The sequence below is a fragment of the Cygnus olor genome, chromosome 1 (genome assembly GCF_009769625.2).
Source record: "Cygnus olor isolate bCygOlo1 chromosome 1, bCygOlo1.pri.v2, whole genome shotgun sequence".
NCBI lineage: Eukaryota > Metazoa > Chordata > Aves > Anseriformes > Anatidae > Cygnus > Cygnus olor.
In genome coordinates, this window is record NC_049169.1 from 20,409,565 (window position 1) to 20,481,653 (window position 72,089).

The window sequence follows — 72,089 nt, forward strand, 5'->3', positions numbered from 1 at the left end:
AATCCATTTAGAACAAAACCAAGGGAGCTCACTACACTGGATTTTCTGAACAGTTTTAAATCCAAGTTATCCTGGCAAATTAATATTTCTGAATAATGTTAAGCTCCTGCTAGAAAAAACTCCTCCCCCACAAAGAAACCACCAACAAACCTCTCTCTTGAAGAAGACAATAACCAAACTTTTAATTCTTAATAATATCCTTGAAGTATTTGACCATTCATTCAGAATGAATAAAATTAATGATAAACAAAGGACTATAAAAGCTATAATACATACCATTATATGTTTTGAATCTGCTGGTTTCTGTCCATCTATCACTCATTTGTTGTGTTCATTTTCATTCTTACATAACCTACTGTATTTTCTGTCTGAATTAGACTGCCAAATGACAGTCATTCAAGTTTGAGGGGAGCTTAGAGGGCTCTCTCTCCAGACAGGGTCCATAATGAAAGCTGCTCAGGACTTTACCAGTTGAATCTTGGAAACCACTGAAGATGGAGAAGGCCTCTCTGCACAACCTATTTCAATGCTTGCTTATCCTCACAGTGGATTTTTTTTCCTTATAGCAAGGTGGAAGCTCTCTCGGTTTGTTCTGTGCCCATTGTCTCTCATCCATGTCCCACTGTGCAGGGTCTGTCTTTGTTTCATCAGTGGCGCCCTGTAGGCACTAAGGGCTGTTGCTCAGTCCCATCTCTGCCCTAGGCTGGACAAAACCATCTCCCTGAGCCTCCACTCAGAGGCCAAGTCTAGCTCCCAGCCATCGTGGTGACCCTACCCTGAACTCGCCCCAGATTATCTGCACCCTTGTTGTCCCAGGCGCCTAAAACTGGATGCAGGAATCCAGATGTCTAACAAGAGCCAAGTAAAGTGGAATAATCACTTTCCTTCATTTATTGGCTATTTTCCTATTGATACAGCCCAGTATGTTGTCAGTCTCCATTGCTGCCAGGGCACTCTGGTAGACCTGGCCTCTGGAACAGGTTTAAGTGATAGCAGTTCAGTGCTTTGGCAATTAATGATTTAATTGTTTTCCTCCTCTCAGTTCACAGAATTTCCCAGGTCAGAATAAATAAAACTGAGTACAGAATGTGAAAACCCTTAGCAGGAAGATGTAAACATTATAATTCACCTGAAAATTCATGGGACCTTTAGTATGGACAACACAGACACAGCATATGATTTAATTTGTCATCTCATATTATGGAAGATTTAAAAGTAGAGCTACCTCTGGGCTTCGCAGAAATACTGGCAAAACTGATTTTTTCATCCCACAGAATGGAATGATGATCTTTCTTTCCGCAGGAAAGAGGGGAGAGAATAGAAAGAGATGGAACCAGGACAAAGATCTAGGAAAGATCCCTGGGGAGTTATATGCACTAATGATGAGTGAAAATGCTAAGGTGACAACAACAGTGCTTGCTACCAAGATCTACTGTCCCACTCCCAGCACTCCCAGACCCTGGAAGTACCTTATGCACTGGCCCCTATCTCAGGCAGCAGCAGCAGCAAGGTTTCCCAGCACTTTCCAGAGCTCAATATCAAGCCTTGTTTAATACATTATCCTCGTTGTTGAAAATAATACCAAATGAAAGAGCTGAGTGTTCAGCATATTTAGTGTTTAGTCTGTGTGATGACTGCCAGGTCTTTTACCTATTGGATTTCAGTTTCTCTTTGTAAAACTAGCAGTAAGCCTCCAAGGTCTTAAAATTATAATCAACAAAACTTCAAATTGTCAGCTGTGGTGCCAGATTTCGGACCCCTGTTTCATAGTCACAACATGACATTACTTGTTTGATGGCTAGAGACACCTTGTCCCCTTTTCTCTTTCTGCATCTTTAAACTGTTATGGAGAAGGAACTTCAACACCCATGTAAAGGCAGAGCTCTATCATTGCTTGGACTATGGAGATTTTGGGTTTAGTCTCTCAGTGCGGCCCTGAAAAATGACTTCTGGCAACTTCTGTGAGTTCCTTGGTCATTTAGTTATTTGGATTTCTTGCATCTGTATGCTTAAGGTTCTTCTATCCATCACTTCAATAAGTATCACTCATCCTTCTCCATAGTGGACACCTTCTCTTAATGTTCAGATTAGCAATTTAGTGGATTAGAGCTCTGTATATTTGGGCAACCTTTTGTCTAACATTTATACTATGTTTTATTATGCATCACTGATTACACTGACAACATGAAATAACTGGCCTGTGAAATAATTTGCCTGTCAAGGGCTTTCAGACGTGCAAACGTATGATTTTGGTCATCAATGTTAACAGTCCATAAAGAACTGCAACCACTCAAACCTGGATTATGAAGTGGGACATTAGGCTTTCCTACACAGATCTGTGAAAATAATGAAAGCCACACATGACTATTTCAGTAAAGCACTGCAACACTTGCATAAAGTCTTGGTGATAGATTTTGTTCTTTTTCTGAATAGTTATGGATTGAAGTTATTACAGAAATATTCAGCATATATTTATTTTTTAAGTGCCTTATTAATGACTACAGGTAAGTGTACCTCAGCAGCTACCTTCTTTGTATATCTTCCTTTTTAAGTTTTTATTGTGGTTGTTGCTGTTGGAATCAATCTGGCTCATTACATTACACTACAGATTTGTGTGTATGTGTGTGTATGCATGTGTGTGCATGTGAGACAGGGAAGGACGGAAATCAAATTCTACTCCTACTCCTATTGAGAAGTACAAAAATTAATGTTTATGAAAATTCTCTACATGAGAGAAAACTGTTGAAAGATGATGGTATATTACTTTTTTTTTTTTTCTTGCTTTCTGTCTTTGTAGCTCAGAGGCTTCTGCAGATGAAGAAGATTGTGACTGCTTCCATTCCAGCCTGAACTCCGTGTTTGCAAAAACCCTAGAAGTACCTTTTCCCTCCCTTCCCCCCCCCGCCTCCCCACTTTTTTTCCTTTCTCCCTCTTTCCAAATCTCAGTAAGACACTATAAATTGAGACTTTTTCCTACAAGAAATTGAAACTATATGAAAAAATACCAAACCCCAAATCCTGCTACTGAGAATGTAGGATTTAGTTTTCCATAGAAAGTTGTGCAAGTTGTAGTTACAGGCTTAATGACCTTTTCTGCTCAATTGCCTATGTGGCCTGGCCTTCCATGATAACCTCTTATTGAATTTCTGCAAAGCATGATAGATACCCCTCACTGTGCTAAATAATAGGAAATATCTCTCTAAGAAATCTGGAACAGAGAATAGAATGAAAGCAGGAGGTATACAAACACTGCAATGGCTAATTAAATAGACTGTCTACTGCAGGCAGGTCTTATAGACATCATGGCATCTTCTCTCCAGCAATGGTTTAAGATGCCAAAGACTGGCAGCCTTGGGAAGTAAGCAGCCTGAATTGTTCACTGTTCTTTCTTTTTTTGTTTTCATTTTTATGTTCTTTTCATCATAGCTACTCCTGTGTCAGATTTCCTTAATAAAGTTCATAGTTCCTCTTCTTTGTAGCAATACATCTAAGAGTGTTAGAACCAAGAAGATCATGTGGAAAGTAACCAAGATTACTTTGTGTAAGACAGATCCAAGTTTCAAATCTCTCTAAGGATAAAGATCTTCCTAGGGATCCTGAGAGATTAAAGTCACTACTGTTAGAAACTGCTGCAGTCCACAGGACCAAGGCATGCAGCTCAGGAAATCTTCAGAACTTTCTGTGAGACAAAGTGGTTTTTCATACTTTTGAATGGAGAAAATTTACTTCAACATAAAGCAGAACTTACTATTTTTGCAACACAATTTTGATTCTTAAAAGTAAACAAAATGCACCACCAACAAGATAAGTGCACTCTTGTGAAATAACTGTAGCTTGAAGGAATGGAAATTGCTTTTGAAAGTTTCTAATACAACAATTTACAATAATAATAGTTACAGAAAAGAGGTTATTTTAACTATTCTGAGATATCTGTAACTAGAAACCTCTTGTTTCTAGATATAACTTAACTGTGGATTGCAAAGGGGTCGAGACTGGTGTTGTTTTTGGTCTTTTAAACGAAATCCATCTATTGTTTTTTAAAACTTTTCTCTCCTTCAAGCTGAAATATAGTTGGACATCTGTTACTGTAAGTTAATCAAATAACTATTGGTTTTCTTCCAGAGTGACTTGATTGTCAATACCAGGCTGGGTGCACAATGTAAACCTCTCCATGGCTGAGACATTTATTTAAATTGCTTCAGAAGGTGACAGTGATATGATAATATGAAGTCGTGTTGATCAACAGCAAACTCCCCACAAAACAGTAAGTACAAGCAGTGCAATAATATGAAACAAATCATTCAGCTAAACAAGATGACAGGTGGAAGATCTGGTTTTAAATATTGAGTATGCAATCAGTTGAAGTGCTGAACTGTAGACCCTCTTGATTAGAATGTAATTCTAAAGTGAAAATAAAAAGGAGCTGGCCTAAAGTGGAACTTTTTCTCTGATAGGGAAAACTGATATGTATTTATCTTAAAGCAAGTGCTTTTGGGTGAGAACACCTTTGACAAGATTTGTTATAAAATGAAATGTTATTTTGTTTGCAGAAAGAGTCAAGATAGAAACTGATTATAACTGGCAATTGAATATTAAGGATATGAAATAATGTTTAATAATATATTTGAAATTAAGATTGTGTAATTCACAATGCTCAGGACTTCTACACTCATGTCTCCTAGTATTAAAGTTACAGCAGTTTAAGTGCCTGGCTGGTGCTATAAATAATAGCATTGAAGTTGGTGTAACTAATGATCAGGTAGGTACTCACAGGGTGTATTGGGACAGCACACTCTGTCCCATTGTAATTTTCTTTTTTTCCTTAAAGAGCTACTACATCAAATGGTCACTTAAATGTTTCTATTATTCTTCATACATGTGTGTACTGAAGTTTTCTTTGTAGTGCAATAATTTGACTTTCTCATATACATCTCACAATACATCAATCATTAACAATTTGAACTTTTAAATGATTGTTCTATAAAACTCTTCCTGAGATTTTTTTTTTTTTTCCCAGAGATATATATTTCTCCTTGGGTTTTATTTTATTATTATTATATTATTTTCTGCCTGCTTTCTGTTGCAGGCAATCAGTTCACACATCAGAGTTTTGTTTGTCATGGTAGTATCCCACAATCCGTAGTAAGTTTTTGGGGTGGTATGTAGCTGCCCAAAACTGGTATTTGTAAACATCCATTAAGACATACATCCCTGCACAGTACTCACTGCATGTGACAGCAGTACTTTGTGGTTATATTGGACTAATTCAGACTTCAAGTGAGATCTGGATTAGGAAAACAGTTCATTAGTCTATACCATTTCAAATATCTTGGAAATAAGGATGAATTAATATTTTCTTTTCTCAAGGAAAAGGTGCTACATGCAGGACACTGTTCCTTGAGCTGTCTTCCATGTCACTTATGGATAAGACCCTGAACTTCAGCAGCTGTATTCAGTGAAATGAAAATGAATAATAGTGGAGAAAAAAAAAAAAAAAAAAAAGTAAATTGGGACAGTTTCCAAAGTGACTCACCCTAAATCATAACAGAGATTCTGATCCCTTGAAACTGCTCATTGTGCCAAAATTACACAGCTGAGCTCTCTCACCCTCTATTTCACAATCCCACTGTAAAGCAGTTTACAGAAAATAATCATGGTAGTGCTCCACCCTGAAAATAAAATACTGAAATCAAGCTGACGTTACATGAGGGAATTCTGCTAGCTATCCTGAACAGTGAAAAAGAATGGGAAGGACAGAAGGAATTACCTTGCATGTAGATGAATTCCATCAGATCCCCTTTGAAAGAGAGAAAATTTTTGACATTATCTTCGCGAGAGTGGCTGCTCCCAGATAGATCCCAGTTTCTAAACCATGTGAGCAACCTGCATGCAAAATTCTCGTTTTCAGTTACTTTTTTTCTTATTTTCTGGAACATATTATATATTCTCTAGACAAAAGGTCCAAGCACTGATGGCAGAATTTTTTCAGTTAAAAATACGTTCTCAGGGCAGAATTGTTGTAATTAGAGTAAGTGCTGGCAATATTTCCACAAAACAACAGTTTGACAAAACACTTAAAGTAAACCAAGTGAAAATGGAGCACATCAGCAATTCAGAGAAACCAGAGAAGTTCCAAGTGGTGCACTGCTCTTTGCTACCTGTCCACTTACTGGAGCGTTAGGGTTCTTTTTGTTTATTTTGTTTTACCTTGGCTTTTATTTAAGAGAAAGGAAACTTGTGATCTTATGAGGAACAAGTATGGGAAGAGTCAGGTGTATGAGTCAACTGTTTCATAAGTGCTGATGAAAGGCTAAGATTTGCGTCATACTGAGCGAAACGTTTCACAAGGGGGTCAAGATTGCTGAAATGCCTCATCTTGTCAAGGACCCAGCCCGATGTAGTTAAAAGAAAATAAATACTTGTTACATGAAAATGACCATGGAATTAATTTAAAAAAAAATAATCTTCAGAGATTGATAAACTTGTAGCTGGAAAGCCAAAAGCTATATTTACAAAGACCAACCCCCTCCAAAAAAAAAAAAAAATTAATAGAAAACAGTGAAAGTTTACTCTGAAATTATATTCTCACATTGCCTTATACTGAAGAAAAAAAAAAAAAAAAAGAAACATATTAATTTGACCAAACAGCTAACAGAAACAGTTGTGCAGATTGGCACACGTTTTGGCAATATATGTTTGTGACTGAACAAACACAAACACTATCATTTTTGTCAGTGATAGATTTCAAAATCTTTGTGGAGAATCTTGTATTACCCCTGTACACACCTCTGCCAACAGATCCATGCTACCTTTTAAGATTTCCCATCTGTAAGTGTTTCTGCAAATATGTGTAGAATTAAGGGGGGGGGGGGGGGGGGACAATGAAAAAAAATTGAAAAAATAATAATAATAAATAAAAAAGAACAATACTATAAATGCTATGATAATACTTTTGCTTAACATTATTTTGAAGAGGGCATCAACAGTGACAGTGGCTGCTAAGTGTTAAGGAAAAAAGATCATCTGAAATTATTTATAGAAATACATGTTTAGCCACTCCAGATAAATCTATACTGAGAAGGCTGAATCACAAATTCAGCGCCAAACTTTCTTCATACCCTCATTACTTGGATGTGAGTCTTCCCTGAATTGACAGCAAAGTAGTAAAAGATTGTACCCTTAGTCCATACCCTTGCACAAACTAAAGCATATACCAGCCTGCACTGTACCAGAGTCAGACTTCGCCCCTTTATCATGAACTCTTATTGATTTCTGCCATGCTGTCACAGGGCTGACACAAGGCAGACATCTCAGCTGAGAAGTTTTGTCCAGAAGGCTCGTGGCTGGAAGCCTACACTTTCTTTTCAAACTGTGGTTACTTAGGTGCTAAGTGAATAACAGTCTGTATCCTGATACGTGAATTCATAAAGCTAATTACGGATTTGTCTGTGTTTCAGCGTGCTTCCTTAAGGGAAGGGTACATGTACCCTGTTACAGAACTGCTCTGTACTTCCTCATCTCCACTGGCCAGTACAGAAGATACATGTGGCAGATGTATCAGCCATTCAGTGTTGACCTTTCTTCGACCTTGTTTGTGTGAAATTAAAGAAGTGAGGTGGACAACCAATGAAAATCATAGAATCATAGAATATCCTGAGTTGGAAGGGACCCATAAGGATCATCGAGTCCAACTCCTGGCACCACACAGATCTACCCCAAAAATTCAGACCATATGACTAAGAGCACAGTCCAAATGCTTCTTAAACTCCAACAGGCTTGATGCCACGACTACACCCCTGGGGAGCCTGTTCCAGTGTGTGACAACCCTCTCAGCGAAGACCCTCTTCCTGATACCCAGCCTGAATCTCCCCTGCCGCAGCTTGACACCATTCACATGGGTCCTATCACTGGTCACTAAAGAGAATAGATCGGTGCCTGTCCCTCCACTCCCCCTGGTGAGGAAGCTGTAGATCACTATGAGGTCTCCCCTCAGCCTCCTCTTTTCCAGGCTGAACAGGCCTAGTGACCTCAGCCGCTCCTCATACGTCTTCCCCTCTAGGCCAGTCACCATCTTAGTAGTCCTTCTCTGGACACCGTCTGGTAGTTTCATGTTCTTTTTGTACTGTGGTGCCCAGAACTGCACACAGTACTTGAGGTGTGGCTGCACCAGCACAGAGTAGAGCGGGACAATCACTTCCCTCAACCGACTAGCAATGCCATGCTTGATGCACCTCAGGATATGGTTGGCTCTCCTGGCTGCCACGGCACACTGCTGGCTCATATTCAGACACTGCTGGCTCATATTCAAAACCATAAGTTTTTGTTAAAATCCTCCTGTGTCTTTATTCTTCTATTTGGGATTAATGCCAGTCAGGTTCTTTGAGTTTATTGGTGTTAGCTTGTGAAAAAAATAAAAAATAAAAAATAAAACTCTTTCTATAGATACAACGATAAGGAAACTTCCAGACATATGGGAGTTTGAGTTATGACTGTTTTGTATTAACAATCTTTTTGGATTTAATGTGGTATTCCTCACTGGATTTGTCCTGCGCTGTGGAAGAAGTAAGACTTGGTGATCATACCAGGTCATTCTAACATTAGAAATCTGTATGCTGTTAAACTCTAACACCAGGCCATCTGCCATAATTCAGATTTTTAAAAGTTACGTAGGCAATGCAGTGTAATTGTGCTGACAGACTAGAGTCAATAAAAATCATCACATATACCAGAGATGCATATTTTAAGATGAAATTATTTGCATTCTGAAGGTGCCATTTTGTATCCTGTGATTGCAAAGGAACTTCTCTGAGTAGCTCAGACTGTTAGTAGCTTAGATTTTTAGAATTTAAGTGTATAATATTAATTGAGTTTAGCATGTTTTGGTTGCGTGAGAGCAGGTTCAGTATGGAATATTCTTATTATATAAATGTGTTGACACATCGGCAATCATTTCTCATTTAATTAATGAGAAAAAAAACAATGTGAAATGTTTAGTTCACCTTTTCCAAAAAATACCTCAGTTCAACAAGTCTCTTAAGTATGCGCCAAACTTCAGTTTAAATTTCACAGTGTTGCCTTCTAGGCAACCCTTTCCAAAGTGATATTGAGTGAAAGTTCCTGGTTAAGGGAAATTCCCTTCATAGATATATCACTTGAATCTTTGCCTTTATGTTCCTATCTAGAGTATCAGTAAACTAGGACTGGGTAGGGAGGAAGCACATTAGGTCAGGAAGGAAAGGGATTACTGATGGTGCAGAGCACTGGCAGAATGCCTAAAGATGCCCCAGAAAACCTTAGGTCTATATTGTGTGTTTTTTCTTGGTCTCCAAGGCAGCTAAACTCAGGTTGGCCCCGAACCAGAGCCATGCATACAGCACCAGTCCTGAGCTTTGTCTCTTGGAAAGATTCATTAGCAAAAGTATCTCTACGCTGTCAGCAACTACCTAGACTTTAGTTTGCATGAAGCTCACAAGATGTCTGTTCATATCTGCTCAGAGCACGGTGGGTATGCCTCAATGTACTTTTAATAAGCCAGGTAAATATTTTCCAAGTAGTGACAGGAGCAGTAAGCACTGCAATGCAAATTTGTGCTTAACATCGCATATCATTGGAATATCTTTCTGAGTTACCTTCTTAATATATTTACAGTGTAAGGAAATGTTAGAATCTTTATTTTTGTACATGGAGGAGGTACCAAGGTATCCTTACTCTTAGAAGGAGCACCTTACATTAGCTCAGTTCTACAAATTCTTGTGCATGTGTTTAACTTCTTTTATCTGAGTGGTCCCTTTCCAGTACCATGGAACCACTCATACCTGAAGACTTTATTGAAGTTCAGAACAAGAGTTCAAAGTTCTCCTTTGAAAGCAGAATAAATTCTGAATCTCGTTGCAAATATTGATCTGTGACCTGTCAATCAGATGTACAAACTGATAAGACCACTGGAGAAGCATGGCTTTGACCAAGTAGGTAGACAGAGAAGGAAGTGTTTGGTACTGATTGTAACTCACCCAGGAGGCTTACCTCAAGGCAAAGCCTAAGGGCAAATGAAATATTTAAGAAGCCAGTATCAACAACTTTCTGGAGATCTTTATTGATGTTAGATTACAGTTTGTGAGTGTGGAGCTGAAAAAGGCCACATCATTTGCACAAAATCTTCAATTTCTTGAAGTAAAATGTGGTTAGTATAGCTTAGACTAACCTATAAAATATAAATGAGAGTACATATACACTGAATGTCATTTAAAAAAAAAATCCAGCCATGTTGATTTTTCTCTTCTTACGTTGTAGAACTTTAGAAATATAAATATTTTAAAGCAATTTGTGAATGAATAAACCATACTGTGTCATTCATATCATCATAACTTTTCTTAATTAATTAAGAAAGTCTCTGGTATTTTTCCTAAGGAGGAACAGGAACTGTAGAAATGAATTTTGGGTTGGAGATAGTATCTGCTCTGTGGAGTTCATAGCTCTTGAGCATTCTTACCTTCCAAAATTACTTATTTCCTTTTGCAACCCTTCTATTTAACCCTATTATTTAAAAATATTAGTGTAATTGAATATCCAGGACGTCCTTTCCAGTCTGTGCCACATGCAAGAAATAGAAGTGCCTCAAAAGTTATTCTAGTGCAACATATCTATATTTATAATGACAAGTTTTGATTTTTATGTTTGTTGGCTTGTTTTTGTTGTTTCTGAGCATGTTTGTAGGACTTTTTCATTGGGAGACCTCTTGGCAGCCTATGGCTAGGAAAAATCAAGATTCATTTTCTCACCATCTTCATTCCTATGGCCAAAAGATGTCAGTAGTGAATTTACTAGTTTATCACCTGCTGTGTTGCCAAGACTCACTTTTCAGGGGAGTATATTTGTTTACAAAGCACACACAAAAGCATTTCATTGGAATAGATTGCTCACAATTAACATTCAAGCTAACACATTTTGAAGAAATGTCAGGAAAAGCTTCTGCACTCTCTAAGATACAGTTTTCTTGGACGTTTGTGTTTCATTCAGGTATTTATTTATTTATTTATTTGTCCACCCAACCAATAATTTGGCTTCCCTTTCCCCATTTTCTTGGCGTGGCTTATTGGTTTTTGGACAATGGAGCAAAAATCACTTGTACTGCTTGAACATTCAACAGCCATGTCATGATCACGTTTTCACACACCTCTCCTTTGTTAACTTCATCCACTAAATACATAGACCTCTTTTACACCTTATGTCTTTGGAATAAAAAGGGGTCTGACCATTGTGCATCCTTTCCACAACGCATGCAAAGGAACCTCAGGAACATCTAACGCCTTGAAAAATAAGGACGTTTTAATCCAAATAGTTCTGCTAAGAACTGCCTGGTTGTTATTACTGGAGGAAAGCTTTCTCTGGAGAATGTAATCTTAAGAGATTACATCTGTAAGAGTCATCACTAATAGGGCATCCTTTTGACTTAGCATTATTTTCATTGATGCTTCATTCACTTCCTCCCCCTGTTCCTCGTTTATTATTAAATATTCATTTCACTGTGTCAGTCCCTAGCTTAATTTCTCAACTGGACGTTTTCTTCTGCTTTCTCATCTAGTCCTAATGCACACAGTTTAAAAAGAGTTGTGCATTACATACATATGATACAATTTCTTTTCTCCAGTTTCTGCTTCTCTCCCGTAGCCTGCCATCAGGTAACCTCCTTCAAGGGAATTTTTGTAAACTTTTTCTGTAGTTATAGTTATCTGTACTGTAACAGGTGAACAGAATAAGATGCTTTTCATTTTGAAGTCCCAGTGCTTTTCCAGCTAGACATTCTGCTGTGACATCTTTTCTCAACAGAAGGAAGGGAAAGGGAAGCCAAATTATTGGTTGGGTGGACAAAAAAAAAAAAAAAAAGTTAAATACCTGAATGAAACACAAACGTCCTAGAAAACTGTATCTTAGATGAAGAATATTTTGTAATATATATATATATACACATATAATATGCATTATTTATACATTACATGCATACTGTACATAATAAAAATAATTAGAGTACAATGTAGTAGAATAGATGAGACAAAACTAGAACAGAACAGAATTATGATGAATATAATGGTGCCTATTTTATGGCACTTAACAGTATATGGTACCTAACAATGATACCTATTACATCAGATTTTTGTTCTGTTTATTTTCAGTTCAGGCTAGAATTTGTGGGCCATGTAAGGGGGTGAAGTGTCCACCAAGGACAAAATAGAACAGAAGGCTGACCAGAATGCTCTGAAGTAATTTGAAGCAGCTATTGACTTCACACAAATCCTGTGAAAAATTATGTCCTGTTTACTCATAACTGAAATTAAGGACTTGAGGATTCTTCCTATGACTTCATCCCCTTTGCCTTGTGTACATCTGTTGGGACAGGAGTGAAAAGAGGAGTGAAAAAGTCCATTCTTTGCATAGAAAGGACAAACAGTAGTTTTAGTTTGACTTTAGTCAAGGTGAACATTACTCTTTCTATCATCTTAACTCCAATTTTTAACCAAGTAGCCAAGATAAATCTACTCATTGAATTGTCTATGATGTGAAGGATTAGTTTAGTTATGGAAATGTAACATTGTGTATTATAGCTGTGTTCACTGGGGCCCTGCACAGTGATTTGGGCCAGCTGTAGTGAACGCTTTTATCAATAAACATTTTATAATGGTTATGTTACCACTTACTATTTGGTTTGGAACCCAGAAGCACTAATACCCCAAAACAAAAACAAAACCGAAACAAAGAAAAACGTTTAAGTTCCTTTAAAATTCATAGTAGTGAGGTAAATGACGATCATCTGACATAAAGGGTTCTCTCTAATATATTCAGATTCTGCTGCTTTAACTCCTATTAAGTAATACCTTATTCAATAACAGTTCTACAGATATGGAGGGGACAGCTCACAGAACAGGATATTATGTTCCCTGAGCAAAGCTGACAATACATCCTTGAGATACCAAATGTGACAGAATTCACTGAGGTACCTGTTAAGGGAGACACAAGTTTACAGCCTGCTGCACACATACTATTGTGTAGCAGGAGATTAACACTCCATATAAAATCACTACCAGCCATTCAGGTTAAATAAATATAAGGTTGCGGAGATGAGTGCAGACTTGTTTCTTCAATGAGAAAATATTACCTCACTGCTTATAATTAGCAAGATAGGGGAATATTTGGTTAATCTGGCACACATCTCTTTTTTTTTTTTTTTTTTAACAAATACCATTTGAGCTTTAAAATACATGTTTAGTTTGTTTGCTTTATGTTGTGTATTATCTTAAGATCATGTAAAAAAGGCAACATGAAGTTGAAAATGTTCAAATCTCAAATGAAGAAATCATTAGAAATGAATGGGCTTTGTGAAGCAAAACCATTACCATGACATCCTGCAGGATACAAAAAACAGACTAATAGTAATTACAGTCCTGCAGGAAAAATCAATGTGTTTCTCATGCCTTTCTGATCAAGACTGTAGCATGATATTAGCAACCCGTGAAACAATGGGGTACTCATTTAATCTTACTTAGAAATATATAATATTTATCAACTCAATCATATTCTCTGTGCTTGCACAACACTTTGGTCTCCTGCTGTGAATGTATCTGTGATGGAATCTGGGAGGAAGAATGTTGTTGTCATGCTAACTTGGACTATATGTTGAAGAGGAAAGGGAATGAAGTGGTGATGCACTTAAGCATTCAGAAGTAAAAAGAAAATATTAAATTTAAAGTTCCAGATGTATTTGTTACACTGCAGGATTTAATCCTTCTCTTCTGTTGTTGTATAAATGAATAACTCCCCTGACTTGATCAGAACAACACAACATGAATCTGTTACAGAATGAGAGTCAAGTATAAAGGGTAGACTAGCTCTTGTTTTGCATTCTTGTTATTAATTAAAAAAATAAATAAGATTTTAATCACTGTTTTGTGGCTGAATTGTGGCTGTTCAGAACTGCTTTTCAGCTCCCAAAATGTTAATGTCCTAGGGACTTCACAGTTGCATATCAGATTGCAATTTTGTGCTTAACAATTCTCTTTGAGATTTATATGTCTTCACTTTACCCATAGAACTACTTTGTTATGGGAAACGGAGTTGCTTTCCAAAATGGACAGATAAAGAAGCACATTATAAAATTCAAATCCCTTTTAGGAATATTGTCCTGTGACTTATTTATAGTTCTATCATTTCATATCTGGCATGGCAATATAGAATATCATTTACTTATATTTCAGCCATCCCATTTACTGAATAAGTATATATTGCAAGCATTCATTAAATTACAAATATATGGTAACAATTCTAAGTCTTCAAAGCACTGATTCAGCTCAGCAGTCATGAGAAAGCTCATCTTGAATCATATGCTTAAACTGATATCTTCTGGATAAGACACTTAAAGTGGGAATTAACTTTAAGGAACTGCATATTTGTTTTGTTCAGTCAGGCCCTTTTTCTTCTTTGAGTCTTCCTCACACAAACACACTATGCCCAAATAAACTGCTTGGAAAACTTCAGGCAAGTATTCCTTTGTGTCAAAACTAGGAAAACTTCAGTTCACAGGTCTGTTTGAGGAAAATTGTGATATGAAAAAGAAAATCTAATTGCTAACTGCTATAAATACTAGAAATTACAGTCAGGGAGTAAAACTCATTAGGGATTATTTAAGTTTCAATGCAATGAAAACACTGCAAGCTGCCATAAATTAAATGAGTTCGTTGCTTGTCGAGCCACCCTTACTTCAGATAAGTTCTGAGGCAACCAACAATTTTTGACACTCTGGTAAAAACTGTAAAAATGAGAAATCATGTATCAAAAGTTCAACTATTTCAACTATTAAAATAAAATAATAGTGATGTTTTTAACATATCCACTGAAAACAACACCTTAAAGAAAAGATGATCCAATTTAGACAAAGTTAAATGTGTTTAATTTCACTCATGTGCTTAACTGTTTCATGATATATCAAATGTTTTCTAAGACATGGTCTAAGTAAGGAACACCAGGTTTACCTATACTACTCTCATATGATTAGCTCTGAGTACAGCTTATTTCAGTCATTAAGATCTAACAAACAGAGTATTTATATTTGAGCTTAAGAAAAAGTATATCTGACCACCTTACTGGTGGAAAACCTGAAATTAAGTACAGCTTTATCTTTTCAACCTACTGCATGAGCCCATTACAAGAATAAATTAGAATAAACTATTGGCCAAAGTTTGCTTGCTGATGACACTGTGTTAGTAATTTGCTTAGCTACAAATGCCTTCAAAATCACAGATTCTTCAAATAAGATACTCAGCATCACTAAATAAAATAGGCTTATTGCTTAACGTCCCATTAAATTTTATACGTACCATAAAACAGATCTACTCTGGATAGGAATGTTAATTTAATTATGGGATTGCCATTCAACTTTATATCTGGAAATAGATATCTACCAACTTTCACAAGTATGATTTTCCTATCTGCTAAGTACCTGCACCTCCTACTGACTTCGTCAGAAATTGTGGGTGCCCACCACATCTGCAGGATTAAATTGTAAGAACCTGAGTATATTGGAAACATCCACCTCACAGTTCAAAAATTGTAACATGGCATTACGCTAAAACATATTGATCTCCAGACCCAGAAATTTGTGAAGGTACCACATCATTATGGTCATAACTATCTGCATCCTCACACGTAGCCTGGCTTTGTACTACAATATACACACCAAACAAGTCATTGTGTTAATTACAATGCAATTATAAGGTTGTAGATTTACTGGCCAGAAGGGACCATACTAATTTAATAATCTGACAACTTGTGTAATACAGACAATACATTTACCCAAAATATTCTGCATCAGACTCAAATTTCTTGTATGAGTTCAAGAGTAGCTTCTGGGAGGATGTTTAATAAAACTGATGTAAATGACTGCTAATTGTACCATTGTGTCATGACACTTCTAAACACATTCTGACTTGCCTTCATGTCCACACCAATATTGTTGGACCAATGGACCAGTCATTACACTGTCTCTGCTAACCTATTACATATTGCTTTATTTACTTACAAACATCATTTAATTATTCCATGTATGATGCACAACCCAGTGCTAATGGCATTCTAGGATACACTGGTCTGATTACCTCCTCTATATATTCAAGTTTCTCTTTGCAATTCAGTGAGGATGCATTTGCAAAAAAACCCAATATTCCTACCTTTCAGCTTTCCAGAGATTTGCTTTGCATGTTTCAGGTGGATACACAGTCATCATTAAATAGCGACTTAATATCTCCCCATCTCGTAAATCTATTCTGCCTATTTTATAAACCAATCAATTCACCATGCAAAAATTGGTAGATACTAAATTTTCCATGTAATCAAATTTACATAATAAATGTTCTTGCTTTAAGCTTGTGTGCCTACATCACACACAAATAGAATAACATAGGTTACTGGATCAGCTTTACCTGTGAAAAACAAATAAACTAAATGTTCTATATATATAAACCAATGCTTACACTGTAACAAATACTGTTAATAAAGTAATCTCGTGCCTAATTTACACTACTCACCACTTTCTGGCCTCACAATGAGGAAAAAAAAAAGGGGGGGGGGGAGTGGGAATAAAATTCTTTCATCAAAGCCAAAATCATTCTGAAGAGGAATCACTCAAAATTCAGTGATTGTATTCCTAAGGACCAAGTAATATAGGTTCACTGAATACTGAAAATCTGACAGTTAAGTTATGACTCAAAATTCAAAAACGTGTTTATGCAGTGGGAGGGTAAGCAATTTACAAAGGCAACAGGACTTGTCTCCCTAAATCCTGTATATATTTTCTCTCTACCTATCATTAAAATTCTCTTTGAGTTGCAGCTATTGTGTTGCACTGCACTAAGGTTTTCAGCCACAGTTACAAACTTTTTCATCATACCATTCTACTTCCTATATCAATGTGTAAACTTCTGTATTTGGGAGTATTTTCCATCTCCTGAGTCTTGCTATGGATGACTCTTATCTCCCTTCTGGGTCCAAAATTCTGGGATACAGCATTTCCCTTTATCTTGCCAAACTTCTCAATAGGAATGAAACTCATATGTGTAGTTGGGAAAAACCACCAACAAATATGATAAACTCTGTTTGTCTCCCAATGCATATGTAGTCATTCATTGAATAGAAGAGTTATTAGCCATGTAAGTCCAGCTGGTTCAAGTTGTTCATAGGACAGTACAGGTTGGAAGAGACCTCACGAGGTCTCTAGCTCAACTTGTTGCTCAGAGCAGGATAAGCTGCAAGGACAGCTGGATTACTCAGGACTTCAGTCAATCAAGTCTTGAAAATCAGAGAATGGAGTCTGGCTTCTTGGGAATGTCCTCATCATGAGAAAGTTTCTACTTATATCTGTTCATTCTTTTGTTGTTTCAGCTAATGCCTGGTGTCTCTTGCTCTCCAGCCATTCTCACTATGCATATTGGCAGCTCTCCTCAATTCGATGACATCTGTAAAGTTGACAGGAGTAGACTCCATCTAATTTATCGCTAATCAGGTGATTTTGTAGGTGTTGTGTGAAAGAATGAGACAGAAGTGTAACAAGTCCATCTTTTCCATTCTTTCTGTTCAGTAGTCACAAGTATAAAATGCTATCCAATGCCATAGGCAATAATGATATTCACAGCTGGCAGTACAATGTTTTGAGGACTGAATGCACAGATGCCTGCAAGGTAGGCTATTGGAGTTTATCTTCTTTTTAAATACCATGATTGTTTTGTAGGAACTTCATTGAAATTTGAACCTGGTCAACCCTGAAACATAGTACCTAGGCACAACAGGATTTTAACATTTTTCCTTAGCTGGGATCAACACATAATCTTATACAACTGTGATGAGAAAACCATTCTTATTGAAAAGTTTGAGTTGCTGTACATCAATAAGGGTACCAATCCCTTAAAACATATTCGAATATACAGCTTTCTAGTCTTTGCTCATAGTACATGGTCACGTATAACAGCTGAAAACCTCACCCTCAGAGGTTAAAAGACTTTTCTGTAAGTGAGATTAATATTTTGCCTGATGAATAAGAAGGTTCGTTTCAGTGATGTAGACAAAATCCACTTAGAACATTACTAAAGATGATTTTAATCTAGGGTTGGCATACCCCTTGCTCATCTTCTTTGCCTTTCAGAGACTTACGATACATGGGAAGCAGTTTGATGTTATTTTGAGAAAAGAAAAGGATTCATCATGGCTTCTTTGTATCTGGTACCCAAATAATCAAGATTATTTGTTAGTTTATACATCGTTAACTTTGCATATACGTTCAACTGATTGAGCCATATCACTTGTACTCTCTTCCTTAAGCCAAACGTCATGCCTGTCCTGGATTTTGTTCAGAGTTAAATGAAGAGTCCTATGCTTACTTTCCAAAATAGGAAGATAACAGTGGTACCATTGTTCTGCCTTGATTTGGGTATCTTATTAATGGCATTAAAGAATAAATTGCTTCTTGTGTGGGTGTGACCAGATAGAGAAAAGTAAATCTCACTCTTTGTTTTAATTCCAAAGTAATTTATGTATACATCCAAAATTCTTGATTGCTCTTGGTAATTATTATTATTCCCACTAGGACAGGCTGTGGCAAATAAGTATTCTAGAGATATCTAGTCATAAACATCTACTAGTTGATCAGCATACACTTAATAACATCACCCTTGCACACAGAATTATTGACCGAACCCACAAGGATGAAAATGTTATCATCAGATTTAAAAGCATGCAGAGAATATGACACATCTTTTGTAAATTTATTGTAAATATCTGGCAAGTGACAAAAGTTTTAGTGCTTTCAGGTCTAGTGGTACCTCAGGAGAAACATGTATGTGGAAATGGTTCATACAAGAAAACTTAGGACCTTGAGATATCTGATAGCTGAAAGAATACTTATCCCCTACTAGATCAACTTCTGCAGTCCCAAAAGAAGAAGGTAGGGAAAAAAGAATAAAGTTCACAATCTGTCATCTGCAAAACATTTCAGTACTTCAAATATATTGCTTACACTTGAGTATTACTATAAGCAACTCATATTACAGGAGCAGCTGGAGGTTAACCAAGTAGGAGTTGCATTGTGCTAGACCCCATAAAGCAGAGTTCAGCACTGTCTGTTGTACTAAAAGACAGGATGCAACTGGTACATGCAACCAGCAGGCACAACAAATGAGAAAGTAAACAGGGGTTTTCAGTACAGAAGTTTATGGTGAAAAATTATGAATGGATCACTAGCTTAAACTAAGAGAAAATGAAAAGCAACAAGAGTTAATGGCATTTTGTTTGTTTGTTCGTTTCATAATTCATCCTTGGTAAGGAAAATATATTTAGACAATTATTCTTTATCATATCAAGTTAGAAATCAAGAGGTAAAGGTATTTGCAGAATGTTATAACTCTCCATCTCTAAAATGAGAATGACAGTAACTGCTATACCTACATGCTGGAATAATTATTCACATTGCACTTTACAAAATGCAGTTAGAATTTCTTTGCAATATTTTTCAAAAACTGCAAGTCAATTAAGCTATAAGAAATCTATCAGTCTAAATTATAACTCAGATAGAATGTCCATTGATTGACATCAATGCAAAGATTAACTTGGCTTCAGTAATAGCAGAACCATGTAGAGCAAACTTGATGTCAAATATTCTGTAGGTTGGAATACCATACACTGCGTGTTTTAGAAAATTGCTGTTGCATTTTTTTTTCTTGTTGATGTTGCAGGATTCTTATTTTTTTTTTTCCCTTCATACTAACCTTCCTATTACAACAGATAGTCTGAATGCTTTTTTGAGCATACCTGAATTATCAGTACTGAGATAAATAAAAACTTTTTAATTTAATTTTAAAGTTAAAATTATTATTCCTTTTTGGACCGGATCACAGACAACAACCACTCTTACCAATTCTGTATTTTCAATGCTGTCCTGACTTTATGTAAAACATGTAGAGAGTTTGAAAGATGGAAGACAGAAGTACTGATATGTGCATATATTTGTACTGTTAAAATTTGACAATATTTTGGATAGAACATAGGTTGGATCTCTTTTACCAAATTTTCCCACTTTTATGCCTAATTAGGGGATTTATGGCAATGGACCAAAATACTGAAGTTATACATTTTGGGACTTACACATTTTTTTTTACAAGAAGTTTCCAAGTTCCTTTTGTAGAAAGGAAAGAGTCCTTAAATTGAAATCTGTCTATCCATACTGCTGTACTGTAGATGTTATTTCTGCAGTGTAGAAAAAGGTCATTACTAAAATTAGAAAGTGAACCCAGTATCCCACTATTTTATCTTCACTTAGAGAAACAGGTTTTACTGGATAGGAATTTCAGAGAGATAAAAGACCTTAACAGCTGCAACTCTATCTTTTCCTATGTAAATCATGATTACAGTGTACCAACATTAAGGATATTAGCTTAGAAAGTATTTTGAATATGTTGATTATAAAAAGGAACTATTAAAATACATCCTATTTCTATTTTAACTAGATTGTTATTTCACAACTTGCTCTGAACAGGAACAGCATATTAGCAACCCTGCATCCAGAGAAAAGCATATCAATAATTGAATCTTAATACATTTTAGTTCTCTTCTTCAGAAACGGACCAATTGGTTATTTGAGCTAGCAGAAGAACTGAATTGTGTTGGCTCATATATACCAGCAATAGTACCAAGGATTGCTTAGTCCCCTTCACTATTATCTGTGACAAAATAAATACATAAATACATAGATAGAAAGATATCAATGTAGATGGGTTAAAGGATGTTTTGAATGACACATCTCATGTAGATTTACATGCCTGTGATACAGATGATTAAATGTGAGCAAGTCATTAACTGTCTCATTCTAAGTAGAAAGGAACTGGTAATTTGCAGACATTCGTAGATATCTGCTTTATGATTAATCTTTATTTGGTGATGTCTGAGGGTACTATGGCTTTTTCATCCTATTTGTGTGTAAAATATAATGGAAAGTTTTGCAAATAAATAAAATCTAGACTTATTCACTGAACATCAACTCAAAAGGAGACTAGGAGTTCCCTGTAACATACCGAGGAATAATAGATATTATTACAGCAATGGAAAAATTCTCACACTATGTCAGGAAACCCAGAGCTTCAGAATACAGAAAAGCCTTTAAATTTATGTAACATAATTTTTAGTTTTATGTTGTCTGTGTACTTTTTGCTTCTTCGGCCATCATCTGTCTCGCTAAAACACATGCCCCATTAAAATTGAAAAGCTGAAAGGAGGCAACCTTAGAATAATCATTACAAGGTTTTTGTTATTTATTTCTCTAAATATTATCCTGTGAAAGTAAAATTCATTTTAGTGTAGGAACTCTATATTAATATAAAGATTAACAATAACTTCATTGAGTCTTGATCCTGCTGCATCAGATACGACCTTCATCTATCACAGCACTTAAATATGTGCTTAATTTTAAGTAAGCAAATAATATCCTTGAGTTTAGGGACACTGTTTAAACTCTTAAACAAGTTCGCATATCCTTTGTAGATTTGGACTTACACATTCAGAACATAGAATCTAAAGGATAAAACTGAGCAAAACCTTGTTAGTTTTCAATAAACTTAACCTTTGCTCTATCAGCTGCTGGTCTAGGTAGTGGAATGATTGATAACTATTTAAAGTTTTAGCCAGGTTAATCATTACATAGAAACAAGTTGCAGATTAAGTGAAATGCCTGCCTGAGGTATGTGTCTGCACTTTTCACACAGATAGAGATAAACCTTCAACTGTGACATTTAAATTAGTGAACTTATGTTGAGAATAAACAGTTCTGTAAGTGGAAAGCTCTTCTAACACTTCCCACCCCTCCTCAAATACAACAGCAGTAAAGCTTATCTTATAAGCTTATCATACAGGCACTTTATTTTTTTCCACTTTACACCACTAGTAACAGGTTCTCCTTACGTAAATGGCCACTTAAAATTTCTTCTAAATTCCATTCAATAGCTTTCTATTTTCATTGTGGTGTCAGAATTTCTTCTATTTTCTTTCTCATGTCCATCCTTAAGAATGAATCTTACTGACTATTAACTTATTATATATTTTTAATTTCTGTGTTCTGTCCCACTTAGACCTCTCAATATGCAATAATATGATTTCCTAGTTATTGCTGTCTTACCTTGTTTATGATTCTTTTACATTTTTTTTTTTTTTGGAAGAGAGAAAATAACACGTCAACTAAAATCTATGGCATCATATTGAGAATATCTGTATGACATATTACTGTCCTCTATAGAATTCACAGCAAGACAGACAAAGAAATCTTAGAAAAAAAATATTATGAACAAAATTATGTTGGTTAATGTCACAACAAGAATCTTCTCTAATGAGAATATTTCATTCAGAACAATCTTCAGTTTATTCTATAGTGCCAGCCTTCTCCAGGATGTTGCAGTTGGGTATGCATTACATTTATTTTCTGTTTATATGTTATGACAGTAGAGGTAACAAGTAAAACAGAAAAACAGAAACAAAGGCAAAACTTCGATCTCGAGCTTTTTAAGACAGCATGCACATTTATTGTTCGGCCTGCCCTGCATTCTTCAGGTAAATACTAAAATGGATGAGACACTAATTTATGGAATCAAGTGTTTAAAAGTTCTTCATCTTTTGGACACTATCAAAATGTAAATAGCAAGTAGTCACCCTTGACTGAAAATCTGTTCAGGGATGAAATCCTTTCATATGCATGGCTCTATTCTCTGAAAACTCTTGGAGAAAAAGGTGGTCAGAACAACTTTAAAAGAGTTGGGATGAGCGATAGCAGATTCAGGAAGAGAAGTGAAAAATAAAAATTGACACTCTCAGGGACACTACAATTATTTTATTCATGGAACATCTGGAAGTGTGTGCAGCAGCAAGAACAAGATATCTTTTTGAGAGATCAGTTTTGGCTCTCCATGTGTCACACTAACAAAAACGTTGTAGGATAACAGCAAAGGAAGAAGGTCAGTTGCAAAGTTTGAGATAGAATTATTTGCTTCCTCCTCTAGGATTACCTAAGCTTGGCTGTGATTTTAATGGCTTAGTCTATATAGGTGAGAGCAAAGTAAATCCTTTTAAAACAATGTAGTGGTGAAACTTCAGGTATACACACAGTATTTGTCTTCATCTGCTTTCTCTTATGGCTTTTACTGCAACTCAGGAAAACAGGTCTCATTATTTTTTACTTTCAACTGTAAATAAATCTAGAAAATCTATAGGCCTTGGGTAGGCAAGTCAGCTTTGCTGAAAAATCTCTTATTAGATCAATAGAGTTTTCCTGGTGATTTCAAGAGGAACAGACCTCTAGTGGATTTTAACTTTTTTTTTTTTTTTTTTTTTTTTTTTTTTCTGATATAGTTTGCAGAATGCAAATGCTTTCCCTTTATTCTGAAATAATTTTTGAGTTTGTGGTGTTTGACATTTTCTAATTTTAGCAAGAAAGCCCGTCTGCCTTTCCTGTATAAAACAAAAAATTAGAAGTCATTCTTCTCTGATGTTATTAACAGTTTCTATACCGAGACAGTGTAAGAACACTATCCTTTCTAAAAAGCAGCATTTTTGTATGCACCTTGAAAATAAGAGTTTCAGATTCAAATATCCAGATTGTTTGGTCTGAAGAAGACACGGAACCAAAAGTTCATGTTTGAAATTTACTGTAATTGTGTCAAAAAGAAAATGATATGAACTTTCTCTAAACTTTTCTTATGGGAACAGAAATTTCATTGAACAAAAATACTGATTAGAAGATCTTCCCAGTGAATTCAATTATTTAAAAAGAGTGGAGCAACTTCAATAACAGAAATTCCACAAACCAGAATATCCTGTAATTTAGTAATTTGGCCACTCTTTTACAAAATGATGTTCATTTCTCTCAAGGAAATGGTCACGCACAGATAGGATTTGAACTTTGCTCACCTATTTACAAAATAAGATTTCTACATGTCCATTGAAAAATACTGATGAGAGTTCAGGTAAAATCATAGTTCAGGAATCTTCCATTTGAGTCTTATACCTGGTGTTATTATTGTAGCTAGAAGCATAAACTAGTCAAGTGGCCTCACTTTTTCAAGTCTCAGTTTCTCAGTTTACAAATCTGCGATAATCATGAGACACCACTGCAGAGACGAGATCACTGCATTTCATTCTACCACTCTAGTTCATTGATTTTTTAATATATTTTTTAACCAATCAAATTTCTGCTGAGTGTATCAAACCCAGTACGTTATTGTGGGCTTTCTACACTTTAACTGTTGTCATGTAAACTAGGCTAATCTGTCATTCCTCTGTGTAATTATCATTTATTTCCCTTACAAAATATCAGATCCTTGAAATTAAGAAAAACAAAAGAAAAGACTGAGGCAGATAAAGCCCTCCTACTGCCAACCCTTCCAGTTTAATCTTTTACTTAAACTTTGCATTCTATTTATTTATTTAGTATTGTCCAGGAGGAACCCACAGGCACAAAAGCATGAGTGATGTACATTCAAGAAGCACAGATTCCTCATGTTTTGTTACACTGATTTATTTACCATCGTGTCACATACTCTCATCCAGATGGTTATAGGCATTCTGCCATGGTTTTCTTCTTCTTCGAGGCCTTGATAACTGAAAGAGTAAAAAATGCTTTAAGAGCCACGGGATTAGGATGCCTGCACTTCCCCCAAAAGACCAAAACCATTGCTTTACTATCTGAACTTCTCTTCATGACACTTATAGCAAACACCGGATTAAAATTCTATACACTGATAGTGACTCAGAAATATAATAAAAATACATCTTAAATTACTTTCTGTCTTAATTAGATATGTGATATTCACTGTCATTAACATATATATTTTATATAGCATTGTCCTGGTTTCAGATGTTACAGAGTTAATTTTCATAATAGCTGGTAAGGTGCTGTGTTTTGGATTTAGGAAGAAAATAATGTTGATAACACACTGATGTTAAAACTCAACCTATGAGTTTTACTTTTTTTTTTTTTTTTCCACTTCCATTTCTCTTCCCCATCCAACTGTGGGGGGAGTGAGTGAATGGCTGTGTGGTGCTTAACTGCCTGCCGGGTTAAACCACAACAACCAGAGGTACAGAACTACAGTTCTTCCTTATCCAAATCTTTCTTGGCCATGGTGTATGAAGTGGCATAGTCTAGGGCTATTCCCAATATGTGGCTTTATGATTCTATGAATGTGGCCTCCCCATTATGGATCCTAAGTGTGTATGGTAGTACGAAAGACCATTTTGTGCCTAGTTGCCTTGGTGCAAGAGAACCATTGTCTTATTTTAGTAGAGTAGTATAGACATAATCTCATCGTCTCATTAATTTCGGTAGGAATCTATGTAAATGTTTCATCAATAGATAATTTTTGCAGAACCAGAGCCAAAACTTTTCAAATATTTTCAGAAACTGTTCTTAACAAATTGTATAATTAATTCTTGTTACTACTCTTTGAATGCAGTATTTAATGAGCAGTATTTAATTAGGTACATTTGTATATGAAGCAAGTTATTTTAAATAATTTATTCAGTGGAGGAAAGAAGACTGCACTAAATAATATATCTAGTGCAAAAAATGTTTACTCAGCCCTCATGATAACCATTTCTCGTGCTTCAATATTTTATCCACATGCCAATACTGCTATGAACTGGAAGTGGTCCCATCACAGGTAATTAGATGGCCACTGACTCAGCTGAGTTTCTTTATCAGACTTCATTGACATTTTGCAGCAATTTGTCTATCTCACAGCTGTAAAGGCAATGGTTTACACTCAGCATGTGCAGAGTTTAAGAACAAGTTATCAGTAAATTAGTCAAACTTTTTGTGAAGGTCAACAGCTTACTGTTACTTTTTCAATAGCTTTTATTTGTTCATCTCCTGTAATAGTTCTACCAAGTGTGCTACAGCTTCAATGCCTACAACTGTGCAGTGCAATACCAAACTGATATTTGTCATAAAGGTCTTATAACAGTTTGTGTGTCTGGCCTAACTTGTCCAGGAAAAAAAAAAAAAAAAAAAGAGAGAGAGAATTGATTAAAAATAAATTAATTAATCATGCAGTGAGCATCAGTTCTGTATTAGCCAAAAACAAATAAATAAAAATAAATAAATCACTTATAATACCATTACTAGCGCAACATAAGCATTCTTCAAGAGATTACTGTTTAATTTAACCGCTGGTTCCTTCAGGTTTTCATAGAACCTGGTCATATGAATGATGTTTTAAAATTGCTTCAGTGGCTCAGTATGAATGTTGATCTGAAACCTGAAGATTATCAGAAGGAAGGGAAAAATCTATTTCATAGGACCTCTCAACGAACTAGAATCTCAGGTGGTTTCTATGGTTATTTACCCTTCGTGTGAGCATACCAAAAATACTTTATAGCACATTTTGTTTTCATCTACTGTAAATCTATGTACTTTTACCTTTTTTTTTTTTTTTTTTTTAACCAAACATATCCATATGGTTTATGCTCCATTTCTGTTTCTGGAGATGAAATGACACATTTGTCTGTACTCAGATGCAAATATTATCTAAATTACTATTTAACACTGAAGCTTCTAGTGTGGTATTGGGAACGTCCTTGACCAATTCATGTTATTTTACCAATCAGCATGACAGAAACTACATGTATTTCCAAGACATGCTTATGATTTTGGTAGGTGTCTCCATCACCTAGTCATCTTGTAGGTTTTCTGTTTTTAAGCTACTTTTTGTTACTTATTAATATCTCTTTGTAGAGCCTTTATGGACTATCTCTTCACTTCACAGCCCACAGTCTACTCAGTGACTTCTCTGTCCCAATAAAACAAGTGCAAGGGATGGCGGCTGCACAATTTCCCACTTGAAAAGTCACCACTCTTGTGTCTATGAGAACTTTCAGACCAGATGCCCACCCTCAGGTCTTCAGCACTTCATGTTTTGTTTATTAAAATATGGACTCTTAAAGCTTCTAAGTGTCTGTGATCATGCTAGGAAATAGTTGCTTCGCAGAACTGTTGTTTTTGTCTGCACAGTTCAATAGATTTACAAAGCTGATGTAAATCTGCTGGTGCTTTGATGATAAAGCTGGTGTTTTGATGACTCTTGCCAACATGAGTGAAGTTTAAACCTCTCCTAACTTCTTTCTCTTATAGCAGAGTCAATAAAATGCGAATGTCTTGGGTTCTGAACTCCGATGGTTAAGGTGCAAATTTCCATTGCCCTTTTCTGAGGATGTTACTAATACAGAAACCTGAGAACAACATAAAATGCTGAGAATAGAAACATCACAACTCTAAATTCTGCAATATTTGTATGTCAGGGTGTTTAGATTTACAGCTGAGTCTCTAGAAATAAAGCAGAATAGAGTTTTGTTTAGAGAATGTCTTTTTAAGAATACATGTGTAAAACCAAAGAAATCCAGTGAAATGGTTTTCATTTACAACAATCCAAAATATTGTCACTTCACAGGAAATACAATAGAAAACTGATTTAACTAATAATTATATCCTGCCACGGACAGAATACTTTTAGGAACTATATTTTTTAGTTTACTGCATACTTTTCTAGGTATAATTATTGTTTTATTAATGTTGCTCAAAATGATTGGCTAAACATTTTGTGCATTTGGCATTTATCTTTAATTTGTTATGCTAAAAGTAATTTTGTATCTTCTGCTATGTATGCATTATACTTTACAGTTTCTGATGCTTTTAACATTGCTATTATAGTTTATTACAAAGAATAAAGAATATAAAACACTTCCCAGAGTTGTATATAGTAATTAAAGTTTGTTCGGGAAGGTACAGACTTTCTGAGCATATTCACTGTGCAAGTGCACTGAGCAAATAGTGCAAGTGTCTCATTCTATCAGAAAACTATTTTTACAGAATTATTCTATTTTGTCCCCAATATCAGTCTTAGAAAAGACAATGATGCAGCTCTTAGGAAAAAGTTTAATGCAAAATATTCCAATTCCCCATAGAATTAATGTCATAACAAGCAATTTCCCATCACATTTTTGGCCAAGTTTCAAAATCAGTATGCCTTCCAGATAGTCTGCAAAACAGTGTAAACATAACATTTTGATCTGTTAAGAGTACTCACTATTGTCTAGACAGACAGTCCCAGGACCTAGTCTTCCTTCACATAGCTAAGGAAAAAAGAAGAAAAGTGAAAGAGTTGAAAATATAGGCTTGGCTGTTCTGAAAACAGAAATAATTTTTCCAATTACTTTGATGAGTCTTGGATTTCAAATTGTAAAGGCTACAAGTCCAGTGTTTCAGAGACAGAAGATATTAATTCTATACTTTTGAATAGTAACATTGGATTTATTCAATGGTCTTTGGTCTATAAGTAACAGAAATACTTAGCAATATCAATACTATTAGCTAGCTACAGCATTAAATAGATCAGTTTCTTATCCATTGACCATCTTTCAGAAGAAACTATCAAAACTCGCCTGATTCATGCCCCTACCTACCCTCTGCTTGGTCTTCCTTCCCTCTTGCCTTTCCACCTTCCTGTCTTCTCTCCTTCCTTCCCTCCTTCTTTCCTTCTTTCCTTTCTTTCTTTCCTCTCTCCTTTTTTCCCTCCTTTCTCATCTAGCTTTGCTTTGCTTCACTTAATTTTCATTTTCAGTCAGATTAGAATGAGCAAAGAAAAATCTGCAGTTGTGTTTCATTATTATTGTTATTGTCATCATTATTATTATTAATGTACGTGGATAATTTTGTTCAAGGAATGGTATATAACAACTCTACTCCAGAGTCTGTATCATCTCATTTTATTCAACTGAACATACTGATGTCTCAGTTATGATGAAGTCTGCAGTCAGGCCAGATCACACCTATATTGGAGTTATTCTGCTAGTAAAATGTTTAAAAGAGAATAGATAGTAGCATAATTTTAAAGCATTTCATGCCAGAGTAACAACAAAGATAAAGTATTTCCACTCTCCAGTTGGTTTGGAATATTATTTCTATAATCCAATCATAATTTTATCTCTGATTCAAAATGGAACGGGCCAGATTTTTCGGTGGTGCAAACTGAGTTAGCTACTGTAAATATATGTTTTATTCAATTAAGATGTAAGACATCTTAAGAAAATCAAACAATTAGGCAAAAGGAATAAAAATAAACCAGTATTTTAGTGACATTTCTCCATTTGTTCATGTTTCATCTCTCTGCCACTGTAGATTACTATGCAACAACATAGTTAACATATTGCATTTATAACCATATACTGAGTATATTTCACAAACTTTTGCATACATTTAACAATATTTGGAAGCCATCCAAACTCTTATAAAAATTGATATATCTCTCATTAGCATTTTGAAGATGTCAGCCATTTTTATGCAGGGTAATAGAAAATAATCTGCCAAGGGTGTACGGCTGTGTGTCAGAACAAATATAATTAACATTGTGCCAGAAGAGTGTCCCCATGAGGGACTGAAGAAGTAGACCTTGTAGTCAATTACTGAAATTGGAAATGCTCTGTACCTCAGATTTGGGTGCATCGACAACTTGCACATAGAACTACCAGGAGCACAGTTTGTGAATGCTTGTGAAGAGATATATACTCACATCATTATCTGTGCCTTATTCTTGTTTGTTAAATGCCACATTTCCAAAAGAAATTAACATGCTCTAGTACTTCTACGTAATAAATATATATTTAGCTAATAGTCATAGAAAGCACGAAAAAACATTGCTGTTGTAGATGTTTAACATTTTTGTTTATTAAAGGCCTAGGAGAGAGATAATGCACCTGAAAACAAACAAAAACAAAACAGGAAGGGAAGAGGAGAATGGTGTTATAAAAAAAAAAAAAAAAAAAAAAAAAGTATTCCATATTACTATATAGTTATTTTGCCCTTCCACCCTAGGGTATTTCACACAGTTATTTCAACCATTTCACACAGGGAAAGATAGCGCCAACACATTTCTTATATTTTTACTGTTATTCTTTTCTGTCATCTACATAGATTCTGCCTGATGACTAATGGCATTGAATATGAATTGATAAGATTCAAAATTGGTTCAAAATTTGTGCAGCAGAAAGTGTTTCAGTAAAGTCAGCTGTATTTGTTTGGAGATGACTAGTTTCAGACTTCTTTTCCCGAACACTTTTTCTACTAAAACTATCCACAATAGGAGTAGACAGGAGCCTGTATGCTTATGACAATACAAAGATCATAGAATCATAGAATCAATAGGGTTGGAAAACATCTTCAAGATCATCTGGTCCAACCATCACCCTACTACCAATGTCACCCACTAAACCATGTCCCTAAGCACCAGATCCAACCTTTCCTTGAACACCCCCAGGGACAGTGCTGCCACCACTTCCCTGAATAACCCGTTCCAATGCCTGACTACTCTAGCAGGATACAAGCTATGTGATGGCATTACAACAGTGTCAAGTGTGAATGAGTAAGTTCTGTTAGGAAGGAAGATTAGCAGTTCAAATTCCTTGACGGGATAACTAAAGTTTCTCCAGTTTTAGTGACCTCAGAGTGGCCAGAGATAGTGGCTTAGATAGCATGTTTCTCCAAAATCACTTCATATAAGATAAGGATATAATCACTTCATATAAGATAAGGATAAGCCTACATGGGTTGTCTTCTGTACACAGTCAAGAGGATTTGCTTACATTATATAAAGCTTTAACCACTATGAAATTTCGACTTAACTGTTTTAAAGGAGCAACATACATTGTCTGCTGATTAGTATACTGTCCATCCATCACCTCAACCCTTGATTTGTGGCAGGACATGTGGGTAGAGCTTCCAAACCAATCACTTGTTTGTCTGATAATCTGATATTTGGACATCACTCTTGTGAGTGATACATATGATTTTTTTTTTTATTTATTTTTATTTTTTATTATTTTAGGTTGCAGAAACCTGCTACATCAAGGAGTGGTTTTGACTCCAGATTATGCTGGAGGATCCAAGAAAAATTAGTTACTTGGTAAAGATCTAAACTATGAGCTTGTTAGATAAGGGTGAGCTACTTTAATGGTTATAGAAGCAAAAACAATTCTTGTCATTCCTTTCTTGCTGCCCCCCTCTTCCTCCTGCTGTCTCCCTTGATAATCTCTCTTTTGTCTGGACTCAGTGCCAAGTTTCGCACCCAGACACAGTGAATGCAAAGAGATTGTGCCTTCTGGGTTTGCTGGTTTGTTGAAAAAGAAACATTGATCTGTGTGCTATGTGTGCAGCACAGATTTTCATTCTAATTGCCCAGGCAACCTCATGTACACACTGAACAAGACAGGTGAGAGCAGAGAGATCTGCATAACTTCACATAAGATGGATAACGTACTTTGGACCTTTGGGCTTTTGAGCAATTGTCCAAGAATAGTCTGACCTATGTAGGATGAAGGGATTGGACTTCTTGTGCTATCTGATTCGTTCATAATACAATAGAAAGTACCCAATAATTGCTGTGTAAATATCATACACTGGGAGAGAAATGTTAAAAATATACAGAGAGCATAATGTATTTTTTGTAGCAGATTAAAAGTGCATGTAAATTGGATTGTGTCAGAAAAACAAGTCAAGGAAAGGCAAAACAAATATGATTTTTTTCTTTCTTTTTTTTTTTTTTTTTAATTCTATAAGTGTTTTAATACTTTTGACAGCATTGTAAAGCAAAATGTTTCGTGTACCTTAAAAATAGTTCATCAAAGAAAGCAGTTTTTTAAACGTTGCCATCTTCCTTTATACATATGTTTCATCTATCACATGAAAAACCATCTACTAGCAAAAGGCTATTTAATTTTCAGGCTGGTTTCTCTCTGGGGGCATTTAGGTCCCAGTCTCCAAACATGTTGTGGTTCTCTTTGACCCTGTGTACTTGAATTCCTCTCTGGTGAAAAAGCAAGGTGAAAAGACTGAAGTCTGAGTAAAGAGCTTTCAGGCAGCCTATGAAACAGTTTTGAAAATGGTCTCAGATAAAACAGTTTAGACCATCTTCTGTTATGACTGAACAGGAGTATATCTACAGGTACCTACTTGTAATACAAAACACACGTGACAAATAAAACACTCTCCAGAATATTCAGAGATATGAACCGCTGGTACAAAGGTAACAATGAACAGTGTCTATAACTTCTGGTAATAAGAAATTTCAATCATTACAGAAATTAATATATAAATTAGGTTTACATCTGGGAACCTAAACTCCCTATCACACTCTTTTCCTTTTTATTCTTGTTTTGTTATTGGTGCTGCCCTTTTCACCACTATCCAGGTTTATTTATTTATTATTATTATTATGATATTATTATTATTATTATTATTATTTTAAATGTGATGTTTTCAATGACAGTGAAATGCAATTTGAACAACGTAACTGTTATGGATATGCATAGAGACAGTAAGACTAATTTTTAAAATAACTAACTTGTTCATAAGTGATGAGTAGAATTTGGAAGAATCTTAAGAATCTGGGGGTAGAACTGGAAAAAAATTCTATCCAAATTCTGTTTTCAAAGAAACAAAAAGCTTTTTTTTTAAGTGTATATATTTTTCAGAGGTTCTTGCAAAAGTGTTTACTTATTTACTATGATTCAGGGCTTAAGAAAATTAAGGCTTAAGAATCGCTCTGAATTAAGAGATTTTAATTTATAAAATATCAATTTTTATATTAAATTTGCTCATATTTAAGTTAAAAGAGACATTTTACTATGCCTTTATCTTCATATCAAAAGACGGGAAGTCTTTGAAGTCCTTACTCATCTTATTTCAGTTCCTATTCCATTTAAGACATTACTCTTGTAAATCAGTCAGACTGGCTCTCTGTGCTTTAGTTCTCCAGCTGTAGGAGCAGTCCCACCCTTGAAGGATTATTTTGAGGATAACTGCATTAAAGACAGTGGGGCTTGAGATGCAAATAGTTACAACTGAGAGAAAGAATTCAAATGTTTTTCAGTAGAAATAGTTGACTATGCTATCAGCATGCAAATCAGGGTTTACATATACAAAATACTATATGCATACACATATATGTTTATATGTTCATACACACATATATATTTTGAGATGGAAAGTAGGTATTTAAATTAGGCAGACAAAATGTCTAGCATATAAATATGTACTAATCTTCTAAACGGCATTGGTTTATTTTCCATCTAATTTTGATTTCACTTTTCCAAAACAAAGTATTTAAAACCTTAGCAAACCTGATAAAAGGCATTTTAGACAGATACAGTGTAAAGATCCTTGCAGGGTTATCAGCTTGTGAGAGCTCTGCCACCTGTAGCTTCCCAGCATTCCTTAGCTCTTTCCCACTGTTTAATTTTCCACTCTCCACTGAGCTGTTTTACATCCAGCTGTTAGAGTTTGACCAGATCCCATAACCCAGGCCATGTCAAGGTTTCAACAGGAACATGATAATGGAAACAGTGTGCTGGCAAGGCAAGTTTTTGCAAAGTTTTAAAAGAGATTTAAAGCTGTGGTTTTACTGTAGTACAAGCTACATTGGAGTGAGGCACAATAGGGAAACTTGTACTTGAGTCTATGAAAGGGATGCCAGGCAGTAATTTCCGTTGTAGCCAAGATCTCAGAAAGCATATTGTTGAAAGAGATTCCAGAAGCATTTAGACATATCTTCAACTGTTTTAGAAGAGTAAACAACAACAACAACAAAATCAAAACATTTTCTACCCATTCCATGCCCAAATGTTTCCTATATGGGCTGGGAGCTGGAAATGTTTTCATATTTTAAGCTCAAAATGGAAAGGTTGTATCGATTGAAAATCCATCAACTCATTCTGTGTTAATTTGCTGATGTTGGAGATTCTTTCTGTTGAACTTTTTGTGTGGGTAGATTTACTACAAAAGAGTACCAAGACTGTAATGTGTTCTGTATAGTGGGATTTCCCTTCTGTAGCCACACAGACAATCAGCTGTTGTTTTTGAATATTTCTTCAGATCAGCCTTCAGTAGTTGTGATCCGGTTTGCAAAAATTTTTTCTCCCTTGTAATCAAAATTTAGGCAGTTTATTTTTATTTATTTTATTTTATTTTATTTTATTTTATTTGTTTTGTTTATTTTATTTTGTTTTATTTTATTTTATTTTATTTTATTTTATTTTTTTCCCGGTGGTGATAAAAACTAGAAAACCAAACAAAGGTAGAAACAACCCCAAAATAGGTAAAGCACCCTCTAGGAAAGAGAACTCTAAATTAGTTTCAGTGTTGAGATGGAAGTGGTAACAGTGTCTTTTATAAAGCTCCCATTACAAGATGCTGTATTCTGCCACCTATAATTTTGTCATATTTTAAATAATTGAGCAGACATTTCAAAAGCTGTTTGCTTTTCTTAGGCAGAATTACATTATTTTTATGTATATTTTAATTTAAGTCAGAATGATTTGGATATTTCTGAGAATGAAGCTTGAGAAAAATATATTGCTTTGTTCATATTAAACAAGAAATCTTCCCTTTCAAGGAAAGTAAAAGTTATCTGAAGGAAAAAGAAAAGAGCCTTTATATCAGGGATATGCCTTTTGCCATCCTCAGGAAAAACGTTGATTTGTCTGAGTTTTAAGTCTGTCTAGAGTTAACAGTTCAAAAGAGAGGAATCCAAAAAGCCATTAAATGCAACAGTTGCTTTTATCTACACTCAGACTTGTTTGCTTACTACTTGCTAATTCAGTATTTTTGCCAGTTTTTATAATCTTAGAGACCTTGGGGCTGGCAAATCTGCTGCCCAGAGCCTTCAGCACTATTTTGTCTTAGAGAATGACCACGGACTAAGTCCATCACTTGGGGTATGGCTCTAACACACTCACACATAAACAAACACATGCTAATTCATGAATGCTTACCATGCGTTGGCACAATGCCATGAAGGATCTCCAAGGCCAGTAATAAAACTTTATGAGTTTTTTTGATGCTTTTTAAAATTTAATTATTGTCAGGATAAATGTACATTATATTGTACTGGCATCCTGATCTGGAGTTTTACATACCTTACATGTCTTATGGCAGAGGAACATTGTGTGCTCCATAAATATGTTCACTTTGCTCCCTTTTCTTTTACCTCTGCAATTTAGTAAGACTCTTCATCTTGTACCAGACTTTTAACCTTGTAAGTATATACTTTGGTGGATGGTACCTCTGCCTACTACACGTTCTGTAGAGACCACTTTGCCTAATTCTCTAGAAAACCTGTATATGATCATACTTATGTGAACACACTATCAGGAATAAATACTGAGCCTACAACCACAGTCAGTGAACATACCCATCCTGCTGTCTGAATAACCTTCTCCTGGCATTCTCTCTATCTCTTCCCCAGACAGTATAAGGAGTAATGCGAGGCAAGAGAATGAAGGAGGGTTAGGATTCTAATAAAGGAGAAATATGGGAAACAATAACATTGGAGAGGAGGAGTAACAGGATTGAGAGTTGGAAAATGTAATATTGGGCTAATCAAGCATGAGACTGGGTGCCTGAGGGAAACAAAGCTGTGTGAACTTTTGCTGTGGAGAAGGAGACTGGAGTCTGGTGTGTGGGCGATTGGGTCCATGAGCTAGTGAAGAGACAAAGTATAGACTAGTCTGACAGGAATAGTAACATGAATCCGGAAGAATATGCTTTGCTTGAAAAAAATGACCACGGATATTAGATAGCTTTCTGAGGCAATGAGTAAAATTGGAACATAGTACAACAGACTTGGAGCAGGAAAATTTGAAAAGCCTAAGTAGAAATAATGAACCAATTATTGCAGGAAATGACTGTAAATACAGTCTATGAAAAGGCGATGGCAGGAACAGGAGAACAGAAGAGATTTTTGTTGTTATATTTTATTAGTTTCAAAAGCCACAGAGAGATAGCAAACCAGCTATGTTGGAACTAAGACAAAGTAGGAGGAGAATGGGAGGGAAAAGAGCCTGGGATGGTGAAATGGCAATAGGGTGACTAAATAGGATAATGCAAAACAACTCAACATTGAGGTGAATAGACATACCTGTTAGAATCCAGGATAGATCACTAGATTTTTAAATACTGAATTTCTTCTATCAACAATTTTCTTTTTCTGTCAGTTGATAGAAATGTTTAATGTGGGAAACATTGCATTTTTTTTCATATGCACAGAGAATAAAAACCTGAGATTCCTATCACTTAGTTATTCTTTCAGCTCAAGACCCTGATCCCTTCTCAGGATGCATGGGGAGGTACTGTGATGCCCTGAGATGGATTGTCTCTTCTTCAGATTGAAGCTGAAAGAAAGTCAGATATGCATGCACAGAAGATGTAACAAATACATATAAGCAAATAAGGAAAAATAAGTGAAAGAACAATAATTCAGAAGTTACAAAATTCCAGGGCAATGTTATTAGGGTAATATTGATTCATCATTATTATTAGGTGTGTGCATTATGGTACAGCCTTCAATGATGTGATCATTTCCACAAGAATCCCGGCTCATTCAGCATATGAGAGGCGTATTTAAAAGGTGAATCAGGTCTGAATTAAAAGATGTTGTTCGAGACTAAAATGAACATCAAAAGGAAAAGGGAGGATTTCCTTGTTGAGATCTTTGAATATGATTCTGAGTAATTTCATTCCTTCCCTCTCTCTTCATAAGGTATCTATGTGATGTTAAACAAGTCATGCAAACAAGATGTTTCTGAGCCCATCACTAATTGCATGTCCTCATGTCCTAATGCCCCAGCATGAGAAAAAGATCTATTAGAAATGTACTGCTCTCAGAACTGCAACTGAACTTACTGGAACCTGAACTTGAAAAACGTGAAGAGTTCTATCAGCTTCTCAGGAAAATTAAGTAAATGTCCCAAGTGGGCACCCTAAAGCACCATGGATACTCTGACATTAAAATGTTTAATCTCTTCCCTCCTCCCTTCTCTCCCATTTGAAAATTGAAGGTTGCAATGCCCTTCATTAATAGAGGTGCTGCAGAGATGAATTTGGAAACTTTTGTGAAACAACCAAGATAATCTATAACATTGAATACCATAAGAAGTACTAATCATAAAAATAATATTCTGCCTACAAGTATAGTGATTCTTGGAAGTAGATAAAACCTGGGACATCAGGCTTTTTCACTGATAGCTACATTTAACTAACCTAAAATACAATTTTAAACAAGTTCTCAAATAAATAACCATCTTCTGTCCTTTCAGTGAGCAATAAAGGGCCTTTAAAAACAAGAGCACATAGTCATGTAATTAAAGTTAATGTCCTAATGTAAATAGAAGAAGGTTGAATTCAAATTGCATAGTGAATGTTAAAGGTGTCTTTTTCTAAACTCTAAGCAACAGATATTTTAGTATTAATAAAATTCTAGCAGCATTGCATGTGCATTTAGGCATAGAAGAGGTATTTATAAACTACATGAGTGCGTATCTTATATATCCATAATACCTGTTTTTCCATTGGTCTTGTCATAACTCTTCTTTATTGCTTTTCTTTCTATTATTTTGCCAATGAATTAGGGGAATTCAGAATTTAGCTGTGCTCTGAAAAATGAACCAGATTCTCTCTTAAACTGAAATAAAGTATTTGAACCAGCAAGTCTCAGTATCTGTGAAATAAGGTAGAACAAGCTTATGAATCCACAACTGAAATAGAGTTTTCTAATGTGTGTTCAGTGTGTGGGATTCAGTAGTGTACACTTTTGAATTGTTTGTTTTTCCAGCCTCTACTCTTTAAAGAGGGTACATTATATGTGGTGGCAACCACAAAGGCATGCCTGCTGCCAAGAAAACATATTACTAAAGTTTGGTAATGTAGCCTAATTGTTTTCCCTCTGGTCAAGTTACCCAGAAATACTTGCTCTTCTACAGTTCTGCAGTAACAGTTAGTTAGATGAAATGACCTGCCTTCAGGAGAATTAGAGACACTCTCTGAGTTTCTATTACAGGAAAAGGCTTCCTTCTTTGGGAAATTATGTATCCTCCTTGGGCTTTGTATTTTTACAAATGGAGATTTCTATCAGGAACAAACATTTTATGGTGAAAAATGTTCTTGCCTTGTGGATATGTACATAACATTCTGTGTGGGATAGCTGCAGGACATGAAACGACTTGAGAGTTAGTAAAGCAATAAACTGCAATGGAGAATAAACAAAACAGCTGGAGTGTGTAGGACTTGCATCTTCCTGATCCTTACCCCTGATGTACAGGGGAAGAATGAATGGACGAAGGCCACTAAGTGTTCCTGTACAAAGTAATTAGTTTCCTTCCTATCAGGAGACAATGATTCTAAAAATGGGAAAGAATTGATCTTTAGAGGAACTGCTCCATATTCTCCCTTTAGAGTTGCACACTGTGTTTTTTGTGCTCCCTCAGGACTTGGTGCTGGAGCTTCAGTTCATTTAAGCATAGGACTTCACTTCATTTAAGCTTAGGGCTGTGCTTAAATGACACAATTTTGGGCCTTAAAAAGTGTGAAGACATAGAACACTCAGAGGTAAGCAAAACAAATTTGCTTATCAGTCTCTGGTGGAAAGCTGGCGATTGTTTTCTTACTTATCTCTAAATAACGACTATTAAGCTAAATTTGATAGACGGGAAAATTCTGTTGTCTGAGAAAAAATAAAATAAAATTAGAAAGCCTGAGAATGAAATACAGTTTGTTATAATGAGTCTAATGAGTTGTAAATGACTGTTCTTCAGTTAGTAGTGTAATTTAGAAGGCCCGGTTTTGCTGATTCTATATATGGAAACATATATTGATTAACTCTGTTAAACGAATTGAAGAAAGCTAACAAAATAGACTCAAGGTTAAGGAATTCTACAAGGAAGAGATAATAAAATAATTTAAATATTTTATGTTGATTTAAAGAAGTTCAACTAAATCTTTTTGGTAGATAGTTTTTTTTTTTTTTTTTTTTTTTTTTTTTTTAATCAGGATAAGTTGTACTTTAGCATAATTATTCTCACACTACAATAAAAATAAAACTGGTTACCAATCTGCTGTTGTCCTTCCCTAAAAAGTAAAATGAATGAATTAAAATGAGTTTGGGATTACAAGGAATTTTTATTTTATTTATTTATTTATTTATTTTTGAGAAGGAATATGCAGCTTTACATGTCCTGTGAGTTGCACAGAAAATCCTTATGGGGCTAGGACATAAGACCTATATCCACACTCAAGTGGAGGGGAGCTCCAGAAATTGTTCACAGGTAAGAGATGATACCAGCTGTGCACAGCTTTTGTTGCTCTGTTTTAAGTGGTGCAGTGCCACCCCTCTTAGTTCTTTCAGACTTCCCCAAAACACCAGCACTCATCTCTGACGCATCATGTGGGTAAGCATGCGAGATGCATTTTGGCTGTCTTTGAGTTATATTCAGACTCCTGAGCTATTGCTTGGTACATAAAGTATATGAATGAGGTGGCAGAAGAGAACTACAATACGATGAAATCATAGGGAACTTGCACTTATAAAATGTGCATTTCATGGCTCATGTTGAAGACATCGTAGGTCCTCTTGATCCAATAATTTTCCTTACAAAGAACCTTGTAAAAACTCCTGAACCAGATAATATTTTCCATGAAGAAATGCATTATCTACAATAACTTCTTTTGTGAATTTTCAACTTTTTTTAGTGATTTTTTGGAATTTGGGTATGGCCATTTTTAATATATTATTAAAAAAATAAAAAAATATACTGAATTACCTTGATTTTCCTAATTATATCACAGAATCACAGAATCGCAGAATTGTAGGGGTTGGAAGGGACCTCGAGCGATCATCGGGCCCAACCCCCCTGCCAAAGCAGGTTCCTTAGAGCAGGCTGCCCACGTAGGTGTCCAGATGGGCCTTGAATATCTCCAGAGAAGGAGACTCCAACCTCCCCGGGCAGCCTGTTCCAGTGCTCTGTCACCCTCACCATGAAGAAGTTCTTTCACTTGTTGATGCGGAACTTCCTGTGCTCCATTTTGTGGCCACTACCCCTTGTCCTGTCCCCACAAACCACTGAAAAGAGGTTGGCCAAATCCCTCTGTCTCCCACACTTCAGGTATTTATAAACATTGATAAGATCAAATTTGATGATCAAATGTCTGTAGTCTAGAGCTGTTAAAACAAAGTTTCTAAACCACTGCAATCCAAAGATCTCACCATTATATTTAATACAGCAAACAAACAAAATCCAGAGTAATATAAATATCATTTTCTGGATTGACTAGGAATCTGGCACAATTTGCAGCTGGGATATTTATTTTGCTATTGACAAAGAGCAGCCATTGGAAAATCTTGATCGGAATTTTGTTGCAACATTATTATGACTATGAAAGTTGTATTTTGTTTGAGATGTAGCCAGATTTTTTTTTTTTTTTTTTTTTTACCAGAACGTTTTTTAGCCTTTTACTTTTCTCTATTTGGAACACAAAGACTTTGGGATTATGGAAGCTTCATTTTATCATCAATTTGGTCCCACTGGTAAGTTTATTTGCTGTAATTAATTTTCCTAAAAATAAAAAAAAAAGTCTCTGTAGTGTGGTTCCTTGAAGGTGGCTAAGGCCCTTTAATTAAGGAATAAATAAATAAAGAAATGCTTATAGAATACTGTTGAGGAGAATCCAGAATGGAATTTGTCTTTTTCATTGGCCTGATAGTCAGAGTTCCAGTTTGTCACTCAGTGTGTCAAGACCTATGGAAAATTCTAGGCATAGTTTTTTGAAGTTTGAGGTTATCATACATATATATATATCTCATATGTATACGTACACACACTTATATATATTCTGCCATAAAACACAGAATAAAGTAGAAACACTCTGGAATTATGTTGCAACTTCAAAATTGCATCATCTCTCTGAAATGAAAGAGGAATCCTGGAGCCTGTGTAAAATAAAATGTAAAATTAGCTCCAAATTTTAGCAATTACTGAATGACTCCAAGTTTTCCTGGTATATATATTCATTCAATCATTTAATATTTTATAATAAAAATAATGTAACACAAGTCCCAAACCATGTAAAGTCACCAGTGAGTAGCACAGGAACATTCTGGGACTGTATAATAAAACATAGAAAGTACTGTTGAAAAAAACATACCTACATTATGCTTAGTGCTTCTGATAGCAGCCATTTCTTATTAGTAGATTACACTGGGCTGGATTCTTGATCCTTTTCATTATTTCTGTCAGAAAAAAAGACTTTATATTGACACATCCTAAATTCAAAATGATTTTTCTCTACTGTACTTACGGGGCCTAGATTCTCTGTTATCTTGCACGGTGTTATTGTTTATATAATTTCAAAGTGTATATGAAAAGTAGAGTGCTTTTGTACGTTATACCCATTTACCACATATACAAAGTAGAAAATTAAGTCTGCACATGTATATGAAGACAACTTATTTCTGTTAATAATACAAAGATCACAGTTATCTTTTTGGAATACAAGATTGTTTTTTTCCACCATTATAAAGAATACTGTTCTTTGACTTTATTTTATTTAGGAAATCTATTAAACCCAATGACATTACAATTAGAAATATAATTACTTCATATACCGTGAAAATAGCTTTATTTTGCAGTGTTTATTCCAGCTCTCATAATAATTTATTTATTTACTAATTCTGCATGAAAAAGAACATAATTGTCTTAATCTCCAGAGTACTATTCTGCACATTTCACAAGCCAAACTGGCCACATATTGAGCTACATCTGCTTTATGGCCTTTTAAAGGACATATATACATACAAACATTTTTGTGCAAATGATGTACTTGTAAGGACATAAAGTATAAAAAGATTTAGAAAAGAGTCTGAAGGCCCACTCATACCTACAAATCCAGTAATTATTAAAACAAGCAAACATAACAACAAACCTTTTGCAAAAAAGATTTTGAGAAAATGGTTGAACAAATTAATAGGGACTGTTCTAGTGTAATTTTCATTCCAGGGTTCAGGTATTAACAGAATATTGAAATAATTTGTGCTTCACAGACCCTGAGGACTAAGATCTTGCACTTGTATTTTAACTATAGCGGTGTAATACTTTTCTTTGCACCAAATACAGCAAGTCCAAGCTGATATTTTTTCAAGCTGTGTTCTGCAAGTTGTAATTCCCTTACATAGTATAGTACAGTTATTTAAACTGTGTTATTTAAACGTTTTACTAGAGTTCTTTAGCTTTTATTCCCTTTTGTATGTTATGAAAGCCACTCTGACACATTCTAAAAAACTGACATTTGGGTAATAATGTCTTGTGTATTTGCTGTATGTGAACATAATATTCTGTTCTTTATTTAATAACTGTGTCACATGAGATCAATTTCACCATTAATTACTCTTAGAAATTTCCTCTCAAGCATGACCCGACCATTCCAAGTGCTTTTTTATTTTGTTCTGTTTCTGTATAGGACATCTTCTTTCTGTTTTTCCTTTTAATCCATGCCACAAAGAGGTACTTTCCCATCATTACATAGCAGACAATGAGTCCATAACAACAGAGACAGGCATTCTGTTCCACAAGGAATGACCTGAAGGAATGAAATGCTAATGCAAAGATCATGAAAACGCAGATCAATGGGAGAGACCAGGAAACCAGTCCTGCCCTGTAACTGTGATGACTGCCACCAGAGAAAGAGAGAGGACTGCTAATCAGCGGGTCTGTCATTTTAAGAAGATTCACTCCAGAGTTTGTCAGCTGAGCAAATGAGAGCACAAAGGAGATCTGGAGTAGGCAGGGCAGATGGATGGCAGTACCACTGGTAGATGGTCCTGCTATTTTCACATCATGTATTGTACTTGGTCCTTCACCTTTCACTAGGGATGTGGCTGTTTTCTGTCCTTGCAAACCCTCATCTATGATGTTTGATCATTGGGGTTCTTGCTATTAAGCCTGAGAAAGCATGGAAATCTCTGTGAAAAACATAACACCATTACTCCTGGATGAACTTTTCTCAAGGACTTGAATAGTTATTATGTAACTTCACAGCAGAGACTGATTAAGAGTCGTCCTATAGTGTGTCTGTCATAGACCAGAGGGGTGCTATTGCAAGGGTGATTTTTTATATTTCTTGATAACTGAATTCTTAATTTTGTATTAGTTGTGAAGTCCAGTTTTCAGAAACCACTTCCAATATTAAAAAGTTGAAGTAGCAAATTACTCAAGTTGCACATGCTACAACTGTAAATATATATATAAATCCTTAAATTTATTCTTAGATTATCAATTCTTCTTAACCTTAAAACAGAATTTATCAGTTCCTCTTAATCCCTATAAACGATTTTACTTTTAAATTGTTACTTCAATTTTTCAAGTTTTCATTTCACAGAGGAATAAGAATTAGCTCTGCAGACATAACAAATTAGTCATATTGATCCATCCAAGTGTACTAAATTATTAATAATTAGCCCCTCCCAGCTTTAAGCTCAAAAAAAAACACTTTATGAAATCTCTGATACAACCATCTGGGTAATATGCACTTTTTTTTTTCTTCCCCCAAACCGTTGCATGATTTAATCTTCTTCACTGTTTATGTTACTTGGGATATACATGGAGGAAAATATAAAAATAGATTTTGTCAGTTTTGCTTTCATGTTTTGGGAGGTGACCAGCATTCTTAAATGCACTAAAATTCCACCAAAGGGAAAAAGATAAAAAAGAAGAGAGAAAGTCAATATTCTTTAATGACATTCCAGATGTCTTAGTTTTCTGAGCCTTGTTTGCAGACAGCTATGTCAGCACTCCAAGTGAAATAAACTTTATTGGCCTGAAGTGCCAATAGCAAATGACTGTATTCCAATTGCTGATATGCATAATCTGGTGCCAGAGACTGCTTGGACAGAATGAATATTGTTGCTATAAATTACTCTTCAGAGTAGAGAAAAAAAAAAAAATTAAACACTTCTGCTCCATTCTCTGACAAGCGTCTGTGCTGAGGTTTATGCCTCTTGGTTTTGCATTTTGAATGAGTTGTGTTTTTTCTGTAAGGATACCGAGAGCATTATTTAACAATGGTCTTTTGACATTATGTGGTGTGTTTCTCCCACATGAGTGCTATCTCTATACATTTCTTTTCCTATCATCAACACTCTACCCTTGGGGGGATCACAAGAAGGATTAAAGTGTTTATTCCTATAGTGAGAGTCATATTGTATTATCTTAATTCGTAGTGAGTTGTCTTTTTCCTCTGTAAATGCCTCATTAGTTTAAAATGTTACTCCAAAAGGACAAAACATTAATATCTTTGGGGCAACAGTAACGTAGTTTGGGGCAACGTAGTGGGCAACAGTATATGTAGTCAATGAACATATGACAAAAGTACACCTTTAAAGCTTTTGGTGGTTTCATTTTTGTATAGTCTAAAACCATTAAAGTCTAGAACAGACCCAGTGGCTTTGGCACTTATTCATGAAGTAAGGTGTTATTAGGGGATAAAAGGTAGTCTGAATTAGTTGCTGCTTTCTTTAGTAGAATCTGGACTTTAACCCAGAATTTATGCATGCTGTATATTCATAAGCATCACATGAGACTAACCCATGAATACGAAGTAAATTTTTTTACTTTCTATTTCACTCTTTTGTAAAAAATATTTGCTATTATATTTCCAGATTTTTTTTTACCATTGTACTTTACTCATTCACTAAATTGCTTGTATAAGGAAGAAAAGGAAGAAGCATATGTTCATGTGTTAACAGTTAGAGCAAGTTAGAACATAGTAAAGCATTGGAATGGGCTGCCCAGGGAAGTGGTGGAATCCCCACCCCTGGAGGTATTAAAGAGGCACGTGGATGTGGCACTAAGGGACATGGTTTAGTGATGGGATTCGTTAGGTCATACTGGTGGGTGGACTTGATGATCTTGAAGGTCTTTTGCAACCTAAGTCATTCTATGATTCTATATGACTGTGGTACATTTGGGGCTACAGTCATGTTTCAGTCACCCTCACGTTCATCAGGATTTTAGAAGTATTTAAAAAGTGTTTCTAAAAAAAAGCACTTTATTTCTCTATTTCTTGCACTGTATTACTTGTTTTGCACACAAAATGATCTTCCCTGTTAAAAACGTTTCTAACTACCAATATTTCTAAGCAAAACCTTAAAATAAGAGATTTACTGGTAATAAATCAGCATTTTTCCACAGAAACTGGGTACCAGACCCTTGTCATTGTATTAACAACAGTAAAACCAGCAATATGTTTATATTTTGTTTTGCAATTGGAAATATAACACAACATAACAAATCTCTTAAAATTTTATTTATAGTTTCCAAAAAGCCTAGTGTTTTGCTCTGGACTTTTGTTTTGTTTATTCTTTTTTTATTGCATTATTTACAGACACAAACTTATGCAAAGTTTTTACAGTATCAGTTGATAGCTTCTGAACTCAGAAATGGAAATGTCAACACAGTTTGGGTTTAGCTCAAATGTAAAAGATCTTTGAAGTTTACACATGCTTAAATTTTGTTCCTAATTTTTGACCAAGAGTACACTGATAAAAATACCCTTGGTAGCATCACAAAAGAACCAAGCTATCTACACCTAACAATTTTCTCTCTTTTTTTGATTATTATTTTTGGGCCCTATCCTGTATGGTTAAACTGGTATAGTCTTTCCAGTAAGAAATTTAAAAGTAGGGCATCTACATCATTTAAAAAGTACATCTCCTTTTGAGTCACATAACCTACACTTTTTTTTTTTTTTTTTTTTTTTGTCTCTTGAAGCACAAAATACAAGGCTCAGATTTTCTTTCTGAAGTACTGTCTTGAACCTTGAGGGAAGAGTCAGAGCTATAAAACAACAAACTGTATCCATCATACCATGATTAATATACCAAAAAAAGTTATTTTTTAATCATTTTGGCATTACAAATTAAGAAGCAAATTATTATTATTATTATATATTATTATTATTCATAATAATAATAATAATAATAATAATAACAATAATAATATAATAATAATAATAATGAGTTGTGTTCCATTAAACAGCCTTGAATCTACAAGAAAGAAGCAAAGAACATTGTAGGTAATAGGGGTACTCCACTGATCACATTTTTATTATATTCATTTTATTATACTCACAGATTATAACACTGTAATAATGTCCACAGTCCTCAACCAAAACTATGAGATATTATTAATCTTCAGACACAAATATTGTGAACGAGCTTCCAACTCCTGTAAGCTTACATCTCTTCCAAATCCATAATTTTATCTATTAAACATCTTGCTTAAAACAGAATCAAAGAATAACAGAATGGTTGGAAGGGACCTCTGGAGGCCATCTGGTCCAAACCCCTGCTTAAGTGAGGCTACCCAGAGCAGGTTGCCAAGGAGCATGTCAAGGCAGTTTTTGAAGGTCTACAAGAAAAGAGACTCCACAAGTTCTCTGGAGAACCTGTACGGTCCTCTGTTACTTGCACAGTACAGAAGTGCTTCCTGATGTTCAGCTGGTACCTCCTGTGCTCCAGTTTGTGTACAATGCCTCTTGTCCTGGCACTGGGCACCACTGAAAAGATCCTGGCTCCATCTTCTTTGCACTCTTCCTGCAGGTATTTATACACATTGATGAGATTCCTCCCTGAGCCTTCTTTTCTCCAGGCTGAACAAGCCCAGCTCTCTCAGCCTTTCCTCATAGGAGAGTCTCTTCATCATCTTCATGGCTCATCATTGGAGTCTTTCCAATATGTCCATGTCTGCCATGTACTGGGGGGGTATCCAGAACTGGCCACAGTATATGAAGACCATAAAATGTACCAGTTACCAGTGTGTGTGTGTGTATGTGTGTAGGAATTTTATGCTTCATAGATGTAAATTACCTATATAGTTCCCTTGGAGTCTGTGTAGGTCTTTCCACTTTATACAGGAGAATTTATATGAACTTTACCCAATTTACTTCCACATCAGATTCTGATGAATGCCCCTTTAGGCTATAAATAACATAAAGGACAATAATATAATTACAATTGCAAATCTGTCTACAGAAAATACACTGAGTTACTATGTTTCATTTCCAAGCTGACCTGTGCCCAAAAAAAATAAAAATAAATAAATAAATAAATAAGGATGCAGGACACACTTTTAAAAAGGACATTTCAATTACAACTACACAATAGTGCTGAAGGGAGAGTGCTAAGGTAAGTCTATATCTTGATACTTTTCTCTTTGTACTTTCAGGTATAATTCTTTGTCTATGTTTTAATATATATGTAGAGCTTGAGAAATGAGCTTGGGATGAGAGTAATGGAAACTCATCTCCTAGGTAAGTTGCAGACTTAGCCAGAAAAGTCGAAGGGCTCTGTACATTCCCAGCAGATCAGCTCATGTGCAACAAGGAGATTTCTAAGAGTGCGACATGAAGCTCTTCATCTACTTTCTTTCCTTTGTTTTTCCACTAATGTATCCTGAAATAAGAAAAAAAGCTAATATATATTTTTTTATTTTTATTTTTTTTTCATATTGGCAATTGCCAAACAGTAATTGGACAGAACACCTGCAATCTTGTTCCGCGCCCCACTTACCAACAGTGACTGAAATGTCATAGTATCTACCACTTTAAACCATTTATCCCTTCCCCTTCCCTTCCCTTTCCCTTCCCTTCCCTTCCCTTCCCTTCCCTTCCTTCCCTTCCCTTCCCTTCCCTTCCTTCCCTTCCCTTCCCTTCCTTCCCTTCCCTTCCTCCCTTCCCTTCCCTTCCCTTCCCTTCCCTTCCCTTCCTTCCTTCCCTTCCTTCCCTTCCTTCCCTTCCCTTCCCTTCCCTTCCCTTCCCTTCCCTTCCCTTTTCTTCTTTCCTTTCCTAGAGCCAGATAGTCTATATAGCTGAAAATCAGCTCAGTTCTCTGATGGGGTCCAACTCTCTCAATTAGCACCAATTCCAGATCATGCAAACTTACAGGTATAAAATTAGGATACAAAATCTACTGAAAGAGAGGTTGTTTTTCTCCCTTATTTATACATCTTATTCACTTCCAGAAGATAGATATATACAGGTATTGCATAATCATATCAGGAAAGTACAGAGGTGAACATTCAGGGAAGAGAGGGGTCCTGGGCAGGTGGCTGAGTTTTGAGAATGATCACAGTACTGCTCTCTGCCCATCATTAAATTCAAAACATTTTCTAATGGTGTCCTTGTTTATAGATTACATCTGTACAGCCCTTGATGTTACAGCAGAAGTTCACAGAAAACAATTAGTTATGTTGAAGTTAATGAAAATATACAAAAGCTAAATGTTATTTTTCTGTATCAGGGTCTAACTGAAGTTAATGTTCCTCCTGGAGAAAAAAAAAATAAAAAAAAGTCTTTTCAGTGTGAAGAAAGAGTCAAGCCCAATTTACTGAACACATCACTTTATGAAATACATATTCTTCTCCTCCACATTCTGCCTTCTGTGTCTTATCATGTCCCTACTCTTTTGTCTCAGACTTAAGCAGATATTATGCTAGTTGCCTCATCTTCAGTCCTAGCGGAAAGAAAAAAAAAAAAAAAGTGTGCTTCCTTCTCATATTAACTCTCTTCTCTGGAAACACCAGCTCCTTCTTCATTATCCTATGAGTAGTAAGTCTTTTACTCAAACAGGTAAAACTTCTGAGCGTCTGCTTTCTAACATCCTGAGCAGTACAGAATAGATGGGAATTTCTGTTCTTCATTAATCTTAACCCACACGTAGCTGAAATGTCAAGAAGGGAGAATGTAACTGGGCTTACTGTATCAGCAAATCACTGTCATTTGCCCACTCCTCCATTTATAATTTAGGCATTCAATAAAGGCAGCTACAGATTAAGGAATGGTTTTATTTTTCACTGGAAGACAGTATTTAATTGCTCCCCAGAGCCCTGGCCAGAGAGGTGCTTCCTTCTTAGTTTTGCAGTATCTGCTAGATGCTTTCCAATGTTCGATCCAACATGGGTATAAGAATGAACACAGACATTGTACCTTTCTAGTCAAAATGCCATGCTGTAGCATGGTGCATTTAGGAGCTGGACTTCAGGTGTTGAACCATTTACTGTCCTTTAAGAATAGGAGGAAGTGCATACAGGAACCATTCAGACCAGTAGTTTGTCTCCAGAAAAAGGACAAAAGCAGATATTGGCAGATGATTACAAGAACAAATGCTTATGACACTTTTTACTTCACCAGTTACTACTAGGCGAGGATTTTCTAAGCCAGATGTAGTTCCTATGTGTTTGTTAACCTTCTGCATTTTTCTCTTGTGAGGGGGAAAAAAAAAAAAAAAAAAAAAAAAAAAGCATTCATAGTAGTGCTCTTATTTGGTTGATATATTCACAAAATGTAATTCAGGGCTCAGGACAATGATATACACTTCAAGGCATAATCACACAGAAAAAAAAAAAAGAAAAGAAAAGAGGAGCTACTTATTTTTGTTGCTGTAGCAAGGTGGATGGCTCACTGTAGGAGTTATGAAGATGAATTACAGAAAAGATATTTTAAAACCTGCAGAAAGTATCTCCACTGCATGCTGTAACAGGCAGAGCAAGCCTGCCCAATATTGGCTTCATACTGCTGTGGGAGAGGTGTTAATGACCAATTGGAATTGAAGCTGATTACAGGTCTCATTAAACAAATGGGTGGAGTAAGCATTCAGCTACCTTGAGCAGTAAAAACAGCTGCATGTGCAGGAGCCAAAAAATACTGACACCTGACAAGACAATGTTGTCTAAAGAAAAACATGAAACCGAAAAACGGATGTTCCCATTATGTAAAGTGATGATGTAAGCAGCCGGAAGGGAGCTGGTGCGGCCGCTCCTGCTGGATCCCATGCAGAGGAACACTCACAGGATAGTTGTTGCTTGGGCTAGGACAGAGAAGCCCAAAGCTTCATGGGAACTGTTGTCCAAATGCAAACTAATACCAAGACTAATCATATAAATGAAGCACATATGGTCTTTCAAAAATGTATTAATAAAAAGCATTTTATTTCTTATAGTAAAGGAAATCACTTTTGAATTTCTCATATTTCATCTACTAGCCAACGAAATAGTGACTAGTATCTGTAATGTGGTAAATTGACTGTTTTTTTTTTTTTTTTTTTCTTAATCTGCTTTCATTTCTGCAGGACGTTTAAGCTATACAGCATTCATTTATCCTCCTACCGTTATTCTTCAGAAGCATTTCAGTTACTCTGTCTTTAAAATGGAGACTACAGAGAATTTCTATGGAAAGAACTAGAACTATTAATGAGCATTGCTTTTTAAATGTAAGGTATTATTCCTACATTTTCACAGTCAGGAATGCTAGGAAAAATATCAAATACCATTTTTAACTAATCAAGGAACTAAAATAAATAAATAAATAAATCAGCAACAAAATCCATAGGGCTTATTGGAACAAGAGTAGAAAGGATAATAATAATAATAATAATAATAATACATTTCTTTGTAACAAGCACATAAATATACTTATTTAGTCTGGGAGTGGACTTTTAACTATTCTTATGTCAGTGATCATGTACTAATGGAAGAGAAGGGAATTCTACACTTCACATGTTTCAACAGATAAAGTTACTAAAGTTTTGGACAAAAAAAAAATGTTTATGGACACTATTGTATTGTCCAGGGTATAGTAATATATATTTACCAGTACAGGTGTGCTAGTAAGCGCATGTACTCACTCAGAAACAGTGTTATGTGCATGTATCTAATCAAACACAAATGCATTTAAATTATATCCAATTCTTTTATAACATTAAATCTTCAGGGCGCTTTAAATCAGAGATTTATTAGTTCCAATTATAATCCTGTGAGGTGTACAGGAAGTCTTCATCAGTACTCTTGTTTCACAGAGAAGAGAAACTGAAGCAAGGCAGCTTGCCTAAAGCAAGTGGTAAAGCCAGCATGGTGGTCTCGCTGTGTGCTTCCAGTCTAGCATCCTATGCTGCCCTTCTGGGAAACTTTAATTCCTAAGCAGCGTACACTGTGCCTTGTGATGCTTTCACATCAAAGGGGCCTGGAGTGGCACCTGCTTCACAGCTGGTGATTTTTCTTCTGAGCATTTCACACCTTGGCAGGGTAAAATAAAAATAAAGCTGTCCATCAGAAGCAGGTACGAAGCCTTGACTACTATGCAGCAGGACTGGTCACTGCTATACAGAGTGTTATACATTATATGTTATACATAACATGATTACCATGCCAGCTTAGAAGCTTTTGCTGTTGACTCTGTCCTAATAACTAAGTCTGCATTTTTAGGGACCATCCACAGAGTTTGTAACCCTTCAGCCAGAACTCCAGAAAGAACGCGGGCTAGATTCTTCCTTAGTGCCTCCTGAGAAAAGTTTCAGAAGATAAAGCCCTTAAACTTATTCAAGAGGACATTAGTCACAGTATTTGTAGAGACCAGGCCTTGTCCTCTGCAACCACTGTTCCTGCATTGTGCCAAAAGAAGTTTATTTCATTGTTGCAAGTAGGATGCTGAGTATCCTCACAAGGATCAGTTTTAGAGTCCACAAGTAAGACTGTACTTCTACAACCATTGTAATTCTAGTAGTTCCAGGTCATCCTGTGAGTACTGGCTGTAACAAAATTTGGTTTGCTATGACACTTGGAGTTGTTGTTGATGACTGACTTTAGCATTTGAGACAGACAACCTTGATTAGGAAGGAATTAATTATTTGTGAAGAATTTACTCTATATTAAAGCATCACATCACCCTTTCCCTCAAGCATGATTGTTTATGGGAAGTCCTGATACATTTGCTCTCTCCTACCCCTTTATCTTCATAATACTTAAATAACTAAGTTGTCCTTCAGACCATAACCTATCAAACTGTATCACTACCCTTGTCTTCCTCCTAGTTAGGGAGAGAAACACACACTGACTATGAATGCATATACTTTGTTTCCTCAGGCAAAGAGGTGAAAATACTGAAAAAATACTTTATTGTTTTCTCTAATCTGATTAGAGAAGGGGGGTATTGCCTCTGAGCCTCTCAAAGAAAATTTCTTTCTGTTTTTATGAGAGAGACAGATTAAGGTAGAAGGCTCAAGTCAGTAAGAAAGGCTGTATACTTTCCTTTGGAGAAATGTCACTGAACGGTCAGTACATATTTTGTGGAAACAGTAAGTTCAGCTCATACACAAACAGATTTGATTATCTGTTCCAGGCAAACGTATGCATAACCTGTGAATCAAATCCAACAAGCTGAAATAAATTAGAGTACACACTGTCCATTGATAACAAACAATTGCATACGTGAATGAGTTTTTACTGCAATAATCTCTTGTGGGAACTTCTTTCATTGCATGCACGTCAGAGCTGTGAGATTTCTATTAAAATGTAGTGACCTGCTATGCAAACACCAGCCTTTGAAGAGAGTTTTTGTTTGCCAGTTGCTCTTTCATGTGGCCCTTTAAGACATATTAGACTTCTGCATACATAGGAACTATTTTAAGTTTTTCTCCTGTTTTTCAGTGTATTGACTCAGGAGAATATACCTGCAGTGATACTTGGGAGGGACATGCAGGCCATCGCAACTGGGAGATAAGTTTGTCAGAGCAGGATTCTGCTTACAATCTTAATGGGATTTATAACGAACAACAATGCTGTGGCTCTCTCTGCCTTTCTGATAGAGTTGAACACATATTCACTTTTTTTTTTTTAACCATTATATAGACAGTCAAGACAAATTGGCCCTCCTGCACACGATGACTTTCTAAAATTTACATAGCACAAAAGTAAAGGCATGAGATATGCTAAAAAAAATAAAAAATAAATGTCCATTATCATGTGGTGTTGGTGGTTTTACCTTGCTAGGCAGCTGAACTCCACCACAACCGCTCTCTCACTTCCCCTCCTCAGAAGAGGAGGGGAAGAAGAACAGGAAAGAAACAACTCACAGTTTGAGATAAGGATAATTTAATTGAAGGGAAAAACAATTATTAAGGAAAATTTATTATTAATTAAACAATTTAACTAAAGGGAAAAGGGGAAAAGGAAAACAAACAAACAAACAAAAGCTGTGTAAAAATGCAGAGGAAAGAAATTACTCTCTACTTCCCACCAACGAGTGGTGCTTGACCACGTCCTTGAAGCAGGGCCTCACACATAGACGTTATTTGGGAGGACAAACATTTTCACAACGAGAGCCCATTCCTCTGCTCTTCTTCCTTTTTCCACCTTTTATTGCTGAGTGTGACATCATATGGTATGGAATATCCCTTTGGTTGGTTTAGGTCAGCTGCCCTGGTGATGTTTCTTCCTTACCTCTTGCCCACCCCCAGCCTGCTGGCTCTGAGGGGTTTGGAGGGAGTCCTGATACTGTGTCAGTATTGCTCAGCAGTAGACACAACTGTGGTGTGATACCTGGGCTGTTCTAGCTACAGGTGCAGAGCACAGCACTGTATGGGCTACTGCAGGGGAAGGTTAATTCCATCCCAGCCAGACCCAGGACATGTGGGTAGCAGATTTGTTTATTATATGTGCTTTTCATATACTACTGGGTGATAGGGGATCCAGGGTAGCGTGATGCAACTTGACAGAACTGTGTTTGTATTAGTGAATATCCAGCCACATCTGCAGCATCTCTGAGCTAACAGATATTCAGAGTCTCTATGTAAAAGATCTTCACGTAATTTGACATAACTCTAGAGGAAAACAGACAAACAAGGTCAGAGAAAATTGTTAATACCGTTTTTCCAGAAGTTAAAAACAGAAGTGTCACTCTGTGATCTTTCAATTATATCGTAATTTTTCTTAAGAACATCTTACGTTTTTCCACCTTGCCATTTGATTTCAAAAGGTCATTGGTAATGTATTTATTTGAGGTTGAGGAGAAGATTTTTTTTTTTTAATGACTGTTAAGAGAGCTTAGAAACATTTCTTTAAATTCTTCTTTAGCTTGTTGAAGAAGACCTGAAGAATCAGATCACTGTAGATCTTTTTTAAAATAAGATTTAAAGCAGCCTTCCTACTGTCTGTCATTCTTGACAGCTGTATCTCTTTGCTTCATCAGCTTTATCTGGTATTCAGGGTCACCTGTCCATTCTTTAGTTAAACTCTGTAGTGCAAAATCTGGTTTTATAAATATGCACATTACTTGAATTACTCGAAGCTGACTAGAACAATTTTGCTACATGACTTCCATCAAATTTAATGAAATGTATAAATCTACACCCCTCAGCTGTCTTTGCAGATCTCAGTTGTTGTCTACAATTGGATTCCTGCATGTTTGTAATGGCAGAATTTTATCACTATAAGTCGAATTTTAACAAAGGAATATCTTTTTCACATACCTAAGTTGAGAACTAAATTTAGGCAAGCACAGGCTATGAAATTATTTCAATTTCTTCCTTCTTGAAATAAAAGATTAGTTTTTCCTTCTAAGGAATCTAGAGGTATCTATCAAGAAGGCAGTTATTAATAATAACTGTTAATAGAGCAGTCCCTGCATTGTGGTTGCATAGCATAAGGCAGGTTTCAGTGCCAACCTCATTTGTTGGCAGTAAAAACGAGGTTGCATGTCACACAATCCAGAGGGATTGGTTTCCCACAGAGCTGTCTAGCTTCTTTGCAGTGGGTGAGGACAGGAAAGTGATACATTTTTCCAGATCCTAATACTGGCTAGAAAAGTGTCCTAGGTATAGTTGTGGTCCTTAGTTTCCAGTCCAGCAATAGGAAATTAATATATGTGAAAAGTATTTTTTAAGCTGCAGAATTTAAGGACATACAAAGAGTAATACTAAACTATTATTATTATGTATATACAATAACTCTGTGTGTAAATGGCACTGAAGGGAGGTGGCTTCTCAAAGACAAAAGAGTCTCATGTCATTCATATAGGATGGGATTTTAAATCCGCTTTGTGAAGGGGATGAATGGAACCTGCTTTCCTATGTACTATACTTTTTCTTCTGCTACATTGAAGAGAATTTGCCATCTGCAGCATCCCTAGAACATTTGTCACAGATTAATCTGTTTGCCCCATGTCTAACTTCCATATTAAGTTTTGTAGGTAGGACTGACAGGCTTTTGTAAACAGCTCAAATCTTGACAAGTCATAGACACAGAATTAGAAATTAGTGCCAGTTTTGTAACAGTTTAATAATACATTTATAATCTAATAAGAGTAATAAAAATCCCATAATAGATAATTTTATATAATATTCTGTTTAGAAAAAATATTCTGTTTTAGAATATATTTTTTTAAATTAATGAGTCTTTTTTTATAAACATTTTCCCCATTCTTAATAGGAACCTCATGCCATTCTTCATTTGTATATTAAAAAATAAAATAAAATAAAATACTGTCCTAAGAAACATGATATGAGTTTGACAGAATCATACTAAAAAAATAATAATAATAATAAAAAAAAACTTCAGTTACTTCTGGATTTGGTTCATTTGTTTGTACAGGAATGGAAGAGTTAAACTAAGATTTGTTTAGGTTCTAAATGGGATGTACACTAACTTAAAATCCTTTAAAATATTAGGAATTAGAAAGGATGCCATTCTAAAACCTACTTTTGAATTGGGCTTTAGCTAGTGTCTTTCATATTCTCTGTCACAGACATATAAATCTTTTATTATTGGTAATATTTTTCCTTACTGTTTCCTATGGTTATTTCTGTCTTCCCTGATTGATTTAATTTAATTTAATTTAATTTTATTTTATTATTTTATTATTTTATTTTATTTATTTTTTAATTTTTTATTTTTAATTTTTATTTTTTATTTTTATTTTATTTTTCCCCATGGAGTTTCCCCACGTTTTCCCCAAGCAGTCTCAACAGTTAAAACAACTGGTTGAGATGTCTATAACTCTTTATGGATATAAATCTGTGCAAACATGGAATGGGCAGACATCTCAGTGCTGTACAAAGAACCCTGTGCATTCCACAGTCTAAACACGGCCTTGTCTTCTATGGATATATGACGAAGTTCTATGGTTATACTGATTTGAATATAATAAAATAAAATAAAATAAAATAAAATAAAATAAAATAAATCAAATAATAAATAAAAAGCTCTAAATAAAAATTTCTAATAAGAGCAGAATCTTTGGAGTTATTTATTGTGACATACAGTGAAAAGGAGAGAATACTCTCTGATGTATGTATGTTCAGTCTACTATAAGTGAGTCTGTAGTTTGTCCCTGAAAGGACACACACATCTTGGCTGAGGCAAATCTTATTGTAGTTAATGAAAGGGAAAGCCTTTCAAAACCAGTACAAAGGGCAGTCTCACCTTTCTAACTTCACAGCTGGATGTGTGACCTATGCAGACCCAGGATCATCAGTGTAGCTGCAGAAATCATAGATATGGTATTATGACTTGATAAAAGACTTAAAATTAGCCATCAGATGTCCAGGTAAGATGGGTCATCTTACAAATTTGCAAGATTGTTCTGTAAAGTTTATAATATCCTTATTTTTTTAAAAAGCGATACATTCATCAAACAAATGGTTGCATTCACTGTTATACTCTGTATAGCAGGATAAGTTTTAACCAACTGTGTTGCTATAAACTTCTGAAGATATGATTGTTGTATTGTACTATACCTCTACTTAATAAAGTACTACTTTGGTACTATTGGTACTATTGGTACTATTGGTTCAAAGTGGAACCAATAAAGTCTGCCACTTGTGTATCAGTAATCACGCTGGATGTTGAGCCTTTGACTTCAAAGTAGATACAATTCTAATTTATCAATGCTTTATGAGAGACTGAATTGGTAAATTGTATACTAGTTGTCTGCACGTGTGCACAGGTGTTTTTGAGACACATTGAATTGTACAGTTGTTGGCTTATGAAACTCAATGAAAAAGTGTTGGCTTTGCAAAATTGTGTTTTATTATAGCTAGATGGATATATTAGTAACTTTATTGCTGCTGTTTACATTCAAACTCCAGGCTGATGTTTCTGTGTTATTGCTCAGAGATACCATACATGATGGTGCCCTGCAAGAGCTCTCAGAACACAATAACTTAGGAAAGAAACTTCCTGTGCCAGAAGCATACTAATGTGTTCTTAAAAAGACAGAGAAAGAAAAACAGCATGAATATGAATTTTAAACTTAGAAAGGGAAATATCCCCTGGGTTCTGATCAAATTATGGCTGAAATCAACCTGGGTTTTTTATTTGGTACAAAATCAGAAACCATATGAAACAAGCTCAGCAGTTGTAAGAGTCCAACATCTAGTTTGCAAAACCTGAAAATCCTTCTCTCCTCTTCCATTTGATCTTGCCCCTTATATTTTCCAAAATACCTTAACAGCAGGGGCTCCAGCACATAAACTGCCCTGTGGATAGTCTCTCATGAGTTCACAAAGAATAAGCAGGACTGCAGATGGAAAGGGCCACATTCAGTGGAGCTGCTGACATGAAGAGGCAAAAGTGCAACATAGCATACAAGGAAGATGCTGTGACTTATGAGATTGCTAAAGTCCATCCAGGGCCTTTAAAATGCCCTTAAAAACCCTTGAGGTTAACATCTTTCTCTCTCCAATTAATATTTACCTCTTTGTTCCAATTTTTTGGTTAAAACAAACCAACACCAACACCACCCCAATAAATAAATAAATAAATAGATAGATAGATAAAATTGCTTCTTGTTGCATCACAGTAGTAACAGCAGTTTTAGTCTCATCATTACAAGGTTATTGTTGTTGTTGTTATTGTTGTTTTATTTTTAACCAATATCCTGTCTTCTGCAATTGATGGTAGTAAGCATAATAAATGTTCTCTGAGATGGTGTGTAAGGTCTGTGTAATAAATAAATAAATAAATAATTGAGAATATAAATACCAACCTGATATAACCTTACGTTTTGTTTTCAGAAGTAACAGAGGTGACAGCATATGTACCATGTTCTGTTTGAAGCCTTGTTGCTAAAGTCTTTCCCTGAGAAGGCAAGGTGGACTATTTGGGGAGAAACATTCTGAAAAGGACCAACGTGACTAAGAATACTCAGTTAAAAAACATATAGGAGAAGCAAAAGAGAGGACGTCACCTCTAGTTAAGAATACTTTTACGTATCCCTTGTAGATATCTTATGGTAGATTTTAAGATTCTCCCTTTTTGCCCTCAAGCATATGGTAGATGCAGTGACATTTTTGTATTTCATTTTTCCCATGTTTATATGGGTAAGACAATGAGATGTACGTGTATGTAACCTGGTTTTGGTCTGAAAGACTAGTATAAATGAAAGCTTTACAGATAAGTGTTTTCAACACACCCAAGTTGACAGGAAACATTTCATAAGTGAGTTTGTGGAGAGAGAAAGAAGAAAGAAAGAAAAAGAAAGAAAGAAAGAAAGAAAAAGAAAGAAAAAGAAAGAAAAGAAAGAAAGAAAGAAAGAAAAGAAGAAGAAAAAAGAAAAAAGAAAGAAGAAAGAAGAAGAAGAAAGAAAGAAAAAGAAAGACAGACAGACAACAAACACACCACAAAAACTACCACCCCACCAACAACAACAAAATGAAAAGAAGCAAATTAAAAATGAATGAGAAAATATCATAATGACACACATTCCCTTTCTATTATGAAATTGCTCCTTTCTTCAAAGCAGAAGTGTGATGGGTATAGGCATTGTTTCAGAAAATACACTGAAGTGAATAACACTGAGTAGAACCACAGTGCCCAGCAGATATATGAACTGTACTGTGGAAACAGGCAGGCACTTGACAACCTTTGCTTGTCTACATAATGGTTAGAGGCAATCATTTTGATGTGACTTTGCAAAACAGGCATATAAGCCATGAGTATCAACACAGATAGTGAATAACACTTTAAACTGGCTTCTACATTCTCCCAGGATAGCTGCATTCTTTGGGGTCAGTGATAACAACTGTGTAGTATTTACTCTGAGAACACATGCCAGTAAGATCAGAGGATTCTTCTAATTGACTTCAAATAGAATAATTTGAGTGAGTGCTTTTTGTAAACACCACAGCAGGATTTTTTAACTCTACACTAATCGCATATCTCTAACCTCATATGAGGTTTTTAGATGGGCTGAGTTGTTTCATTATTTGCCAAAAATGACAAAGATCAGTGCAATTCAGTAGTGCTGCCAATGTGGCACCACCCTGTTCTTTTGCTTTATCATTAGCTCAGAGAGAAATGTGAATGTTCTGTTTGGTTTGTGTTTGAATATCGTATAGTCCAAAAGGCCATGCTTACAGTAAAATAATTTTTGTTATGGTCTCCAAATATTGCAGACATTTAGTTCTATTAAGGCAAAACTACACCGCATGCCTGAATTTTGAGCCAAGATATATTTTGTGACCACTTACACATAGCTGCAGTTTGATTTTCCCATGGTTCAGCAGAGCCAGAAAAAAAAAATATAAAAAAATATAAAATATTCTTCTCTATGGAAGTTTGCATTGTGAATTTTTGCCTTAATTTGCCTCTCCTACAAAAAACACAGACATGTAAATTTTATAATACCAAGTATTCATGCCCTAAGGAGATAATGAAAGCATTTCAGAGATCAAGGTAAGACTGAATGTGGGAAAGGATTAGATACGGGACCTTTTACTATGCTCCTTTGATTCCAGTTCTAGTATCAACTTAGTCATGATCGTGAATGTTACAAGGAAAAGCAAATAATCTTTCCATTTCTATTTCTTAATTTTTACTTGGCAATAAGAAAACATAGATAAGTACTAGGAATGCACAGTATAAACACTGTTAACAGCTTGTCTTTCATAGAGATCATCAATTCAGAAATGTACATAGCAAAAAAAAATGTGTGAAAAGAAGTCAATGAGTTTGTAACTAGTTTCACTTAACAGTTATTACGTGAGCTACAACTTCAGTTATCTGTAGCCTAATGGTACTCATCAAGTTATGGACTTCTATCCTGCCTTTAAATAAATCAAAGAAATCAAATACATTATTATCAGCCTCTTCCAGTGACTTTACTATGATCAGAGAGAGTTCAGTAGAAATACAAAGTTCAGTGATAAAGTCCAATTAATGTAACTGAAACATAGACGCATGATAAGTTTTTAGATTTTGAAATAGCAACTGCTTCTAAGTATATTCATCGTATTCTGTTTCCAGACAGTGTAATGATGAAACCATAAAAGACTCATGGACTCACTTTACAACCACTACTGGAAGAACATATACTTACATGAATTTTAAGTGAAGAATACAAATCTTTTTTTGACACCAAGGTCCAGCACAATGTCTCTCTCTCTATATATATTATTTTTTATTTTTTATTGACTTCATGACTTCATAAGGTTTTCCAGTTTTCAGATATAAGTTCCCTCTACTAGAATCTCAAAATGCTTCTTTCAAATTGGTTCTTTGGATATGGAAGAAATAACTGCCTTCATAACATAGCCATTTGGGAGATGGGCTCATTGTACAGGGTATAGAGACAGGCAAATTTTAGCCTCCTGAAACTAATTTCTGTAGGTCTTTCCTGCAGTCTTTCCTTGTAGTATCCCTGCAGTCTTTTCATACAGTAGCAGGAGAGAAGATGGGTTTTGAGAAGCAGTTCCCAAATTCCCGCTCTGAATAACTTCATGGAAGAACCTCATACCTTCTATGGACTATAGAAGAAACCTATGGAGATTACTTTCACTGAGCTTATGTTTGCTTTTATGTGTCTCACTGAATTTCCTTCTCCTTTAGCTGTTTGTTCTCGTAACTTACTATCTTAGCATCTCTTTTTTAACCTATCTGTCCTGGAGCTGTTAGAGAGTTTTTTAAGAGAGTCAGTATATCCCCCCTGTGTGGCAAGCCTGCAGAGAGAAAAAATGATAAGTTCCTGGCAGTAAAGGAGCTGAAGTTGTACTGCTTGTGTTTTCCACTCGTTTCAGCAGCTGACATTGTATGTCATGGAAGAAATTTAGAACAAGTTTCTTGCCAGTTAGTCTGGAAAGCATCTTTGTTCATGATGGCCTTTTTTCCCAGAATCACTGAAAGCATATTTACTGGTGACAAAATTCAATATGAAAAAAATCTGCGCTAGTATTACCAGTCAAAACTGGTTACAGCATGGGAGGTGTCTGCTGACTTTCTGCCTGCAATAACAAGGCATATTGCATACACTTAAAAAAAAATAAAATCATACACTTACTTTGCTTCTTTTTTTTTATTATTATTTTTTCTGATGAAAATACGCCTGTTACATATTTTTCCCACAACACAAATGAATTAAAATACCATTCCTTACCATCATGACAAATACAAACTTTAAATATGTGAATTGCCTTCAGATAGGAAACACAAGGCATGGCAAGCAATGTCTGTTCTCTGTTAATATTGCAAGAGTATTCTTAATTAATTCCCTACTCTTAATTACTGCAGCACTTAAGTGTCAGGATAATCCTATCTGGAGGGAAAGCAATAACAATAGTGTTACAGGTTGAGGATCCTGCAGAAGAAAACTGAATGAATTTCCTCTAGTGGAAATCTTTCTCTATTATTCTATTAGGAATGGGGTCTGGCCAGGGACAGAACAACAAATGTGATGGCTTCCTGGGCAGAGGATACATATGATGTTAATTAGAACACTGGAAAAATTACAGGAGCCCATGTAGGTTCCTAGCAGGAATGTCACAGGGTAGCCACCATGCACATGTACAATAGGTTTAAGACTAATACTGATTCTGATATTGCAACTACTTGCTCAGAGTCAGAGGAAGGCAAAGGATTCCATAACTGATTGTTACTGTTAAGTGTGACCTGATGTAGACATGTCTGTGCAAAAGTTTCACTTTCCTACCTGGGTTCCTAGAAGTTCCCTTCTCCTTCTGCAACGTGTATCTAAACTGTGCTTTGAGGGGTTCAAACCATGCTGACTCCATACAGTAAGACTGGGAAAGAGGCTCACTAGGACTCACAGGTTATCTTCTAAAATATGGTATCCCCTGGTGCCTTATTAACTGCATTAGAAGAAAACACACAATTGACAGCTAAATATATTTTAGTAATGCACAGCTAGGCTCTCCAACAGATACTTGCAGACATTTCTCAAATCGTGCCTGGGTTGAAAAGAGGTGGGTAGGTTTGAATGTATAACATGTACACAGCCAGTTTTGAAGTTTCTTTAAAGATTGTTCTACGTATATTGAAGATATATCTTGAAGTGTTATGGAACTGGTAGCCTGGGCTCTGTCCTTTACAGAAAATCTTAATTTCTTAATAGAATTCCTGTTGCCTTTCTTTGTGTAAATCCCAGAAAACAGTGAAGCAAATAAATGAATAAATAATGAATTCTTAACAGTGCCTCAGGGAGGTCTACGTTTCTTAGCTATCAATGCAGAAGATGAAACGTTTATGTGTAAACATGCTTTTCTCTTTGTGGATCTGGTTATAAAGGATTTTAAAATAGAGTTAAAACTAATAATATAAAAAAAATAGTTACTATAAAGATCAGATATATAGAAGGGCTAAAGATGATATACAATACTTTAATCTTTAATCTAAACATTCAACTTCTTTCTTTTCATCATATATTTGAATGTAGCCAAATGAACTCTGATGGAGTGTTTTCCTCCATATTTGACACATAAAATACACTAAAATATTTTTACTCTTAATATCTCTCTAAGTACTCTATATTTATATAGGTGTATTTATAGGGTGTGAAGGGCTCCTGAAAAAGTTAATCCTTGCATACTCAAGAATTTTATATATGGTAAACTGTTTTTATATATGGTAAACTGTTTCAGTAAATAATTATGACTGTAACTCATCAATGGACCCAGCACAGGATTAATAAGTATTTGTACTGAATTGTACTTGAATAGTTCATTGCCATCTTATCTGCCTCGTTAGTGTTATTTTAGAAAACTAGCTGGCATCTCCATTCTGATAATGTGGCCATCATATTAGATAGCACCTACAAAAGCAGAAGAAAAGGCCAATACTTATTCTGTTTCATTCTGGAATGCAAAATTTTCTAGTTTAAACGTATATGTTATGAAATCTAACATTATTTTGAAACAAAGTTTTTCTTCTAAATGGCTGTTTTACTCTCTATCCACACAGGATGTTCAGATTCCTTGAGATACACATTCTTTAATTAATCACCAGAATTGTAAATCAATAATCAGATTAGGAGCCTCTTACAAAAAGCAAGGGATTTGCTCTCCCTGACTAACAGCAGTCATGTAGTTCATAATTAGGATTAGTCCTTTCAGGAGACTGAAGATTACAATGATATGTACACTATGGCATATTTTCTCCTTAGATATCTCTTCCAGTTCTTTATTCCAACTTGGGCAGTGCTGTATTACTTATGTGTCTGCTCTCCTGATCACAAGACAAAACCAAAGTGAGCATGATGTTTGCTTTTTGAATTTATAGAATTTGGCATTTTGAAAGAAGCTCCCAGCAGACTGGCCTCCCCTGCTGAAATATGTCAGTAGCCATCTCTCCTTGTTATCCAAATGGCCTTTTTGATGAATGGCAGCAGCAGTCTTTCCTCGTTAGAGCTAGTTAGCTGAATGCTCATCATTATTGTTTTAGCATAATTATCTTTAGGGTTAGGTAGAGGCCAGGCTGCTCCCCATTAATGCTACAATGCTGGAGTTAATTTTTGTTCACAACTGTTACCACTAAGGCATGAAAACAGATTGAGAATACTGAAAAAAAACAATGCATCACTTAGTCATGCAGAATATACAAGATATTTTTTTATTTCTTCCTTTTTTAGAAAGTACCATTTCAAAAATTCTTTGAAGTGCGTAAACCTATTTTTGTCAAATAAAATGTTATTAATCTTTTGAACAGGAATGAATTTTCAGAAATGTTTGTATCTCTCTGACTTGATTAAACTAAACATAATCTCCTTATGTCATTGCATGTCCGAGGACGGGGAGAGAAAAGGGAGAGGTGGGTAGAATTCTTTGCTGAAGAAATGTGAAGTGATTGTGATGAATGAAGTTATAACAATGGAAATGTTGTGATAGTTTGAGGCTTTATCTCAAACAAAGGGCAGGGGTGAGGGTGGGGGGAAAATCTCTGTTCTAATCTCTTGATGAGATAACTCATACATGTCCCCTTACTGGAAAACCTCAGTCCACCACCTCTGATTGCATGGCTGTTATGTAAGCCATTATTCAGATTATGAAACTGAGGTCTGATTGCAATTCATTCTCAGGGACAGAAGCTTCACTGGGTCTATTCAAATTTTCAAAGAAAGCACCTGTTTGTGGCGTTCCAGCATGTAATTACATTTCCCTTGTAAGTCTGCTAGATCAGCTGTAGAAGGGAGAGGTCTCCAGGCCTTGAGCCTGGTGGGGAGCAGAAAGAGGTGGAGGAGGGGATGTTGGAAAGGTTGGCTCTAGTCCTGTATGTGAGATTAGGATAAAGTTTTTTGCTTGTTTCTTTGCGCTAGAAATTGGTATTTCTTTATAAGCTGTTGATTTGAGCATATATACTGTAATATTTCTCTGCTGTTCTAATGCAGAGCTGTAGTTTTCTGTGCACTAGCAAGAGGAAACTCTCGGCAAGGTGTTCCCTGATAGAAGCTCATACTTTTGGTTTCCACTTGCCCTCACACTCCTGTCAGGGTTAAGATATTTAACAAACAATACTCATCTCCTTTCTCTACTATTTCCCTTTCTCATGACCTGGCTAGCTTAAAGTTTTGTGATGATAATTCCAAGTGAATTCTGTTATGAACTTATTTGTTTCAATGAATGAGGCAGACTTCCAAAGTGAACATGGTCTGTAAGCAGTGTTGTAAAATGCAGTCCTGTTCTTATGGAAGTGAAATGGAGAATGAAAACACAGACCTTCTTTCAGCAGAGCAAGTAACTACTGTGAGGAGTAGGGATCAGGGAGAGCTAAGGTGTTCGTATAGTGCTGTCAGCTGAAGGTATTGTTGGAGAGATAACACAGGGTGAAAATTGTTCCAGCAATATATGTTGCTCCAGGACAACCTCCACCCACTTTATTTATTTTATTTATTTGTTACATTATTTAAATAAATATATTTAGTTTCATTAGGAGGTTATGCATTATTCAAATCACAGTTCTGAGGCAATTTATTCAGATGCAAAAAGTACTTCAAATTGATTTTGAAACTATCAGTAGCAGAGAAAAAACAAAGGTGGGTTGGAGCACAAACAGGTTTATAAAATATTTACACAAATAGTTGTACATTTCATGTCTTGATAGACTTATATTTTGTGATCCCCAAAGTACTAGTGAACATTAGCTATTCTTGACATTGAATTTAATTAAGCATGTCTCAAGTTCATAAACATGGTGAGTAACAAAGTGCTCACTGGAAATCTTTTTCTCATCGCTATTTAAAAACAAAACAAAAACATTACATTAAGTAGACAAAGAAAAAAATGAATATGCTCTGTAGTCATTTTGAACTCAGGAATTAGAAGTAAGAGTGTTCAAATTTGGAATGTAATCCAGTGAGGGTATTATGTACCTTGCATTACCCATATGTTGTGTAGTAGCATCATTGTCACTGAGCAATAATTTTTGTGATTTAGTTCTGTCATATCGCATGAATTTTCCCTAGACGTTTATATTAGAACCAGCTTTTGTGTGCCACATAGCTGAGCCTGGCTCTAATCTGCAACTGATTTACTACTCTTGCCTGCAGGGCCATCATTTGTGTACTTAGCAGAACTAGTGGACATACCAACTTTGACATAATGTACAGGAAATATTTCTTAAAAAAATCAGGCTACCAAACCCCAAGGCTGTCATCAAATAAAGTCACATTTACTGAGTAAAACTGAACAAAGTTCTTGAGGTCCAGCCTGTTATTTAATATCACATTACCAGTTTCTCTTATTTAATAACACTAAAGGATGGTCTTGAGCTCAGAAAGCAATAGTGCACATGCCCATATTTGAGCATGGGTGAAGTCCACTTGATCTGAATACCTCCTGCAGCAGGCAAGGGGAAGTTTGGGAAAACTTCCTCTTCTTTGGTCATATCTTCTTGTAAGATATGACACTGGACAGAGGAAAAATATAAAGTAGCTGTTTAGACAAATTTTGTAAAGGCAAAAACAATTTTCATGGTTATTGAGAAGGCTGTGGAACAAAAATGCCCACCAGTGTTCTTACGTCTCTTATCTCCTACTCTGCTTCTAATGAAATAAAATTCCTACAAAGATATAAATAAGGGAGAAAATAGACAATGATACACTTATCTTGAGTTTTTTTTTTATTGCTCTCGCTATGGTGTCAGAAGCTCTCCCATGTAAGAGTGTTTTTTTTTTTTTTTAAATAATTGATTTTCTGGGGTGCTTCATAACTACACAAAAAAAAAAAAAAAAAAAAAAAAGCTTGCACCAAGACTTAGAAAGAATCTGTTTTCCTTTAGAAATAAAGGAAAGTGACATTCATATTTGTAAAAGATTACAATTTAACACTCCAAGAGTTTATTTATCCATTTTTTTCCCTCTGGTTTCTGATATTAGAGTACGTGGAAGAAAAGTTGGTTTTGCCATGATGTCATAAAGGTCCTTTTTAGTCATTTTAAGAGTATTATTGTGGTTATTTAGATTTGTTAAAATTACTAAATGTCAAATAACCATATTTTGCTTGTTTATAAACATATAAAGTTTTATGGCATTTTTTTTTAAAATAATATTCATATTAACTTCAATGTAGCCATGATTTCACTCCTAAAGCTGTTCTTTCTGGCAGCTTGCAAAGTCTACGTAGTCAGTTACAGTTATATTTTTTGCCTTTAAAAGGAAGAAACTGACATTAAATTTATGCTGGGCAACATTTGATTGTGTGTCTTTAGATAAAATGATCATGGACCATTTTTGATGCAATATCTCAGACACTAAGTAAGTGGTTTGGTCGTCTTTTCTTTCTAGAACAGAATTTGATACGTGGCTTTCTTCCAAAACCAAGAGCATTATAATGTGGGAACTCAACCTGCTAAACTTGTGAGGGAATGGATAATTGTTGTTGTAGGTGTTCAAATACCAAGTCATTTATATTTATCCTGTTTGTTTCCAGCAACCATTACCTTTGCAAATTTGGCAAATCTCTCCACTTACCTCACATCTCCATTGTTTACAGACCAATTGTGGAATTCAACAGTTGTGAGCATTACCCTACACACAGCGACCTACAGTGCTGTTTTCTTAAGAATGTCTTCTTTAAGTACAGTGGGATTATTTTTATTTGCCTGGGATATAGTTTCCTGAAGAAATCTCAATTGTCTGACTTCATATGACATCCCTATGGAGCAGTGAAGCAACTGTAACAGACAGGACAAGCAGCTAAACTGCTGTCAGTGCAGTGTATGAAGAATTAGTAGCTGAAAAAAAGTGTTCTCTCCTAAGGTAACAAGTACGTAAGAACAGAAGGGGTCTTGTGGCTGTGAAGAACTTTTTATTTATTTATTTATTTATGGAGTTCCTGGTTTGTGTGAATCGAGTTTAATTTGTACACAGGATCCCAGTGACAGAGAGATTTAACGGTTAATAAAACACTTAGAACACTTTTGATCAGTTTTAAATTGCACAAAAAGGCATTTCAGGACACTTGGGGATATTTCCATCAAGCTGTAGGTGATATTTCCAGTGAAATTATTTTTCTAGAAAATCTCAAATTTAAGCTGTGTTTTTGTAAGCGATTAACGTATAAATCGTAATCATTGCATGTTTGCAGCTGGCATCAAGAAAACAAAATTCAGACAATATTTTTAGTGTTTCATTACTTTTTTACAGGATTTTTTTGGTTTCTTAAAATGTTCTACCTGCCTGAAATCTTCCTCCAATGTAGTGCAAATGGAACTTCAGAAATGATCATGAAGCATGACCCCAACATCCTATGCAGACCCCTGTACAACCAAATGGCAAACCAGTTTTACAACACAGGCAATTTCACAGAGGACAGAGAGGTCCATGCTTATGACTTATTTGTATGATGATGGACCAGATTTCAATGTAATTGGCTTATTCAAATCACATTAACAGGAAATATAGACAAAAATGCAAAGAATGAAGTTGCTTGCAGCCTTATCTAAAATCTCTTACACGTAGTCTGTTCTTTCTGAAAGCCTGTAAATCCTGGGAATCAGAACAAAAGCTAGAGGAAGTGCCATTAAAATAGGGCTCCAGAACTGTAGAAACTGTAAATAACTTAAGACCCTCTTAGAACTTCCAGTTTGTAAAGGGCACGTGTATATCAACAGTACTTTAATATAGCTTATTTTTGACTAAATGATAGAAGAATACCCCCGGTAAGGTTTCCTTCTATATTATGTGGATTTAAAGTATTTTTACAGTATTTTTACTTTTTCAGGATGATGTCACAAATATATATGTATCTTATGCATGAGAACTAATTTCCATGTATCTGTATTTTGAAAGTGTTGCATAATTTAAAAAAATAATAATAATAAAATCCAGTACTCTGAAGTTTTGGTGGAGCAAGACTAACACAATCACATTTAAAAACCTACACAACTCCTACACAACTATTTCTACTCAAGTCTTGTCATCTTGTACCTGCAATATCATTTCATAGCTTTTGAAGCCTATTACTAACTTAATATCATGCAAAAGTAAAATTATATCTGAAAGAACTCAATACTAGCCAAATTTCAACAGCTGTGTGCATCTCCAAGAAACTTTGTAAATAGCATAAGTTTCCAAAAAAAGTTAATGTGTATCTATGTTAAACCATTTTAGCCAATTTTAACCATTTCAGATTTTCTTATTGCAAGCAGTTAATGAAATGAACTACTGAAAGGAGGGAGGGGTTTTGAAAGAAACAAAGAGCAAGTTTTACTGTTTGCTCTCTCAAAAGCTAAAAATAAGATACAACAGTAAAGAAAGGAGGAGGAGGGAAAAAAAAAAAAAGACTAAGTCTTGCACGAAAAAAAAGGTTTTTTTTTTTCATTATTATTTTATTTTTATTTATTTATTTATTTTTGACTCACAACAAATATGCTCATATAAGCCAAATAATATTTCTGGCAAACTTAATTCTGTTGGTTTCCATTTCCATAGGCTGTCCAGCATTATGAGGTCTTTACTGTGACCCTCTCTCTCCTGCATTAGCTAGGTGACTTGCTGTAGAAGAAGAACATCAAACTTCTGGTGTTTCTGAAGTACATAGAAATAAGAACAAGATTTCCTCATGGTAGTATACTGGTCCCTCAAATCTTTACCTTTTTCTTTCCCTTTCTGATCTGACCCCAAGTTCTGTACACTATCCCATTTCTCTGCTGAAGTTTTCTTCTTTCACTTCTTGTTCCCATTCAATTTTCTACGCTATGGAATTAACTCACACTATCTCCACGTCAATCTCCAAATCCCCACCCTCTACCTGAATGTTCTTCCCTTCCCTTTCTTTTGGTCACTTTTTATTTTTCTTCATTTGGGTTGAATGGTTTTTGGTTGTCCTCTAGATGGGGAGGACAGAACACCGAAGGAGAGAAGAAATGGGATCTCAGAAGAGATGTCACGAATTTCCTACATCCCAAAAAGGTTAGTTGCCGAGAATGTTTCCCACATTCATTTGAATCCCCAATGCTCATGTAGGCAGTCTTTTTTGAGAGTTTTATTAGCAAAAATCCATTGAGTTTGCATAAGCTTAGACATTTAAGGGAAGTGAAGTTTGGTACTTTCAAGCATAATCTTCCACAGATGTCAAAAGTGTAAAGTAACTGTCTCCCACATTTTAAGTCACTAATTCCTTCTGTACAAATAAACTAGTCGTAGATAAAGTAAGAGCAACTGACATCATCTACCTGGACATGTGCAAAGAATTTGACACTGTCCCTCATGATATCCTTGCCTCTAAATAGGAGACATGAATTTGACAGACCACTTGATGGGTAAGAAATTGACTGGATGGTCACACTCAAAGAGTTGTGGTCAATGGCTCAATGTCCAGGTGGAGATCAGTAACGAGTGGTGTTCCTCAGGGGTCAGTATTGGGACTGGTGCTGTTTAACATCTTTGTCAGTGACATGGACAGTGGATCAAGTACATCCTCAGCAAGTTTGCCAACACCAAGCTGTGTGGTGCAGTTGACATGCTGGAGGGAAGGGATGCCATTCAGATGTGACAGGCTTGAGAGGTGGGCCTGTGCAAATCTCATGAGGTTCAACACAGACAAGTGCAAGGTTCTGCACCTGGATCAGGGCATTCCCAAGCACAAATACAGCCTGGGTGGATTGGATTGAGAGCAACCCTGATGAGAAGGACCTGGGGATACTGTCTGATGAGAAGCTCAACATGAGCTGGCAAAGTGCACTTGCAGCCCAGAAAGCCAACTATGTCCTGGGCTGCATCAAAAGAAGCATGGCCAGCAGGGCAAAGGAGGTGATTCTTCCCCTATGCTCTGCTCTCATGAGACCCCACCTGGAGCAATGTGTTCAGCTCTGGGGCACACAGCACAAGGAAGACATGGATGTATTCAAATGAGTTCAGAGGAGGGCCACAGAGATGATAGAGGTCTGGAGCACCTCTCCTATGAAGACAGGCTGAGAGAGTTGGCTATGCTCAGGCTGGAGAAGAGAAGACTGGGGAGACTTTATAGCAGCCTTCCAGTAGTTAAAGGGGGCCTACAGGAAAGCTGGGGAGGGACTCTTTATCAGGGAGTGTTTTGATGGGACAAGGGATAACAGCTTTAAATTAAAAGAGGGTAGATTTAGATTAGTTATATCTATATCTATATATCCTTATATGGATGAAATTCTTTATTGTGAGGGTGGTGAGGCACTGGAACAGGTCGCCCAGAGAAGCTGTGGATGTCCCATCCCTGGAAGTGTTCAAGGCCAGGTTGGATGAGACTTGGAGCAACCTGGTCTAGTGGAAGGTGTCCCTGGAAGGTTAGATGATCTTTAAGGTCCCTTCCAACCCAAACCATTTTATGACTCTATGATAAGTGTTCATAGCTTCTTAGCAAGAAATTAATAAGGTAACAACAACAGCTAAAGTCAGCTTTCTTTTACCTGAATCCCACAGTTGCCTTTCCTCAGCTGAGCATCAAATATAGCAGCACTTTCTAGGAGAAACTGGCAGCACTTTCTTTCTCAAATGCTGCTGTGTTAAAAAAAAAAAAAAAAAAAAAAAAAAAAAAACCAGCTTGAATACTTTTGGTACAATTTACCTTCCAATTTACCTTCACTGAAATGTTCAGCATAAAGGGCAAAAGTTTGACAAGGTTATAAACAACTGAAAATGGGTCTTCCTAATAGGAAGACTCAAGCTTATCATTTATACAAGCTGGCAGTTCAACATGTTATATTGTTCTACTGCATGAATGGCAAGCTAAATTTTAGCAGCTATTGTTCGAATAAGAAGATGAAGGAGAAGGGGAAAGAAGTCTCTCTTTCATTTACCTGCTCAAGATAAATGACTCGCAGTCAGAATCTCAGTGCTTATGTCTGATGTCCAGGGACCACAGTGAGACAGGAACACAAATTAAAACTGGTGTTCTATGTCTTTTCTGACCTGAGCCTTAGAACAGGGTGTTGGACAGGTGGACAGTGGACTGTTAATGCTTTAGTACTGACTCAGCTGCAAAGTATCTCTGTCCTTAAAGAAACAGATTTTGAGAATGAAAGCCCTTCTGGTGAAACACAAGAAAGCAACTGCCTTGTTTCTCTTGGACTAAATCTTAAGTTATCTGTTTAAAAATACTGTGCATTCATCTCATATTCTCTGTTTGAATGAAGTTACATATTTGCATATTTGTAAGCATTTTTTATACTTCTCTAATTTCCTGTTCTTAAACTTTCTGCTCCAAAAATGCCTTCTTAAGATTTTGTTTTCGCCTTGTGGCCATTATTGGCATGCACATAAATTCTAATGGGGGAATGTCACTATGTACAGGGCACAGAGGGTTTGAGGCTGGTCTCAGCAAAAATCCATAGTGTCATGAGATCAGAAGAGAAGTACGATCAATAATCTGTCAGCATAAAACCAATTACCATTTTCTCTGTCATGGTATAACTCAGAAAGCACAGCAGAGACCGCTGTGATTTGCACTTTTTTTTTTTTTTTCATAATACATTTAGAAGTTTTACTGAGGCCTATATTATAAAATTGTAAATAATTTTTGTTGCACCACAAGGAAGTGTAACAGCTTTTGAATGTTGTTCTCATTTAGTTCTCTTTCATACAAGTCAGTAGTTAAATTTTAGAGTATCCAGTGTCTATTCTTATA

General features: G+C 35.6%; 1 long non-coding RNA gene across 1 annotated transcript; it reads right to left on the reverse strand.

Moving 5' to 3' along the window:
* Positions 1–23,444: 23,444 nt before the first annotated feature.
* Positions 23,445–41,168, reverse strand: LOC121064102. The gene is made up of 3 exons (XR_005816340.1): positions 41,094–41,168; positions 28,152–28,197; positions 23,445–24,669 (listed from the first exon to the last, which is right to left on the reverse strand). It is a non-coding gene; the product is annotated as an uncharacterized LOC121064102 (long non-coding RNA).
* Between the last annotated feature and the right edge of the window lie 30,921 nt (positions 41,169–72,089).